The sequence below is a fragment of the Tachypleus tridentatus genome, chromosome 7, assembly GCF_004210375.1.
Source record: "Tachypleus tridentatus isolate NWPU-2018 chromosome 7, ASM421037v1, whole genome shotgun sequence".
Lineage (NCBI taxonomy): Eukaryota > Metazoa > Arthropoda > Merostomata > Xiphosura > Limulidae > Tachypleus > Tachypleus tridentatus.
The window spans coordinates 158607589-158679677 of record NC_134831.1 but is presented as its reverse complement, the minus strand read 5'-3'; the positions used below and the strand labels follow the sequence as shown (position 1 = coordinate 158679677).

The following is a 72089-nucleotide window of genomic DNA, read 5'->3' as shown; positions in this document are numbered from 1 at the left end:
AGTTTTTTAGAGTTTCTTAGACGTATAAACAGAAATAAACTATATCATAAACAACCATAGGATGACTTATTTTTATAGTTATTGAACTATAAGAAATTTTGCAACAAACATGTAAGAAATATATATGCATAATATTTTTTATTTTTCAGGAACAAATGTTATATGATCTGAAAAATAAATATATAGATTTCTTTAATAAAAAGTTCTGGGAATATTCCATTTTTCACACTTATCTATTCAAGTATATGTACGTAAAATAATTATGAAAAGATACTTTTTATATTAGGTTTAATTACCTCTTTAGAAACATGCTAAATAACAAAATTCAGAAGAGATTTAAAGGAATTTTAAACCTTAATAAAATACGTGTAATCATTACCGATAATATCGTATTCATAGAATCGTTCTTTATTCGTGTAAAAGTGTATAAAAATAAAATATAATACATTTATACAACAAACAATATTAAATTACTTGTCATTTGGATTACCGTACACTAATACAACCACAATAGAAGTACTGCTATAATAACTACGAATATGATACAGTACAAATGTCATCATTACACGCATGTTATAGTGCAGATATAATCAACACAGTCGCAGTAGTTTTGACTAGCTGCCTTTCCTTTAATCTATGTATCACAGCTATATAAAGTACGGCCATCCCTTATGCAGTTGTAATCAAAATTTAAAAGAAACCAAATCAAACAAACTCAACGCGTGTCTAATATGTTTTTAATATCATAATTCTCAGTTGACATGACATTCTTTATTACCATACTAAACATATATAAATTGTAATGTTATACTCACTTCAGTCACAGATGAACTGTTCAGAACACATTCGTAACGCATCACTCTTGTTTCATTAGCAACATTCTGATCTAAAACATAGTAAACTTTAGTTATACATTTTTACAAAACGTTAGAGTTAGGCCTATTATTCCTTAAACATGACGTTCTTTATTTAGTCCTTTAGAAATATTCAGGTACTTGAAGAATGTATGATAATAGTTTTCCAAGTACACAGTTTGCCATATACATTGCCTTTTACACCATAACAGTTGATATAAAAAAAATGGTTTATATACATAGTGTTTCATGGTTCAAAATGTCACTGCATATGTAGACGAAAATGAAGGTGTGAATTTGATGTATATGGATTTTTCAGAAAGTATTTGACAAAATGCTAAATAAAAGGCTTCTAAAGAAAAATCTATCTCTGTAGGTGTGGAAAATAATTTAAGTAGCTGTATAGAAGACTGATGTGATGCAAGAAAACAGAGAATTTTTATAAATGTGGTTTAGTTAAACTTGATTAATGTTGCTCCTCAGGACTAAGTAGCAGGACCATTGCTCTTTTTGACCTACATTAATGACATAGATGAAGAAATAGTTAATAAATTATCTAAAATTGCAGGAGATATTAAGGTCTTGGGTGTTGCTGGCTGAGAAGAAGATGCTGCTGATTTACAAAAGGATTGAGATCATTTAGTGAGTTGAGCAAATAAACAGCAGATGAATGTTAATTATCATAAGTGCAAGATATTGCATGTGGGTTATAATAGTTTGAATTATGTGTATGATTTGGATGGGAATAACCTTAACAGTGTCATGAAATAAAATAGTCTTGGTATCATGATTAATCAGGCTCCAAAACTATTCAGTTAGTGTGATGTTACAAGTTGTAGTGAAAGTAGGATTGTAGGTTTTATCTACAGAAACGTTAAATACAAGACTAAAGAAGTTATAATTTCATTGTATAGGTCACTAATAAGGGTGTTGGGCTCTTTACCTCAGGAAAGACATTGAATTGTTAGAAATGGTTCAGAGGAGTGTTACTAGAATACTACAATGGCACTCGGGATGGAGTTGCTGTTATATAAAGAGATATTAAGAAACTTAAAATTGTTTCTCTTGAAAAATGAAGCGTTAGAGAGGATCACATTGAAGTGTTTAAGATTCTCAAAGAATTGTTAATGTTAGCTCATCGACATTTTTCATATTTAACAGGGATAATATGGAAATAGAGGACAGAAATATAGAATTAAGCCGTCTTCAGCTAGGACTATTTTATTCTTCAAGTAGGATAGTTGGACTACGGAATGAGTTGCCTTCGGATGTTATGGAGACAATACATTTGAGTGACCTTAAAAGAAATCGTGATAATTATATAAATCAAAAGGATTGGCGTTAAATATCTTTTTTTAAATTTATTTATTTATTTAATAGTTTTAGTGAGGCGTATAGGATAGAACAGCCGAGATGGACAAAACAGTTCCCTTGTAGTTCGTAAACACTATGTCATTTTACTGTTCATCGTAACGTAGTAGGCCTTATAATTCTAAACTGAGCAATAATATGGCGAATAATTGTGTGATTGGAGTACCAAACTGCTCAAAAAAATTAAAGGATCAAGTATTTTTCTTATATAATTTATCTAAGTGTTTTACATGTGATAATATTTTTATTTTTTTAGGTAATTTACTTTATTTTGGTCCCATCTGTATTCATTTTTAATGTGTGATGAACGGTAAAACATGGAGATATAAAATTTTTAAAAATGACCAATTTCACGAAAACTAATATCCTATATGAAACAATACTTTAAACAGTTTATATGGGTTTATTGAATAAATGTTACAAACATTCAATATCTAGTGTGGCATCCACGAGCTGAGACACACCGATTTAGCATATTCTAAGTCAATCTGTTGATGTTATCTTGGGGTATGGCAGCCCATTCGTCTACTAGGACTTGTCGGAGTTCTTGTAAATTCTGAGGAGAGTGGTGGCGTTCGCTAACACGCCTCGATAACATATCCCAACGATGTTCAATTAGATTTAAATCTGGAGTTCTGACGGGCTACTCAAAAGTTTCTATTTCTTCCGCGTCAAGGAAGCCCGTATACAGTCTAGCGACGTGGGCTCGCAACTTAACCTACATGAGAATGAAACCATCGTCGACAGCACCAGCAAAAGGCTTCACAATGGGTTCCAGAATTTTGTCTCTATATCATCGTGCGTTTAGAGCAAACCTGTTGAGAATGAGTAAGTCTGTGAAGCCACCCAAGCATATGCCTGCCCAGTCCATTATAGAGTCTCTTCCACAAGCGTTGACTTGCACAATGTTACAGGTAGAAAATCGCTCTTCTTGGCGTTTCCACACTCTCACACGTCCATCATCACTAGCCACAGTGAACCTGTTCTCGTCTGTTCACAGCACTGTTGCCCATTGACGAAGTTCCCAGTCCAGAAACTGACGAGCAAACTCCAGCCTGGCTGCACGGTGTCGTGCTGTTAGAATAACGAATCTTGCAGGCCGTCTGGCCGTAAGGCGTCCTTCGAGCAGATGATTGCGAACTGTTTGGGTTGACACACGGGTTCTAGTGGATGTTGAAGGCCATTTCGCAGTGACCGACTCGTAGCTAACCTGTCCTGCAGAGTGGTAGTCACGATGTAGCGGTCCTCTCTAGCTGTTGTGCAGCGATGAAGGCTTTGACCTAGTCTCCTGCCATAAGAATTCGTCTCCTGGTAGCGTCGCTAAAGTCAATTGATGACGCTTGGTGACACACTGACGCGCTGTGCCACCCTCCTTTGGATCGGGCTATTCTCCAGCATCTGGACCGCCCTGGCCACCTCGTTCTCTGTCAGATGGCACCTGACTGCTTGGGTACACAAGATAAAGGTACACATTGACAAAACAAACCGCAAAAGATCCATGTTGGTGTTTGTTTCGAAAATTACTGAGGAATGCATAGTTTCACGTAACAGCCTTATATAGGGTACCTTGAGCTGTATTCTTCTTGATTGAGGTGAGTTTCGTTTGAGTTGCTTCAAACTTCATTCGTAAGCTTAAACAAACACACTTATATACTAACGGATATATTTTTCATACAAAAATTTAGTTATGACAAAAATATACTGAAATATGTACTTGTTCCTGCAATTTTTTCAGCAGTATGTTATTGTACAATTTTCTAATTCTTGAAAATACTAAATAGACTAGATAAAAAGTGTTGTATCAAAAATATAACAGACCTAATGCTAATATCTCATGACAAGTATAGTTGTAATACTGCTTCACCATCTTAAAAAAGGCGTTAAAACCATGAAGTATTGAAGTGTGCATGATATTTGGTCTTCATTATAAAATGAATAGGCCTTAACAAATGATCCTAACTTATAACTTCACAACTCGAAGAAAACATATATTCTTTATTACCTCAATAGTATCCTAATTGCTAAAACACTTAATAGAACATATTTACAAGTTTGTGGTAACATTTTTAATCTTTTTTTGTGAAAAACTGGTTGAATTATTAATATTCTTTCTCAAATTTCTTTTCTATAAATATTTTTTGTGCGAGAATATTATTCTTATGTCAGGACACACTGATATAAGTGGCCAGGCGCTTGACTCGTAATGAGAAGGTCGAGGATTCGTGGGGTGTTATGGTTTGACGATAAATCCCAATATTTGTTGCTAAAAGAGTAGACTAGGAGTTGGCGGTGGGTGGTTATGACCAGCTGCCTTTCTTCTAGCCTTACACTGCTAAATTAGATAACCCTCGAGTAGCTTTGCGCGAAAATTAAAACAAACTGACACTGTATAAGTATTATTGTTATATGAGTATTTTATCTTGATGTCTCATACATTTGTCTTTGATAACGTTATTAGTCAGCATAATATCCTTAGTTTCTATATTTTTCTATATTTTCTCTTCTTTACTTTGTTCTGTTTTTTTCGTTATCATCTTTTGTCACCCGAAATCTCACCTTGATCAACATTTTTTGTTGTTGTTCTGCGTTATATTAATTAATAACACGTCACGTGAGAACACTCATAAAAGATAATTTTGATTACGAATTGAATAGGATTAAATATGTATGGTTAAAACATTCGTGACAACAGTCATACGTTAAGCTCTCCAGTTCAAGAATATACTTCGTCGAATTGAGCAAAACAAGCTGTGCAGAAATAAGTTGTTATGTTTAAAGGCGATTGTGTAAATGCTCATATGTGTGTATAATAATTGCATAAGTTCAGGAAAGATAAAATACTATTTTACTTTTAGATAGCTCTATCTCTTCTTGTTATTTAGTTAACAAATATATTTATTTTGTTTCAGTAAACAAACTGTGCTTCTTGCTTCATATCTTGATACAATAACTAAATAGAAATAACGTAGTTTTCTTTAAGTAAATAGTATTAATTTTAGTACGTTTTGAAGGGTGTTCTTGACTGCATCAAAGCAACTAAAAATAACCCTTGACAAGCATAACTGGATAATTCGAAGAAGATGGTTATAGTAGAGATTAATTTCAAGTGAATTCATCAGTAGTATTTTATAAGACTAACCAGTTACTTATAACGAACTAACAAAATATTCTGATTACTAACAACAGAACAGTACACTGTAAAAGTAAGGTGGTTGTGATCTGGACTTAATCCAAGTGAAATAATCCATAACATCTCACTAGACTATTCAATAATTTATAAGTATTAGTTATTAAGAACAAGAACTATAAACCAGGAAAATACAGATGATATTAACAACAGAGCTTTATTTACGTTGTAAAAACACCGGGAATATTGAAAACAAGAACTGTGCACTGTGAAAACATTGTGAATATTATCAACAGAATTATAGACTGTTAAAACATTGTGAATATTAACAACAGAATTGTACTCTGTTAAATTACTGAGAAAATTAACAGCAGAACTGTACACCGTGAAAACACCATGGATATTAACAAAAGAACTTTATTCTGTAAAAACGCTGCAGATATTAAAATCAGAACTGTATATTTTGAAAACACCGTGGATATTAATAATAAGAATTGTAAACAGTGAAAATATCAAATTCTAATCATAAACATAGAATTAGGAAGTACTCGTTCACTTTTTACGGGAATTATGTCTATCACAACTGTTTAAGCACATTTTTACAGATAATAAAAATTATCATAATTATTGTTATAAATCTATGTAATCAACATAGAATATTATTAGAACAACACAAAGTACTCGATTATTTTTTAAGGAAATTATGTCTGCTACAACTATTTTGATGCATTATTACATGTAATAACAAATTATTCTAATTATGGTTATAAATCTATCTAATCAACATAGGTCATCATTAGAACAACAGAAAGTTGATTTTTACTTACCAAAAAAGTAAAAATTCGAACAGAATATTTCTTTGTGACCCACAGTATCAAAGACAACAGGCGAGAAAAATGAAAGGAACGAGAAGAGCTTTATTCTTCATTCTGTTAAATTTATGTTGATATTAACGACTGTCGCTTGTTATATAGTGTTGGTGTAAGAAAGAAAAAGGAATTTTATCATACTGTCGGATTTACATTCTGACTGTACATCAAGCGCTGTGGACATTATGAAATAACGATGTAACACCTGAACAAACATTAACTACGGTACGACACGTATTGTTATAGATACTTTTTTTTTTAACTGTATCCTTGTTGTTATTATGTTCTACATGTTGTCAGTGGAATGTGTTCTTATGTATATATCATTGATGACATTGAAAATGTCTATTTTTTATGAAAGCGACCACTTCACGTACCATTACATTAAAATATATGCTTTGTGTTTTTCCTGTTTAATAATTGAATACATTATCAGTAGAGAAACATCGTTAAGGATATTATTAAAACTGTCTGTTTATCAAATATGACATTGAGTGGTAGTTTACTTACTGCCCATGGCATCCAGTTGATCATTATCAGTTATTGTTTTTCATGGTAGTTATTATTATCAGTTGTATCATTGCTGTGTGTTATTTTACGAGTTGGCTACATCATTCACTTACAGTATTTCATTACTATGTTGTGTTTTACAAAATTTTAATAACATTCATTAGCATTATACAACTGATATGCATCACTTTGAAACAAAGTTAATCGATTTTCACTTCAATATGATTTCCTTGAAGTGGTAATTTTAACAATACTGTTACCGGATCTAAAACAGTGAATAATCGAAACCATATTTTTTTATATTTGACTTGGCCAGCGTATAGCTAACGGTTAGTAGGCTGAGACTAAAAAACAAAGGATTTCTGAGTCATGCTAAGTTTCCAATAAATAATAGTAAAACAACAAAAAAGAAACTACACAAATTGAGGACTGTATTTGTTAAAGTGTAATTTTCAAATCCAACTATTTGGTCGAATGAGTTCATTTGACTAGCCGCGTTTGCTCTTGTCCAATATAGTTTTAACTTTCTTGGGTCACGGATCCATTTGAGAATCTAATTGTAAAGTTATGTACCCCCTCCACAAAAAAAAAATGCACATGAACACATACACACACGTATATACACAAAATAACAGAGAAAAATCAATTTTTGACTCCTGTTCACAGACCTCCTGAAGCCCTTATGATCCTCCGCTCTAGTTTATCGGTTTTAAACTGTGGAAAACTTTGCCGCGACAAACCTTGGATGTGGTTTTGCGACTGCTGCGAGTTTAGTAGGTTTCTATATATACATATTTATGTTTTAGCAACAGGTACAATTTTATATAGTTTAGCGATTGGCAGAACATTAATATGTCACTGTTCAAACATATAGCTCAATGCTTGACACTAGCTCAGCCGGCAACAAGTTAGCATCTGATACAAGTTCAGCTGGCTACTATTTAACGATTGATACAAGTTCAGCACCTTTCTGTATATATATATATGAATGGTTTAGCGACTGATAAAACTTCAATATTGAAATTAGATATCTTTTTTTTTAGTTTAACTCCAGGGTTCATCTGTTCGAAATCAGATAAACCTACTCATCTTATTTTATACTAAACTCTTGCATTATGTATATCCAAGTAATTTCCTATTTTACATTCTTTTCGTTTTATATTTTGAAGTGCTCATAATATCACCTATACAAATTAGTAAATTTAACTGTATAGCACACAGTAATTTTTACGTTGTCGTATTTTACGCTTATTACAAAAGTAACGGATTGCATCATACCAGACGTTTACAATAATGTTCTACACTTGAGTGCGACTTCACCCATCGTTTACGGAACAAAGCTAAGTTAGAGAGGGATTTTACACACAGTTTACTGTAGAACACTATATTTGAGTGGGAGTTTACGAACAGTTTACTGAATAAAGCTAAGTTATATAGGAACTTTTCCCACAATTTACTACAGCACACTATATTTGAGTGTTATTTTACCAACAGTGCTGTAGCACGCAATACTCGAGCAGCAGTTTTTCCGTAAGTAATGATAGAACATACCAACTGAGTGAGGCTTTACTCGCTTTATGTAAAAGTATTATTAGTTTATCTAAAATTATTACAGCAACAATTTTTTCTACACCAAGAATGTAAGTGATATACATGAAAATCAAGTGTTTATTAATGACAATTAGAAAACAGCAGAACTTTTAGACTTTTAAAAATATTATAGTGGTAGTTCGGTATTGTATTGTTTGATTTTATAGCTGTTTCACGTTCTTTCTTTTTAATATTGGTCATGAGTGGTCTGATAGTTAGCGTGTACATCTGTGCTTCAGAAGATCTGAGGATTGGGCTTCATGCTCGGAAGTTTCGTTTGCTTTTATAAAATAAAATTGGCAATCAGCCCCGTTATTCGTTTCAGAATTACTGTAGTAGCGATTACTATTTAATGGTTCATTTTCTCTGATTCAGTAATTCTCAATGAAAGACAGATTAAGCTGACTTGATTGCTTATCACGTGCGTATAAGCTTAATGCTAACTCTTAGAACGTTTTAATGAACCATGAATGATACGTGTATACGACGTTAAAATTACCACCAGTTTGGTAGATCATCTGAAGAGACAGTCGCTATGTATTACAAATCAACAAATGAGATAATGTAGTTTCTTCTAAGATCTATTGTTTGTTTAACAAGATGTCATTGACAAAGAATGATAAATTAAAACTTGGTAATTTTGTTCTTGTTGATGCTTAATTGATCATACAACTGAGCAGCTTGACAAGAATGAACTCTATGACGTAGAATTTGCTCTTTTAAATCCGAAGTAAAATAAGTTCACCAGAAAGAATGGGATCAAAAATTACATTGGAAAAATGAGAGTTGTTTCTAGTTTCTAAAACTGAACTGAGGTGTTAGTTGTGGGAACTTTGCTTGATTTCCACAAAACAAATAAACAAAAAAATAAACACTAGCCTTATGTCTTCAGACTACGTAAACACTTTTGCACTTCTGTAGATATACCGGTTAACACCATATTGTTGCTTATTGTTTTAACAGTGCTTCCACAGGCCAGACATACAAGGTTTGGGCTCTATCATACGGCAGTCCTTAATATATAACATCATTTTGGAATGACCAAAAACCTTATTTTTAAAATTTTTAAGTTGAACTAAAATTTCACAAAAATATTATACGAAATCATTTGCAAATTTAATGATGTTATCACAAGTTTTTGGTTGCCATAGTGCACAGTAGTAAACTTAGTCTGAGAAGACGTACGTGGTGTTGTGTTGTTGACTCACCCTCCAGACTAATATCAAACATAATTTATTCTGTTCTTGGGTATTTGTCTGTTCACTTTCTTATTCTTTCTTTTTAGAGTAGATATGAATTATTTGACCTTTATGTCAGTGGGATAATTCTCATCACCTGGAGGGACAGCAGTAGGTCTTCGGACTCCAAACACTAAAATCAAGCGCTCGATTCCCCTCGGTAAACACAAAGATAGCTCATTGTAATTTCCTATAACAAAACAAACACTCATGACCTTTGTCAATCGTTCTCTATCGCTTACAGTGCAGCTCGCTTAAAGTAAACCTGGACATATTATACTCTTGGTTCTAGCTAAAACTCCGAGTTCAGTCAACGAAAGTGCCATCTAACAGTTTCAAAATCGTGTTCTCCAATCTTCAATCTCCTTTTTCACTTCTTTTAATATCATCAACTAACATAGTAGTGCAAGTATAACTTTTCTCTGAATACATTTCTGTGACAGAACTTGTTGTATATCGTTGGCAGATGACAAAAGTTTCGTATTATCAGATCTCTTTTTTTTTTTTTTTACAAATATCGTTTCCGATCAAGTTCATAAGACTATCTGGATGTCCTGACAGTAACACGGCGCATAGAATCCTTTATATGGAAATGCAGGAAGAAATCAATCAATTGTTCTTGTCAAGAGCACTGAAACCTGCTGCCTTCCATAGAGTTTCTTCGTTTGGAAAGTTTGATGTTGCTGTGAATTTGATACTAAATAACTCACGAATTGAACAGACAACGTTCTCGCGCCCTGTCGGAGTACTACAACGTCTTTAATTCCGAGCTTTCACACTTGAATTCTTGGATAATCTGAGTCGATTATTCGATGTCACAGACATGTCCATAGGATCCTCAGAAGTGTCACTAGACATTTCATCTTCGACACTCTTCAATGATATAGAGTGATCACTTATTCTTTCTCTCTTTCTTCTTGCCTTTAATTTTATCTGCAGCTATTTTCCTCTTGATTTTCGTGCCATTTTAACTTTTGGATCTAATACGTTGCGATCACACTGACGTCAAATGTATTTCCCATAAGTATCACACACATACGCACTTTGAACTTACAAGTGATTTTCTTCTTTTCCTGTATTAACGTAGCTTTATCAATACAATATCAGTAAACGTACTCACTGAATGCCAATAGTATGTCAATATCTGTTTTGTGGCCTATGTGGATCCGATTTTCATAAAGAGTGCGACAATAATCTCCGATTTGTCCAATGAGGTTTGATAAAAGTGTTAATCAATAAACTAATGATTCTGAATGACTTGAACAATTAAGTTATGCAAAAATCATGGCTGTCTGTTCCGTTAAAGCACTGTTAAAAACAATATAAAATTACAGGTAACAAAGAATTAGTTGACTTTATAAGGCTGTTCATGCACACCAACTACTGAGAGAAAATTAAAATTCAAACCACCATTTATTTATTTAGGACGACAATTATTCATAACGAGCCATCCTGTCAGAAAATTTTAAATTTCTTAATTGGAACCTATCATGTGTTTTCATGGTTTTAAACTTAAATTATCGTCAGGTTACAACATTAAGAAATCAGGTAAACTTATCTTATCGATCCCCCTTATAATCTTCTAAGCTGCCCTTCTTAGCCTCTTTTTTTTAAAAGCTAACAAACATAAGTTTGAAAAAAACCTTAAGCTTAAATTATTTCCATAAGATAACCCTTACTTTCCTAAAATCGTCCTAGCAGTTATTTGTTGAACTATTTTCAATAATTTGATAGCCTAAATTATACAAGATGACCAAACTGGACACAGTATTGCAAGTAAGACCTAAATAGTGATTTGCATAAAACTATAAATATTTTTGTGTTTTTTAATTAATATAATATCACTAATTGATGTCGAGTTTGCTATTAACAACAGATCACTGCTTTGATAGTTTGAGTGATATATGTTCAATTATATCATGACCCATATGTTTAGTTATACTATTGGTTAGAATTCCATCACTGTTAAACATGTGACTCAAATTAATACCATTTAAGGTCACTTGAAAAATCATTCAGGAATACTTGGATATCCTTCACACAACACACCCTAAAAATACCCTAGAATTCAATGTCGTCAACAAACGTTTTTTGATGCGCTATTTATGCCCCTATCATTGGTGTGAAAAAGATTGGGAGGAATCCAAGGACTAATTTCTGGGGGCACACCACTATTAATAAAAGTTAAATTTGACTGAACTCTGTCAATAACAAAATACGCCATACAATCCAATTAACTTATCTTCCCCAACATGCACAGAATTTTTAGCTGATCTCCTGTGTGGTATTTATAAAAACTTTATGAAAACATAAGTACACGAAGTTCACGCCTTTTCTATTACGTGGGCAACATGTACATCCTCAAGTGAAAATATAATTAAGGCAAGAATTTCGTTAGGTGTATCCTCCTTGTCTCTCTGCTGTCATTATGTCATATTATGATAACACTCATATGACATGAAATTACAAACATATAAACAATTTCCTATTCGACATATCTAAACTACATCTTTCCAAAGAACAACTAATCTTTCCACATATTATAATGTCAATCATTCGATCACCGTCTGAGAAACTACACATTTATAAATCCAGATGCTGCCGATCCCTGTATCTTCCACGGTGGAAGACCTGTTTACCTGAAGAAAATAATTCTGTATTATTGTTTATCATTATGCTTATATTATAAATAATTTTTCAAATGTTATCTTAGAATTTATATTTAGAATTAACCTAGATCTTCTAATGTAGCAAAACCACGTAAGACAGTAGTGGATTTATGGTTGAAAATGTTGTTAACAGCGAGAGTCTTCAACTGATGAAGCAATGAATTCTAATTTTTCGTTCGCCAATAGCACAGCGATATGTCTGCGGGCTTACACCGCTAAAACACGGGTTTCGATTCCCGTGGTGGACAGAGCACAGATAGCCCATTGGGTAGCTTTCTTCTTAATTTCAAATTATCAGTTCTCATTTTACAAGTAAAAGCATAAGAAAATGTATTTATTTATTTATATTTCTCTTACTGGAATATATTAACATGATAGATTAATTTTGTATATGTATTATTTCCACTCTTTATATTATATAGAGCTCATATACTTGTTTATGTAAATATATATATGCGTGTAATAATATGTGTGCATAGATAAAATTACACTGTAACAACATCTTTGAGATAAGTTATTAAGTTTAATACCAAAACTATAAGACCAAAGACAACACCAGGCAGCGTTGAATTAAACCCACGACAAGGTAGCATAAATACTAAGTACTAATGAACGACATTATCTTCAATATATCGTTTACAGCGAAGTTACTCACAAAGCATGTGAATCTTAGAAAATTATAATCAAATTTTTTTCCAACTGTTTGTTAAATCATTTCCTGTAACTTGATAACTACATATATAGATAGATAAAAAGACACACACAAATTAATTTGTCCTAAGATGATAGGTCTACCGACAGATACACCACCAATTATCAAAAACGATGTATAATTTCTCAATATTGTTTTAAAAATGTCAGATACTAACATCTAGCTATCTACCTATCTTAAGGTGATGTTACATATCAAGATGTTTTGATTTAAAACTAGCCTAACTAAATAAGTTTATCGCGATTTTAGTTGATTTTTAATTAAAAACTGCTTATTGTTAATTTGAACACCACACTTATAAACACAGTTTTGTTTACATTAGTCTATAGTTTCCTTTTCTTAGTTCATGTATAAATAAACACCTGTACCCGATAATAAGTAACAAAGTAAAGAAAAAAAAAACATTCTTACAGCTTTACTTTTCTTCAGTGAAAACCACCTGAATTAGCCAAATAATTATTACATTTTTTCTAATCCTCTCGAATAAATGCCATCTGTTATGAAGTAAATAAATATTATAATGTATGAGTATGAGATTATCAGTGTCATTTGTTTTGTTTGTTTTTGAATTTTGCACAAAGCTACTCGAGGGCTATCTGTGCTAGCCGTCCCTAATTTAGTAGTGTAAGACTAGAGGGAAGGCAGCTAGTCATCAACACCCACTGCCAACTTTTGGGCTACTCTTTTTTCAACGAATAGTGGGATTGACCGTAATATTATAACGTCACCAGTGTCATTTGTTAATGGCACTAAACCAACAGGCACAGAAGGTTTAAATTCCTCCCTAACTACATCAATCTTTTTATATCTTTTCATCAATATCCAAATAAATAACATTTGGAAATCTGGTGAAACGGCACCCATAATTTTTTTACCACTGGGTGTTGCCTCCTTTTATTTTTTTTATTTTTCAAAGACCAACAAGCAGGCATAACATGACCAGACATTATTATAAAAATAATAGACAGGCTTTAGTGAATTTTGATAAAATTGCATCATGACTTTATGAAGATTTTGAATCTTAAGAGCTTAATTTTTTACCAAACCCTCTTTAAACACAATCAATTATCTTTTGCTTCAACCTGAAACAAAACACAAAAGTAAAGCATTTAAAATTAAATCAAATTTCTAAGTGAAAACTAAGTCAAATTTCTGAAAAATATCATATTTCTAAGATTAATCTATAATAGAAATTTAACCTGGAGCTCACATTTTCTCAAAACCAAAATTAAAATAAATTAGATAACCTTAAAAATGTTAGCGCTTATATTAGAGGAAGCAAAGCCAGCACAATAATGCTGATATAACTTATAGATCATATCAATTATTGAGAACAAAATCCCGGTCACGTGAAGCATGCCGAAATATCTCTATGAAAACCTACAATACACGCATCTAAATGTAATACAATCAACCTGCCGCCTTCCAGTTTATATACCGGGTAGAAACCTTCACAAAATAAGCAGATCGCAACGAGTGAAACACGCGTCGCAACTCTTGCCGCAAAATACCATTAAAACAACATAACCTACACGCAAAATCATAAAACTTACAGAAACACCAACTTTCTGGAACAAATGCATATCTCTACAAAACTATCAGATCAACTCATAAGAAATATCTGAAAAAATTTCATACAGAAAGTGTATTATTATTTCTGTCTGTCCAGAAGGCTTTAATAGCTAAAATGTGTAGTAGAACATGTATAAAAATGCTCAAACAAATAAAATAAACGAACCCGCCTTCACTTTTTCAGATTATTAATCCAATAAACCCTTTTGCAGATGGATGTGTCTGAGGAGGAAATTAGGCATATAATGCTTTTTGAGTTTAAAAAAAGGAAACACTGCAGCAAAAATCACACGAAATATTGAAGATGTTTATGGTGCGGAGTCTCCCAATGAAAGAGAATGTCGAAGGTGGCATCAGAAGTTCAGATCAGGTGATTACAGCTTAAGTGATGCCCCACGTTCAGGTCGTCCTGTTGAGTTTAATGTTGACTTGTGGCTGGCTTTACTTAATGAAGATTGTGCTGTAACAGTTAAAGAACTAGCAGAGAAGCTTAATTTAACCTATTTAACAGTTCATCGTCATCTGCAACAGCTAGAAAAGGTGTCAAAACTTGGAAAATTGGTCCCCCATGATTTGAAAGAAGCCAACATTAGAGCAAGAATGGACATTTGCACTTTTCTTCACTCTTGTGAACGTAACTTGGGCAGGTTAATGATTATAGATGACAAATGAATACATTCTAAAAATGTTAAGCGCCGCAGACGATGGATCAGTGCAGGTAAACTGGTTAAAGCATAGCCCATAATGGACCTTCACACTTGGAAAGTCTTGTTAAGCGTTTGGTGGGATATTGTTGGTGTGATTCACTTTTAGTTGTTGTCACTCAATGTAACAATTACATCAGACTTTTATTGTCAACAGTTAGCGCGCTTCAATGTTGCATTGAAAAAAAAGATGCCCGCTTTGATCAATCATAAAGATGTTGTGTTACACCAGGATAATGCACGTCACATACAGTAAGGATCACTTCTGCAAAGATTGAAGAACTAAACTAAAAAAAAAACTTCCACATCCACCTTATTCTCCAGACCATTCCCCTTCGGATTATCATGTATTCCAAAGTTTCCATAACTATTTTGATGATAAAAAGCTTGGAACACATGAAGATGTCAAAACTACTCTCTCTACATTCTTTTCCTCCAAACCTTAATAATTTTATAGAAGTGGCATTCAGAAGCTTGTGAATCGTTGGCAAGAAGTAATTAATAATAATGGAACATACATTAATGATTAAATAACATTAAAAGCATTTGAAATTCTTTCTCTTTTCCTGAACCTAACATCGGACATTACTTAAGGGAGGACCTGATATATAACCACAACAGACAATAAAGCACGAGCCAATCACGTTCTCTCCCTTTTCGTTTTTTCTATTCTTTGTTTTTGAATTTCACACAAAGCTACTCGAGGGCTATCTACGCTAGCCGTCCCTAATCTAGTAGTGTAAGACTAGAGGGAAGGCAGCTAGTCATCACCACTCACCACCAACTTTTGGGCTACTCTTTTACCAACAAATAGTGGGATTAACCGTCACATTATAACGTCCCCATGGGTGAAAGGGCAAGCATGTTTGACGCGACGGGGATGCAAATCCGCGACCCTCAGATTACGAGTCGGACGGGTTAACACGCTTTTCGTTTTTCACGTTATTGTTGAGGAACGGACAATAAGCGACATGTTAATGTATTTTATGAAAATGTCAATTTGTTCTGTGCAATATGTAAACAGTGTGATATATCATTTATTGTCAACTTTGTTTTTCTTACTCATTGCAGAAAATTTAAATATAATTAAATATCTGTATGTTTCTTGGAAATATAAGTAAACTAAGGTTCTGGGCTTGTGTTCTTTCTGGGATTGAGAGGAGACACACCCTGTGTGGTTTCTCAGTTAGTGATCTTCGATTTTGTGCGCATGTCTAACAATAGAAAAAAAAACAGAATATCTGGTCTTCTTGACGGCTTCTATACTCCAACTAAATACATTCAAAATCTCGAATACCATAAGCAATTTCCAAGAGTTTTAATTAATAGAGGAGTTTTAATGAACAAAAAGAAATTCCACTAATTTCTGACCACCTTTCATTTTTACTTGCTTAGGAATTTCAATTTTATTGCATTTGACCTTGAACTAAAAAGAGCTCAAAGCCAAATGTAATCTGGAAGTTCAGAAAATTGAATTTCTGTTCACTTCACATTTAAATTAATACTGATGGGATAAAAGGTTAAAAAACGGTTGTTATATTTTCTTAGAACATTAATACTGATAATAAAAATTCTAAGAATGGGTATAATTTTATTTGTTTTTCTTTGTTTTGAATTTTACACAAAGCTACACGAGAGCTATCTGCGCTAGCCATCCCTAAATTAGCAATATAATGCTACAAAGATGGCAGCTAGTTATCACCATCCACCGCCAGCTCTTAGGTTCCTCTTTTATTAGTGAATAGTGGATTGCCCGTCACATTATAACGCCTCGACGACTGGAAACACGAGCATGTTTGGTGTGACAGGGATTCGAATCAGCGGCTCTCAGACACCGCACCGTTAGGCATAACATATATTTTAATCTGGGACTAGTATAATTCTGGGTGGAGATCGTTAGATTAAAATACGTTTAATTTTGAAAACCCACTTTCACTGTTAGGACGCCGAATAATATATCCGGATTGTGTCTGAGCAGTGGAACTGAAACACAAATGGGCTAGTACTTCAATTCGTGTTATATTAGCGTTTTTCATTATATTCGAGGGAGATATGAAGGTGCTTCATGTTACGTAGGTGCAAGGTAAAGCTAGAAATTATTTGGTTAACGAGTTGCGTTTTACTGCATTTTTTATTAAAAAATAAATTAATTAATTGTTTTGTCTTTTATGGGTGGTATTTTTGTTTAGAATGTTAAAATAGATTAATGAAGAGTATATCGGTAACCTGTAACGTATTTTTAAGGCTAAATTTTTTGGTGACTGGAGTTTTTAATCAGTGGGTTTGATCACCTTCAGTTCAATTTAACTTGGCAATAGTTTTGGTTTTATATTTTAAAAGTCTCACAGAGGACTTGAAAGACAACCATGGAGGGTCAGAAACTTTCGCTTCTCTTCAGCCCTGCTCGCAGAACTAAGGTTAATTCTTGACAGTGTTATAACACTGTATAGGATTTGTAAGAAGTATTTGGAATGAAAAATAATATCAAAACATCAAAAAAGCAGTGTTGTAGAAGACAAACAGTCCAGGTTGGGTGAATATAGCCAAAAGAGTGTGTTGAGAATGGAGCTGCAGACAACCGTGTGTCTGTTAAAAAATAGAAACAAAAAACATTGCTATAGAAGCAAGGACGGAGACAGTCCTTTCAGACCCAGAGGGTTGGGGATCTGTAAATCTAACAGCGCAAAATTTCTTTGTGGGGGAAACTGGAATGCCTGAAATAAAGCACTTTCACCGCCTGGCGATGGGTAGTTTACCTATCATGGATCTGACTACCCTTGGGTTATTAAACATAAAAACCTTCCAAGGAAGACGCACAAACAAGATCAAACCAGGCAGACCGCTGCGAGAACAAATGAAGTGTAGCAACCATATAAAGTGCTACAAGAGAAACATAGCACAAAAATAAACAACTAAACGAATCATCTAGCGAAACAAGACCAAATGAAAACATGTTAGATGAAGACCTAGAACTATCGTCTTCTGAAAATAACAAACAAACAGACAAGAAGAGAGCAATGTCCCGATCATCTGTAGCGAGTATTGAAATAAAAGAGTTGATGAAGAAACAGTCACAGCAGGTAAAACGTAACCGGTGATTCACTTTTTAGATTTAGCCATTTTAGCAATTCAAAACTAATAGTAAAATTTAAATGTCAGCATCCTTTTTCATCAGCCTATAAGGGTTGACGGGCATAAAGATCCACGAGGTCTCAATTATTTCAATTGTTGTTAAGTTGTTTTTTTTTATAATTAAACAAATAAATTACTTGTCCTTAATATAACTTTATAGTAATACTAGTTTAATTATTCAAATGTTAGTATTTATGCTTGACAACCCCTTAGGGCTGGATAAGCATTAACATCCATACGACTTGGGCTATCCCTAAGGAAAGTAGATTTATCTAAAAAAATTCTTCATATCCATAGAGAAAGAAATCCGGTTAGTTTAATTAAATAATTAACTTTACACGGTCTTCATAACTAGTTACCAGTACCTGGGAGAGGAAGTAACCGCCGTCGAAAAAACGAGACGGACGAAACCTCCACGAAGGTAGCTTAAATGTGTAACTCCAGTAAGCAATTAAACATTTGTGGACCAACCATACGTATTATAGAAGTAAGTGGTAACGTTACTTTGGTTAAATGCGTGTAAAAATTTAGTATTTGCTAATTTTCAATTAACAAGTGAAACGAAGAAGGACACAGTTCTTTGACAAGGATGGGAAAATTGTAAATTTTTGTTTCATTTATTTCTCAGTATCCTGAACACCTACCAAGGAGCTAGGAAAAAAGACTTTAAGTGTATATTTGACGATACCTTTACTGATGATTACTGCTGATAAATAAAGTATTTATGTAACGTACAATTGCCTTGACTTTTCTTATACTGTATCCGTATCGTGTGTTATCAAATACCGATGATTTCAAGTATCAGTTCAATGGAGTCAACAAAAATCCTTTCTTGTATACAAAACTTAAATGTCCGACATTTTGTTTCTATTAGACACCTTTCTCAGAAAATGGAGTAAACATATCAATTGATGATTCAATGCGATACTGTTTGAAAACTGACTCTGATATTTATTTGGGTCACAAATTTTGCCAGTTCTACTTTTAAAACTAACAGTTTAACAATGAGAATAATGTACTTTGACATCAGAATATTTAGTAACCAAACTCTTAATCGTTTGAAAATCACTAGATTCTATTTCATGAAACTTTGGTAACATATGGATGACAGTTTAAGCAGGTTATTATATAAATATAAACATTTACTGGGATAAACATGAAATAAAAACACTTTAAAATAACATCTGTAAAAATATCTTTAAATTGGTTTAAAATGGAAACTTCTTTTAGACAAAATGATGATTAAACGTTTGGAACGCATGTTGAAATCGATTACGTTTACAGTCAAAAGAATGATCACTAGAAACATTTAATTTCTTAGATTACTCAAGAGACTGATAAACATCATTGATCTCTTTTTCTTCATAACACTGTTAAAGTTATCCACATTCTAACGTACGTTTTATTTAAAAACAAAATTAGTCCTTAATAAGTAAGCGTAGTTTCAAAGATTAACTAAAAGGATTTATTTAGTTCAATGTCGAATATCAGTGTTAGATACGGTTTGTGTAAAAAAGCGTTTTACATAATGAAAGAGAGCATTTAATGACCTTCAAGAATGCGTGCTATCATTATTTGCACACGGAACCCTGTATAGGTTAATTCACTTTAAAAGATTGATAAACAAGATGCATGTAGTATTCAATGTTACATATGGTTATTAAAAATTGCACTACAATACCCTTAGGGTTGAAAGGGCGAGCAATGTTGGGGAGGAGGAGATTTAAACACGTGACCAACTGGTTACGAGTAGAGCACACTAACCACAAGCAAGTGCTACTGTTAAAAGGATTTACAATCTATGTACGCTTCTGTTATTCATTGGAATGCTTTTAAATGTATGTTACTGGGGGTAAAATAAGACCTTTTCAAACTTATAATTTTTAACATTTTGTATAAAATCATATACATATATTTGTATCATAATAATTAGGCAAAATGCGACATCAAGTGTATGTTATAAGAGCGCGTATGTAAAAAAACAACAACAAAAAAAAATACTAAGTCATTCAAGAGAATGAGCGCTTCTTTAGTTATATTTTGTATCATATCATCTCTGATTTGTATATCATCTCATCTCACATACCGAATGGCAGAGCAAAAGTTTCTAGAACTTATTATAAGATAAAAATTGTTCTGCTCTTTAAATAATGATATAGTCATTCTACAACTTCACTTTTACTTAAAAGTATGATTTAAGCACAACGCTGGAGTTTTTTGTAAGATAAGATTGAGAAACTAAAGGACGAATATTAGACACAGTTTTTTGTTATTAACTTATGTGCAGAATACTTTCTGTTTTGAATTTCGCGCAAAACTACTCAAGGGCTATCTGCGCTAGCTGTCCCTAATTTAGCAGTGTAAGACCAGAGAGAAGTCTGCTAGTCATCACCACCCACCGCGAACTTTTGGCCCACTTTTTTACCAGCGACTAATGAGATTGACCGTTAATTATAATGCCTCACGGTTGAAAGGGCAATCATATTTGGTACGACAGAGATTCGAATCCGCAACTCTTAGATTATGAATCGAACACCTTAACTCACTTAGCTATGCCAGACCTCGTAGAATACACATAATATTTAATTCAACTATAATTTTAAAGAAGTAAATTGTAAAATACAATATTCTTTCCAACGTCAACCACGACATGATGTTGAAATGGATTTGTCATAAAAAGTATGTAGTTCAGAATGAAAATTCTTCGTTAATTTAAATAAAAACATAAAAAACGTGTTATATACAAACGAAAGTATAACCTCAGATGGTAACTGTTATTTACGTTAGAAGATGGCACAATTAAGCTGCTAAATACTTATGTGGTCACTTGACTGTTGCTATTGAAACTTGAGAGCTTGCATTTTACGTTTACCTAATATCTTTATAAATATTACTCCAAACGTCTTTTTTTTCAGTTTTTTTTTATTGTATTATGAATTAAAACGAGTACAGCGGTATGTCTGAGTAGTCCAACCGCCAGAAACCGTAATTCGGTATCCGTTATGGGCCAAACACATTTTGCTCCTTGTGTAGCTTTGTGCTTAATTACAAATAAACATAATCAGAAAATCCACAGTACCACAATATGTATATATTACTTCTTTATATATAAAATTCTTTGTTGCATAAATATTCGATATAGGTAGAAATTATTAGTATTTATTTTACACTTTATAAACATTTTTAAGTTTTTATCTGGAGCGGCATAAAATGCTGATATTTGTATTTCATGGATATTCAGCTTTCTTTCATAGTTACATAGGAATTTCACTTAGTCTTATAGAAAAAGAATTTATATTTTTAATAGAATAAAAAATAGGTTGTGTCTATCTATAAATACTATAGTGGAATTGAGGACTCACAATGCTAAATTAATAAAAATATTGGGTAATCTATAATATTTCCACATGTGTTTTTAAGGAATAGTTTATATAATTATTTAAGATGTTTCAACGTTGAGAGGTAAAAAATGTACCTTGCATATCCAGGCTGTTATTCAAAAGTAACAACAAAAGCTAGTTATAGCTTAAGAAAATATATAACATTATATTTCCTGAGCAGAAATACCAGTTCTTTTGATAATAAGCTATATACGAAGTTATCATTTTGCTTTCTGTATAAAAATGTCTCTTTACATTCGTTCGTTTAATAATTTATATAAATTACTTGATATTATCGAAAGTATCGCTACACTCTGGTTATTAGGTTGATATGTTCTAGATGACTGTCAGTATGTGTATTCTGAACCTATGATCTAAGCTACATAAAAACTACATTCAAAAGAAACGTGTCATTGCCACAACACTAAGAGGAAAGAAACGTTAAATTTTAAACCCATACAAAGTGGATCCTTAGAATGCACATCTGAGTATTATTTATTTATCCGCGTGCGCGCGCATGCGTATCTTTAAAATACTATAAATAACAAAATCCCAAGTTGAAAAGAAGTGATTCCTTACATTAAAAGAATATTTAACTTTAAAACACGATTTTCCTGATGTACATGGGAAAATACAATATTCTTGTGTACGTCCAACATTACGTATTGTTGAAAGCGATTTTGTTATGAAAAGCATATAGTTCTCCATCAGTTTAAATGAAAACGTAAAAATCTGTTATATACAAGCAAAATTATAGCCTGAGATATTAATAAGTCAGTGCTTTGTGATTTTTTATATGAAAAACACTGTTAATAATAGAGTAACATTGCTGCTTCTTTGATGTATTTAAGAGAAATTTCAGTCTTAAGCATAACATATACTGAAATATTTTGAACAAAACTTACAGATACACTGACGACTATTTTTAAAAAATCGTAGTTCATAAAATACTTACATGTATGTTCTAGCTTAGTCGTTTGTGATAAATTACTTTTCATGTTTTCAGTAACGTGTTTATGACTTGATGAGACCATGGGAAGAAACATTGAAAAATAAAATAATTTTCACCATATACTGGTTGTCTATTTGTATTAAACTTCTTCATGTATTACAATCACATATCATATACACACCGTCCTATGAAGGTGTTGAAAGTAAAGGTTTCAAAAGAGTATATCTCACCGTATTAATAGCTTTGTATAAAATCCTGGTTTGTCAAACTATTATAGATTCTGAACTAAAAGATACCATACATTATTAATTTAGTGACGATTTGTTTGTTTGTTTTGGAATTTCGCACAAAGCTACTCGAGGGCTATCTGTGCTAGCCGTCCCTAAGTTAGCAGTGTAAGACTAGAGGGAAGGCAGCTAGTCATCACCACCCACCGCCAACTCTTGGGCTACTCTTTTACCAACGAATAGTGGGATTGACCGTCACATTATACACCTCTACGGCTGGGAGGGCGAGCATGTTTAGCGCGACGCGGACTCGAAAATTTAGTGACGATCAAACATTTTTTTTTAATATTTTTTTCGAAGGAAATTACTTTTGTTCTACGATATCGTCGAAAAGAAAATATAATACTCGATCAGTATAAGCTAAAATATTTATGTAAATGTTTTGTATTTTTTAGGCAAATATTTCGAACATCCTTTATATGAATTATTATATCTAACATAACAGCTACACAACGCATTTTGATAATTTGTAAACCATAAGTTAGTAGAACTTTGATCTTTAGGAGCGAAGTCTAGAAATTGATATTATTTTTATTTGGTTTGGGAATTTTAAAGGAAATTCATCATTTTGGTATATTTATAAATAATATTTTTAATGTTTTATTTTAGATATGTTATTACTAGAGAGCTAATGACACAATATTTAGAAATTTCATGAAACTTTGTTTTGTTTTGTTATTTTGCACAAAACTAAACGAAGGGCTATCTGTGCTCTGCCCATCATGGGTAACAAAACATGGTTTCTAACGGTAGAAGTTCCCAGACAATACCATTGTACAACTGGGAGGCATTCATGAACATTATGCACCTAGCTGTTTCCACTCTATGATATAAACAACAAAATTAGTAAAGAAATTAATTCATGAGAAATAAATGAGTTATCAGGGAGTTATTTAATTCAGTGTCAGTTAGGACTAACAAAGTTATAATTCATTTCTGCGATTCACTTAGTTAATTAACTTTTTCATTATTCCACCAGTTAGTCAGAAATTCTACATGTAAGTTAATTTGTGAGGGATATTTACCATTGCTAAGTTACATGAATGTAGTATGTCACAAATCAAGCTTTTTAAATTATAAATTGTGAACCTTATACATAATAAATTCACCATTGATATCTATTTATACAGATTACAATGAATGAAATCCTTTATTAATGAAGATTGAAAAAATAAAATACTAGAAGAGTTATATTATATGCGATTAGTTGAAAGGTCTTTTATTCACACAATAATTATTTGTTTGCAAAGGAATTTCAGAATATGCAAAACTGGTGAAATTAACTTATTCATTGAATCATTTAGCAAGACATTCTATTTAATATACTAACAGATTAATATGAATCCAAATCTATCATTACATTTACCACATATAACAAAGTTATATTGTTTTCATGTAATTCCACCATTTATTGTCAGTGCGACAGAAAAAAATCGTTTTTATAAGTATTCTTATAGGTGTTTGCATATACTAAAATATATCTCGTGTCATCTCTTCTCAGTTACATGAAACTTTCAATTCAATTCTTACTTAGTTTTCTTCACCTCTGATATATTATTATTTCAGTACAATTTGACTTCATATAGGTTGTATAAGTACATGTCATAAAAAGAAAAATCATTAAATAAAGTTACAGGTCAGATTATTGGACAATTTTATTGTTTTTTTTTCAATTATTGTAATGAGTAATCGTGAAAAATGATAAAGGTAACTTAAACTGTAGATGTACTTGTCCTCATTGTTGATAGTCAAAAATACATTCTTCTGGTGTATCTTCAGCTTCTTTGATAAGCTTTAATCAAGTGCAGTTCTTATCTATTCACTGTTTTCTAAACTAAATCATTCAATTATTCAGTCTTTACTTTTCTAATATTTCTCATCACATAGCGTATTGCTTATATTTCTAAAAATCGTTTTTAAAACCAACGTTTATAAATGCCCTTATTGTATAACTCTTTATAATATAAAAGAAATATAACTATTAAGTTACTTTTAATAATAACAACTCTTTGGAAACACCAGGTGTTTTTCTTCAGCTTTTAATGTTTTAGTAGTAGTAATATAAATAATATTCTTCAAGGAAATTTTGACATTTTGTCTTTTATTGATGAATGAAGTTTATCTCAAAGAGAATTTCCTGATCGTTAAATACTGAATTACAAGATATAGGTCATTTCTAGACCAAAAACATATCGTTTCGTGTTTTACCTCTTCTACACCTAAAACAAAAAGATTTCCGGTTTCAAATATGTGCTGTTCATCAACAAAAATTGGATTATTATACTTAATATTAAAGTACATTAAACTTGTTGTTGACAACAATGTTTTCTTTAAAATGTTTTGGTAAAAGTGATTATATTGTTGTTTTGGAATAAATAATGAAAATTAAACGTAGACGGAATATATTTCTTAAGACAAATCATATTTTACTGTTTGCTTCTTGTGAAATGTTTGTATAATTATGGCTACAATACATGGATGTAAATTAATCGGTTATCGAATAATGGAGAACATTACTTAGTAATGAAACTATCAGAAAGAGAAATTAAGTAAGAAACTGAAATAAAACCACTTATCTCTAGTATTTACTATTGTTTTTCCATTTGTATAAACAAACGATATTATAAAGTTTACATTAATTCTTCAACTTATGACATTTAAAAATTAATACTCTAAACAACAAACTAAAATTGCAACAATAATAGTGAATTTTAAAGAGGTACAGAACTTTTATATCTGTTAAACATGTCAAGATATATCGTGTAATATATCTGAAGATATATTTAAGTAATAAACTAAAAAGAATGACGGGTTATAAAATAGTTGTTAAATATAGTACAAGAAATTTTATTGGATTAATATAGTCTCACAAAAGTTACCAAATAAGTAAATAGCGGTTATAGAACATCACTTTCACCAAATATTCGAATATGTTAAGCTAAATTCAATTCAAGATATCAGGTTTCAATTTCGTTAAGTAGGTTGTGTGGTCAGGGATTTATTCACAGATTACTTAATGCCCTTACAGAATATGGTATAGTTCCTATATCAAACTTATGAAACTGAACATCGCTACTTCAGTAAAAATGTAATTGAGAAATATTGTAAATTGATGTAATTTTCTGGTATGGAATTTAATCTTTTGGTATTCATGTTAATTTGCTAGCATTTTAAAGCAGTTGTCGTTTAAATAATTCACATTAATAAGTTATTTACATCAATTCTATATATTTCACACATCATTTACTGAGAAATTATCCTTAGTGAAATGTTAAGAAACATACTTCTGATATTCAACAGCTTCGTAACGATTGAGTTCTTTGTCTCTATCGAAACTACTTGATGTTAATGGTTATGAAGGTTGAGTTTCAGGGAAAAGTATAGTAACAAGTATCCCTATGACAAGAGAAAAATATATATTTTAGAATGACATTTGGAAACATTTATCTTTACACAATCATATAATGGATGTTAATTAACACAACAATTTTATAATTTATGTGATATGAATAATGTATTTTAAACAGTATCTATCAATCTCACAGTCAATGTATGTTGATACACATATATGAATCCCTTAAGTAACAAACTAATTTTGATAATTGTAATTTTTGTAAGAAGACTGAATTAGGCTCAATGTAATTTTAAATACAATTTTGGCTTCTTTGTTCCTTTAGGTATTTTCAAAATGAAGTGTTTATAACAATATTCCAACGTACTTATTACAGACGACGTATTTGAATTAGCATCTGATGTCATTAATCAAGATTGGATGCAAATAACATAAAGGTTTTTATTGCTCTTGAATGTTTCAGATTTCGACAGTTTTAAACATTATAAAAATAACTTAGATCTGTGATTGATGACTCAGACATTTATTCAGTTTTATTTGTTTTCATGATAACAGCCTTGATTAAAACGTCATTTTTCTCTTTACCATTAGAGGTATTATGAATTTTTTACAAGAATATATTGAACCATGAAGTAAATAACGTTACCTTACCAGAAGAGTACGAAATAATGTGTCGTTTCATTTTCACAGTTATCTAATTCAATGACTTACATAAAATATGTAACAGAGAAACAAATCATAAAATGTAAAAGAAACTCGAGATGTTGAAATGTAGTAAATAAGAAAACTTCTTATCACAGGTAATTCTCGATTTACACGAATTCGTTTTACGCACTTTTGGATTACCGCGATCGATGGAATAACACCATTTCTCTATTTACGCTCTTGCGAATTCTGATTATGCGTTTTTTGAACGATTTGTGTGTTGCAACAGTGCATATAAAAGCATTTACTCACCGTGTACTTAATGGTTTAGTTGATGCAGACGGTTTATTACAATAACATCCGTGATAACACAATGCACAATAGATGAACTGACGTTACAATGTAAATAACATTACCGTCACCTGGTGCGTTTGGTCATAAAACGAAGTCATTAAAATCAACTTATCATGCTTTGCACTGGACTTAAGGTTGGCTGTAGAAATGTTATGTCAAAAACGTGAGCATAGGCGGCACTCCTACAGTATATTAAGGCTCTGACTTTTGGCATTCCCACTGGGTTTGCACGCAACGTTTATACTCTAGGGAAGATGCAGTAAAACCTGTCTAAGGCGGAATCGCAAGGGACCAAGTAAAATTTACGACTTAGCATGTTATCCGGCTTAGACAATGAACATGCATTTTCTTAATTATGGCCCCCCAGTAGCTCAGCGAAATGTCTACGGACTCACAACGCTAAAAACCGGGTTTCGACACCCGTGGTGGGCAGCGCAGAAATAGCCAATTGTGTAGCTTTGTGCTTAAATCAAAACAACAACAACCTCAATTATATATAATTTGTGAGCGGAACGTTATACTTTCTTGATTCAAGGGAAGTGAGACGTTTTTAAATGAAGTTATTATACTGTTTATGCTATATCTATTATAATAGAAACAAAAATAGACATTCAAACTGTACATAAGTACACAAAATCTTAATCTAATTTTTTTGAAGAAAGTGTCCAGTTTCACTTGTTTTGTTTTTTTAATGGGTTTTCTCATGTGATTAATATACAACACCAATTCTACGGCCTTTTCATGAAGTTCATTTCCCCCTTCATTTTTGCATACAATTTGATAACGTTAATATAACTTAACACATGCGATGAAGTTGGAATTCCTATTTCCTCACTATCTTTTCCATTTTGATCATCTTTTGAATCTCTCATACTGTCACCATCTTACGATTCTAGTATAGATTTTAAATCACTTTCATCAGCTTCTGTTTAAACACTCTTGTTGACATTTACAAAACTTTCCGCTTTCACAGAATCATCTGCATCCATCTTCTCAATCAGAGTTTGGATTTCACTAGAATCGTCATAACAAACAACTTTTTTTAAAAAGTATGGTATTTATTAGTTTTTTAATGAGGGTATTAAGTATATTTTTCCTAAATTTTAAAATTATGGGAGATAGGAATTTATTTACTTAAAGAGTAGAATTTTGCACTTAAAAGACAAATATATTTCTACAAATCACGAATCTAATTTAACTGCAAAAAAATTGACGACAGAAAAAGAACAGAATATATTTAACCAATACTTACTCTAACAAAATGTCCGAAATTTTATTAATATTTAAAGAAATTATTAACTAAACAAGAATTTATTAATTTAATAAGAAATTAATATTGATAATGAAAAACATTTTTTTCGCCTCACTCAGGTTTTAATCCTACTTGTTGACAGATGAGGTAGGTGAAAGATAGTTTTCCTTCCTCATTTTGCAGGTTTTGCCATATAGAGAGGCTATTGTAAGAGAAATTTTAAGATAATGTTGCAAAATTTTGATATTTACGGCTTGTATAAATTTTTGCCCTATGTAGCTTTCGGCTTAGAAAGGTATCACTGAAGTTTGATTCACACGAACAGTTCCGAGAATGTAACTATCGCGTAAATCGAGAACTACTTGTACTTGAATAACAACATTTGATTCTGTCCTGTCTTACCTATAAATGAAATAGTTGCTGTCATACAAAATGTGGCAAACCATCCTAAAGAAGCAATATGATTGATAACCAAAGGCCAGAGAAAGGAACAAGCTGTCTGGAATAACATGTTATGAATTATTAGATAAAACTCTAGCTGGCTATGTATTGTACCAAAGTATTAATTCTAGTTCTGATATTTCCAAATATAAAATACGTATATAGAGAATTTCTTTAATGTAAGTAAGCTCTCACTAAGAAAGTGGACCTTTAAACAAACTTATCTATAACAAGGGATCATTGTTTCAGGGAAACATTGACTTTAATATTTTTTAAGTTAAAATGGGGTAATATAAAGATTAATATTATGGTGTTTTTCGTAACATATTGGTAATCCTTGCTCTACACTTACTGATGTAAAAAGTACCATTCCATAAATTTCAGCGTTGTGCTTTGTTCCGAAAACTTCAGCGATAGCAGTCGGAATACAGACAAAAGGAAGAGGAAAGGTAGCAAAGAGCCCACAAATCCAGATCATGTACATCACTTCTCCTCCATAAGGTGTCACCACCAAAGTAAAAAGCAATACTGTCTTTATTCCCAGCAAGAGAAGGCACGTTAACTAAAATTTTAGACACATAATATATGATAACTCATTGTAAAAAAAACAGCAATGTTCATGAAACAACAAATAGATAAACATTGAAGGATTTTATAATATCTACTCCAAACAAATATTTTAGTTTACGCGTGTCTGTGTGTTTTCTTATAGCAAAGCCACATCGGTCTATTTTCTGAGCCCACCAAGGGGAATCGAACTCCTTATTTTACCGTTGTAAATCTGGAGACTTACTGCTCTACTAGCTGCGGATTTGTTTATCCAAATCGTATTCTGTTAAGTTTTTGTTTTAACTTTGTATTATTTTATTTCAGTGGGGAAAGTAAATATGTAATCTGAAATTGTTTGGATATTCATTCTCTGTGCGTTACATTGTAACAATTACACAAAAGAGTGAATTTCCAAAATTTATTTTAAATATTTTAAATGTTTACACATCTCTGAGTACTATTACAGAGATCTACTTTCGCTTTAAGTGCAAAACAAAACCTAGAACATGTTGTTACCGTACTAGAATTTGAGACCTGAAATGCATTTCATCATTCTAGGTCCTTTAGTTAATATCTAAGTCACAGAGATTATACATTTGATGTAATAAATATTACTTTAGTAATTATTAATAACAGCACAACTCACGGTGCTTTACATATTCTTACCTTGTATGATAATTTGTCATGAATTAAGCCCACAATCACTCGGCTGAGGGCATGAACTGCTCCAGCTACAGAACCAATGGTAGATAGGAACGTGTCGTCTAGTATAAACGTCTGTCCATATGTCTGTAAAACAGAAAGAAAGCTTTTGTGAAAATAAAAGAACTATTTTTTACCACTACGGAGAAAGTGTTACGATACAGTCTTGGTGTTGGTACTTAGTTTTAAACTACAACTTCTTATTTTATTGTTAGTTTTGAACATACCAATCAAAGTTTCCCTACATATATTATTGATTTGATCCATTATTCTGTATAGTTTGTGATGAGAATAATATTTATTATTTTTTATCGAAGTCGTAGTTTTTGGAGTTTAAACGTTCAAGATCTCAAAAATAGAAACTAATATAAATCTTCTAAACTTACCTTATAAAAAACATTCACAAACATGAATGGATAATCTGAGCAGATATAAACTATCGATAAAAGGTAAAATTCTTTCATTTTCAGAGCGTCCTTTGGCGACACATGAACTTTAACTTCACCATTATTGTATGGTTCTTCGTCAACAACGTTCACGTTGGCTGAATTTTCACATAATTTTTCTTTATTTATTACTGTTTCACAATCGACATTTATTCGAATTGGTCCATCAAGTTCATTACTACACGATTGTCTCGACGTTTCGTACACATTAGTTAGTTCACTGGATATTGTTTCTTCCTGTGTTAAAAATATGAACACAGATGTTTTTTATGTATAGAAACATGAAATGTAATATAATGGAAAGTAGATATATCAGCTTATCAGATTTCTTTTATAGCCTGACAAAGAAGCTATTTTAAGCAATACATCAGAACTCTATTAAGCTCAGGTTTAACCTATTTAGATGAAAATGATGAAATTTCATCAGTGTTTCTATTTATTAATGACTCTTAGTAATTAAGTGTGTATCTTAAAATGTCGATATTTCTACTAAACAATAAAGTAACACTATACTTGTTAATAAAATTACTCAAAATACATGAGAAGAAAAAAAACAAGTTTCATTAATAAAACGTATCTGGAACATATAGAGTATCGGTTCTTATAACTATTTAAAAGTATTTTACGCTCATTCCAAAAGGTATTGAGAAGAGTTGTGAGTTGTTAGTAAATTAAATGAATTATATATTGTGTATTCATTAGTTACAAACACATTCGGTATTTATATAAACAAACACATCCAATGTATCACAGATGAAAAAGTGTAATATAAACGACAAATATACTTTTACTGCCACCTTTCGTATAAAGAACAGTTAAACATGTTCCAGATTATTCATGTTTATATGTTTATCAATGATCTAGTTTTGTAGCCATTATGTAACCGATATGTCTCACAGTAGAGGTGAAGACATCGAGTGTTAATACAGTAAAATCTGTTTGAGGCGGTATCGCACGGAACCGAGTGAACTTTCCGGCTTAAGCTGTTTTTCGACTTAATTATTTGGTTAAGTTTAAACCCAAATTTTACTATTTAAACTAAAATAATCTCTATTTCCTTCAAAGAAAAATGCCATTATAAAATAAGTTGGATATATTCAGATTATATGACGTTAATACACTTTGTAATATGAAGTTTCTTTAATAAACATAGTTTAATCAAATTGTTCTCACCTGATTTGACTCTCGTGGTAATTCTTGGTACATAAGCAGCCCAATCAGTAAAATAACACCATTAATAGTTGCCATTATCAGAAACAAAACAGGAACACTTTCTAAAATTTTGCTGTTTTTAAAAAACCTGAAAAATATTGAGTGTAAATTGTAAACTGTTTTATTAATTAAATTAATACTACATTGACAATGCTGAACAACATTAATTGTGTCCTGCAAAAACTGGGTTACACTCTTCTTCTCTCTTCCTCCAGGATATTCTATACATTTTGACCAAAACAGTGTAAAATGACTTTAAAAAATTCAAATAATTTGAGCTTTTATTTTCGGTTGGGAAAAGTTATAAATTTTGTTCATTTGCAATCTTGATTTTTAGTGTGTTTGTGATTCTTTCTACAGACTTTAACTTCAGTAACGTAAATAATCTATTCTAACAAATAATAATGTACAGATCTCGCGTGCTGGGTACATTGATAAAATTTACAATCTCATTTTCGAATTGGGTTTGTTTGCAGATTAGCACAAATCTACACAATGTACTATATGTATTCTGTCTCTCACATATGAAAACCCGGTTTCTAGCGTTGTATGTCTATAGACATGTCGCTGCTGTGTCAATGGTTGCATGCCATAGTAGGACAACCATACTTGTGCGGACTTAAAACGTTAGAAACCAGCTTTTGAAACAATGAAACAAACAATAATTTTGTAATTGATTAAACACATTGTAGAGTGATTGTTTCAGTTCTTTATACTTGTGTATTTAGAATATCTTGCACCATTTTTAACTGAAACATTGTTTAAACAAATTTCAACATTTAACATTTACAAGTTCCATAAATTTAATAAAGGAATAATAAATAATGTGTGACCATATAAAGCTATTGTATTTGTTTGTTTTGGAATTTCGCACAAAGCTACTCGAGGGCTATCTGTGCTAGCCATCCCTAATTTAGCAGTGTAAGACTAGAGGGAAGGCAGCTAGTCATCACCACCCACCGCCAACTCTTGGGCTACTCTTTTACCAACGAATAGTGGGATTGACCGTCACATTATACACCCCACGGCTGGGAGGGCTAGCATGTTTAGCGCGACGCGGGCGCGAACCCACGACCCTCGGATTACGAGTCGCACGCCTTACGCGCTTGGCCATGCCAGGCCAAAGCTATTGCAAACTCTTGAAGAGGTTTTATTGATGTTAAGAAGTATTTCCATGGAAACAAATTAAATAATCAGAATTTATTTATTCAAAAACATTACTTTAGGTCTTAAATAGTGCTTACTAAGAAATTTAACTCAAGTAAGGTAAAACTGTTATTTTATCTAATTCTTAAATAATAAACAATGACTGTAAACAATAATGTACAAGATCGTGTAGCTTACATTAGACAACAAAATATATATTATCTTGTTCCATGATATTATAAGCAATTATCACCAATAAATTAAATGAATAACTCCTTTAGCAAGGATTTTGAATAAAGGGTAAAGTAACGTACTAAAATTTAAAACTAGTTGTGATTATTTTCACTCAGAAAACATCATGTAAGTTTACAGAAACTTGTAACTTACCCATCACAAGCAGGTTGCAGATTACTAGGATTCACAAAGAGTGTCTGTACACTATTCATAAAGAGAGGAGTTATAGCTATCCCTGAAGCCACTATTCCAGTCACAAGGCCTTTGTTGTTGGGAAACCACTGTGAAAGATTTGGTCATTTATGAAGTAACTTGCGTTTAAAGCATACAAACTAAATGTTATAGTATTTATTTGGAAGTAAATTAAATGAACTATATATTGTGTAGTCATTTGGTATTTATATTAACAAACACATCCAATATATCACAGATGAACACGAATTATATTTAAAGGTAAAGAAAAACAAACTTCGTTTACACGATAGTATTACTTGTATCTACTTTTGTAGCGGAGAAATTGTTTGACCGCTAATAAAAGTGTGTATAAGTAGAGTTGTTTCTAGCAACTACAATTCTTTTGTCCAATTTGAAAAAAAAAATGTATTAAACAAGAATTTAGACCTGTGTGAATATAAATAGATTACACCTAAAAGAGAGAGTAAATACTGAACAATAACAGTTTCTGATATTTTCTATGTGCTATAAATTGTGTTATTATGTACGTTTTTATTTGATTAAATAAAATAATCAAATAATACGTTTTCAAATGAATGGAAAATTAAATTAAATATTTAAAATTGGCTTTATTATATTATTCTTGAGTAAATTTCTATAATAAAATGCTTTAAAAACAATTGTACTCACCTCCATAGCAGTAACTATTGGGTGACCAATGCAACAGATAAAACCAAAAGTATTAATCACTCCATAAGATATTATAGTAGCTACCAGACTGTGGTGTACACTCCAGTACGTCACCGCTATTCCAAAGCTAACAGATTAAAATGTTTGTTGTTTTATAGAATGAATACATACGTCATAACCTTGAGAACAAGAACTATGAAAGTTACAACACGTTACAATCACTTTAACATAATATATATTATGAATATAAAAATATAATAACTGAAGCGGCAACATCACACCTTCTTATGTTGTATTTTATAGCTTTGATATTTGTTCCACTAACGCAGGTCACGGGTTTCAATCCCCGTCGCACCAAACATGCTCGCCTTTTCAGCCGTGAGGGCGTTATAATGCGACGGTCATTCCAACTATTCGTTGGTAACAGACTAGTCCAAGAGTTGGCAGTGGTTGGTGATGACTAGCTGTCTTCTCTCTAGTCCCTCACTGCTAAATTAGGAACGGCTAACGCAGATAGCCCTCTAATACCTTTGCGTGAAATCCAAAACAAACGAACAAATCTACCAATCCAACACCATCGCTTTATATTTCCTTTTGAAACATCATAATTATCGTTGTTGCTTTATCTGTACGTTACAACCATCTTTGTTCTCAACTTAAAGCATCACTATCATTAATCTTGTTACTCAGTACCAACATCCCTGATATTTTAATAGCACCATTATCTTTTTTGTTTTTCCTTATCTTGAGTGAAGATGTTGTAACATTTTCAGTCTTTGGGTATGTTGTTTCAGACTATTTTGGGAAGTATAATTCCAAAAGTCTATTACATGTAACGATAAATTTGTTTTTTAAATTATTTTTTTTGTATGTTTCTCTCCACATTAATGAACAATTTAGCTTTCTCAAAAGTGAAACTTTACAAACCAATTCAAAGCTGCATGATTTGGCTGAAGTGTTAATTTTTGTACTTGCAACTACTGATGGTTATGATACGTGTCATTTAGTAGATTTTTTAAAGATATACAGCAATTGCTTTCTGCAGCATTCATTGTCATGCTGTAGTAATGTATTGAACTTATGGTAAAACTGCTATTTTTTCTTTCTCCGTTTTATAAAGCTTTTTCACCATGAAAATTGGAACAAAATTATCGTGTTTTTCAAATAACTTGTCAACATAAAGATGACGTAAGAAAGTCGAAACATTGTTCTGTACTTTATTTTAATTAACGTTTTAATACTAATACCAGCGGTGTTTTGAATAGAAAACTGTAAATTGCAGCGTATAAAATTATATTTACACACATCTAACTAGCGTTGTAACTTAGTACAACAAACAATCGCTAAAAAAAATGTCGAAATAAAAACAAACTTATTAAACTTTGAGCAGAAATTCAAAATAAAACTGTCAAACAGTTCGAATTTAAAACGTATCACACAGTTAATAAACATGCGTCTGGTCAGAACCTCATAGTAACGGTAATAAACAATATAAAATAAATATATCAAGAATAACAATCATTGGTATAAATATCAGAAGCAAGAAAATGTTAAAGAAGAAAAAAACCTAATTCCAAAAAATTATGAATTGAAACAACTTCAAGATTGGAACAACATCGAGCAACAATCAGCAATAACATATTTTAACAATATCTTGTGTGTTTACTAGAGTAAACTGTAGGCATGATTTTTATTTAGCTGTTAGGTAACTAGGTTACATGTCTTGTCATAGGTTAATTTACACACTTTTTCACAACATTAATACATGCATGTCATCGCAAGGAGAAGGTTGTGTCAGTTTCATAGTTCATACATGGATACTGAAATTAAACGTGTCCTAGCTAGAAGGTATATCAGAAATATAATATAACTAAACCTTTATAGTTTAACTAGACGATAGAAGGAATAATAAATGAACGGTAAACAAAACCACAACAGAATAAAATTATTATTTGTTATCTCACACCATACCTATAAAGGGCGTATTAGATTATATTTTCATAGACAGACTGACCTTAACATATTTTAAATCATAAAAATAGCGTATAGAATTATATTTATAAACCCAGACACTATGATACATAAACTAAATAAACAATGACGATATATTTCTGAATAACTTCATAAAAACTCAGTAACTTGCAGCGAACCATAAACTTCAGTAAAAACGTATCCTCTTCGTTCAGTTTTAAAAAAATCTCAAATGGCGACTGTATATCAATAGAAACACTACTTTGACTCTTTACATATGTGTTGTCATTGTGTATTATAATTGTTTACATTCATAAAATTAATAGTCTTATTTAAATTTCTCTTGTTAGTGATTATTATTAATTCTATATACATATAACTGTACATCTTACCAGAAAATAACGGAACCAATAATCATGCTCCGACGACGTCCAATGAGAAAACCTAGTTTGCCTCCAAAATAGAGCAGAGAACATGTAGAGATAAAAGCAAAGAAAATCCAGCTAGTTTCTTCATATGTTGTGTCCTTCTCGGTTCTTGCTCTCAGGTAAGAAGTTAAGTAAGGAGTAAGGTTTCCAAACGTAAACATTGTGCCGATTGCCAGATAAATCAGGAAGCATCCACCAACTGATACAACGGGACGAACTTCCATTCTACTGCCTTTTACATACGAATAATATTTTACAATTTTAACCTACGTAGATAAGCAATAATACCTATGACAATCTAGATCACACACAATTTATCCAATCGTAACAGTTTTGTAAACGTAAAATGTGAAGCCAACGGTTAATTATAGAAATCAGAGGAAGAGCTAACATGATTTATAGGATATAGTTATTTTAATGTCGAACACCAAAGAACATAAAACGTTAGAATGCTTTAAATATTTTTCATAAATGCTTTATCTCCAACATCCGTCAATTTCAAATTGGAAACGTTTCTCATAAATAACATGATAAATGTAGGTGTTTCCATTATGACTTTTGTTCTTTGGTACATTAAACACGTGCACTATTACACTTTTTAAGAACTTTTTTGCGTACGCTATTATTGTGAAATTCGACTACATATGTGAACAGTACATATGTTATATCTACTAGGGTTGGTACAGGATGTAGAATCACAGGACAATATTTCAAATTGTTCCCCATATAATTTAACAATATCATACAGCAGTATACGTAAAACCTCAACTGATCCAGAAACAACATTCAACACGCCATTAGAAGATCTGAAGATAGATTGTTTAAGGTAAGTTGCGTAAGGATTACTTCACTTTCCTTTCCAAAACTTTGTTACAACTATGGTCGAGACCGGAGATCGCGAGGTTGTAAAATAATATCGCATAATAAGAAGTGAGATAAAACATGATATATCTGGTTATTTCAGTATGTGTAAATGTTAATGAATCAAAAGTTCAGCGTTAACAGATAATATGCATAAGGCATGAAAATGATGAACTGTTGTTATTTTATGCTTATAGCATTAAATATGTTTTTCAATTTTGCAGTACGATTAAAAATGAAATCTAGACTTTACAGGGAAAACGAAAGACAGGATTTTGTAGATATTATAATAAAATATACAACGTGATAGCATTAGGCTTAGATCAGGGTCTTTTTTAACTGAAACGTGGTAAAATAATAAATTGTTTCCAAAGTCGGAGTCGTGAAGCCTTTTCTAAATGGCCGCGAAAAATGGACGTAAAACCAAAATTTTGAATTAATTTTAATTCTCAATAAAAAATAAACAGATATATATTATGTTGAGTTAAACAAATGATACAGTATGTCTAAAGGAAATATTATTGTTTTAATAAGGTACTTCTTTTAATCACAATGCTAAAGGTGGGGGAGAGACAACAACGTCATTAGATCATGAGACTCGAGAAAAGGCTGACTGATTATGTTCACACTTAAGTACCTAAAAGTTTCATAAAATGTTTATAACAGTGGTGAAATTGGGTAGGTACGGCTACCAGGACGAAATATTTCAACTTTTGTGATTTTTATTCAACAATTAAAATATTCAATATGAGACACAAACAAATCTTTGGTTGTTTTGTTTCAATAGATTTCTAAACACACAAATAAATAAAAAAGTAATTTGTAGATGTCATTAAAGTTCATTAGTAATTATTTCTTAAAATTGATAAATAACATTTATACCATTTTTATGGACTGGGGTCTCAAACTTGTTTATTGACATCAAGGGAGCCTCAAAGTGAAACATTTTGGGACCCATTGAAATAATAGATTCGATTGGAATTAACTACAAAAAATAAGATTACTGAAAGCCTGAATCTAAACAATGGCTTAAAAGCTGAAACTTTATACAATCCAGCAAAAGCAACATGACGTCTACACAAAAATTCAGTTATCATATAAATAAAGATTATTTAACTGATAAGCCATAAACGTAAAATAGTGAAGTATTGCTTGAGAAAAATAATATTTCATTGATTATATATTGAATTATTATAAACAGGAGATATTTGTTAAGTTTGTGTAAATAGTTAAGTAGAAATTATCATCAAACGAGGTTAAAGATAAAATTTGTAAGTCCTGATCTCTCACTGTTCTTAATTAGTTCCCACTACTGCTATAAATATAACAAAAAATGTCTTCTTACAGAGTCTAGTATTACTTTTTTCTTTATTTTGCTTTAAAAATAAGAGTCCGCAAAAAAATTAGAAGCTATTTTATGAAATAAACTTTAATCATTACACAACGAACCAAACCTAAGAAACACAATTGGTGCTCTTAGACAGAAGAAATAACTTTTACTCAAATTATTCTCATTACTACAAAATATTTGATCTGTTTGTGCGTGTACATGTGAATGTACAGGAAGAAAAATTGCGTCACTTGTTAGAATGTTCCTTTGTTTTGTTGGATAATATTTAAATGCTTAAAATATGAACGCATGAATGAAACAAATCTCTATAAACAAAATAAATTGACACTTAAGAAGATGGTTTGTTCGGAGATGATTATCGCATTTTTGTACATTTTGAAAACATTCCCCACTGTTTGATTATGTATGATACTTTACAAATCTTTATTTACATATATTGTAGGTAGTAGGTTTAAACACTAGTAGACAGAGAATGTGAGGGTCAAGATCTGGTATTCAGCACTACAGGGGGGAGTCAGTTTAGTTATGGATTTCGAGGGAATAATATGGTTTGTATTGTTAATAAAATGAAGAAACATTAATTATTTTGGCAAATTTCTCTTATCTTTTGTTGATAAAGATTTATTCTATTTGACTAATAACATGCTAGAACAAATGTATACCACAGGTGTTATTACATTGCAGTGTCAGTCATACTTCAAGATAATATTAGATATTGAAGTTTTGTTTACAATTTCTTCAGCATGCTTGTTAAATAGTTGATTTGCTATACATATATTAATGATATTACATCGGGTTATCATGAACAAATCCTCCTAGTGGCCTAACTCAAGGCTGGGTTTCGATACCTATGGTTGGCAAAGCCCAATTAGCCCGTTGTGTAGATTTGTGCTAAATTTCAAACAAACAAATAATAAACAAAGAAATATTGATATCAACTTTAAATAGAGATTTCTATTATTTAACAGAAACTAATACCTATGGAGTGTAATTTATTATAAAATAAAAAAATAGATCTTTATAAGTTCGTATTTTATAAACTAAGATCTATTTTTTACAACTGTTAACGTAGTTTGAAGTTTATTAAAATATATTTTAGTATGTGTAATAGTTAGGTCTGAGATTTTACAACATATAGTAAAGATAGATTAGTAGTCTGTTATGAGAAACGAGTTTAATATAAGAAAATCACTGGACACTGATTTGAAACTAATGATTTTTACTCATTTGATTACCTATGTATAGCGTGAACATGAAAGATAATTCACGTTACGGCAAGAATTTCGAAATCCATTTGAAAAATATATTTGTTTAAAATAATCGAAAATTAATTACTTGATTTATAATTAAACGTTATTTTTACGCTTATTATTGTTAATACTTTTTAAATATTGGTCATTAGTAAACAAGTGAATCCGATGCTTTCTTAAAATTATAAGTTTAAATACTACAGTGTTCATAAGGTTAAGGTTTTGCACTTTAGGGGGAAAATTTAATACATGTTAATCAGTTATTTTTCCAAAAATCTATGTCAATTTTGAAACATCACTTAACAAATAAACGTGATTATAAGCTTGTTAATATTTAACTTAACTTCGACTGTTATAGATAAATGCGTCTGAACATTGAACAAGTTTACCAACACCACCTGGAAACAACCATTCAAGTCCATAATTCGTTCTATTTTATAGAGAAATCTCATTCATTTTACTTGTTTATGTAGTTTTTAGGTTTTATAAGATATCATAAATAGCAAATGTAGAATTTAATCTGCTAGAGTCAAACTTACTTTAATTTGTAAAAATACTGATTCTGTTATTCTGAATTTGAAAAAAAAAAAAAGACCTTGTAAGATGTTGTAGGCCTGGCATGGCCAAGCGCGTAAGGCGTGCGACTCGTAATCCGAGGGTCGCGGGTTCGCGCCCGAGTCGCGCTAAACATGCTCGCCCTCCCAGCCGTGGGGGTGTATAATGTGACGGTCAATCCCACTATTCGTTGGTAAAAGAGTAGCCCAAGAGTTGGCGGTGGGTGGTGATGACTAGCTGCCTTCCCTCTAGTCTTACACTGCTAAATTAGGGACGGCTAGCACAGATAGCCCTCGAGTAGCTTTGTGCGAAATTTCAAAACAAACAAACAAACAAGATGTTGTATCAACACCCTGATTGTTAAATCGATATTTAAGAAAAAATAAAAATATATATATATATAAATTAATAACTTCTGCTTCTGAAATAAAAAATAAATACTAAAACGATTTAATAACAACAGAGACTTCTTTGATTAAATGCCTGAGAATGAAGTATCATCTTGAAAATAAAACGAAACCAAAATCTACTAGTATATATCATACATGTATTTTTAGTGTTAGTAACAACTGCGAAAAAGTTTGTAAAATAATATATGGCTCAATGTTTTTGTGAAGAAAGGGTAATCCAACATGGTGATTGATGTTCCACAAGATAGTTCATACATTTAGTTTGTTTTGTACATAATTGTTATGTTATTGAACTTCAATGTAATAAATAATAATGGAAATGTTAACACAAATAAACCCTTTATCTTGTCATTGATTAAAAACTGTCATAAAATAAACTTATTATGTTGCTATATAAATCAAAACTGACCTTTGTTATGTGGTTTCAGTGACTTAAACGTACAGTAATTGAAAACATCATTAAATGTCCTTTAATATTGCCTCAAATTATGTATTAGTATCGAAGGATTGTATCACGAATTATTTAAAATAATTGTTAGACATTAGCTTAAAATGAAATCTCAAACATTTCACTTGTTGCTGTAAACACCATAAAATAAACACAAATGGATTATTCATTTTGAAAATTATTTTAAACTGACTGAGAGTTTGAACACCTGATTGTTTATTGCTCACATTACTGAGTAGAAATTATGCTGTAATTGTAAGGTAACTGAAATGTTCCATCAGTTATTGAGATTATACATTTAATATTTAGTATCACTATTTAAAGTGAAAGAACTATGTTAATTTATTTTTAAATTCAGTGAGATATTAAAAATCCACTTAAGGTATGGTGAATATTAAATGTTTGCATAAAATGTCTGTGATACATCACGATAGTGTTTAGATAGCACAATGTTTTACGAAATTTTGAAGAAAAATGAAACAACAAACAGCAAATTATTGATTTATTAATTGTTGTTGTAGCAAAGTAAGTTAGTCTCATTGAAATATTGGATAATATATATGTTAGATTAAAAGCATCATCTACTCTGAGAGCAATACAGCAGGTGACCTGAGGAACATTGTCTGAATCAATATGTTGACAAACTAGAAACAAGGAACAACTGAAAACAGCACTAGTTCCTGGTCATAACTTATTGTACTTGTGAAAGAGAACAAAATTGATCCACAAGGCTTTGTATGCCCTAAAACAACTTAAGTCAGAAAGAAGGACGCCTTCACTTTTTTATGAATCTATTCTATTGTGGATCTTCTATCTGGAAAAAAATATATATCTTTAACAATGGGTTTTAATTTGCTGTGTTATCATTTAGCTTAAGCAATTCTTCTGGTACATCTAACTGAGTTGAGCTATGGGAGCATTCTAATCATCTATTGAGATAATATAATCACATACGGGAAGACTTTTGATGATGCTTACATCTCTGTTAAATACTTTACCTCCATTTCTAATAATTAACAAAAAGTATTGTTTAATTATCTTATTTCCACAACTAAAACACATAATTGCACATTTGATAAAAACAAAGAGAGATGTTTCAGGGTTAGTGGCTTCAGGGTTAGCTTCAAAGTTGATTTCAACTTTCTCTTATCTAATTTTGTTTCATCTCCAATAAATTGTTTTTTGTCTTGGTATTAGTTATAAATATTTAGAATGTATTGGATGAAGAGTCAAGATTTCATCATCCTATATAACCCACGATTATTAGCTATTATAGCGCGTAAAAATAAAATATTTACCTTAGTTAGGTTAAGGTTCTTAAAAAGAAGCACGAAAAGTCTCGAATTATGAATATGGATAAATAAAGTTCTTAGGTTTTAACTGATTTTTTATGGAAATATTTCATAAGCCAGTGAAGCACATTCCAGTTGAGACAATAATTTTAGATATATATGTCATACATTATTCATTTATTAAGTTAATGGCACTTGTAATATCAAATGTAACTTGTTGAAAGTTGTTAAGTGATGTTTTAGCTGCAAGACTAGAGAACGGTATTGAAAAGACACGAGCATTTTACCACATGGGGAACTGAAGCTGTTCAACGTCATAACATAGAACCACAAGTAAATGTTTGTAACATTTCGTGCTTGTAGCACTAATATAATTCATTAAACAGGATTTCTCTTGTTAGATTGTTAACCTTTAAATACAATACAACTAAACAGTTGTATATATTGTCCATAAACTCATTACAGAACATATTATTACCAGAACAATATCATAAAATGTTTTTGTGGATGTTAAAAAATCAACTTTACCATACAATCAAATTATATTTTGGCTTAGAAGAAAATTTATTGAATCTACAGATGGAAATGTTTATTAAAGCAGATGAAAGCTTGTTTATTAAGTTCAAATCATTGTCTATTAGCTTTTCAAATACATTTTACTTGTTTTTCTTTCGATTAATCTATCAACACACGTAAATATTTCTTACAAAGTAAACTTATCTCTGTTTGGATAATTAGTAAGTAACAGAAACACGAGAAATGGAACATTATACAATTAACTATTAATGAATGACTTTACTCACTGCTTCACGTAAATTGACGGTCATTTGTCGCAGAAGTGTCTTATGGAATGAAGTTATAAGGTATGGGTCAAAGTAAGAACCACAAACTATTCGCTTTCTGTTCTGCTCGGCCATTTATTTTCATTGAATTCCTTCATGGAGAATGCTATCGCACTTCTTGAGGCTCATAAGACGTTTGAGTACTTCTCGCACACACTATGTGTGTGTGTGTATGTGTGTTTTCTTATAGCAAAGCTACATAGGGCTATCTGCTGTGTCCACCAGGGGCAACTGACCTCGAATTTAAGCTTTGTAAACTCGAAGGCTCACCTCTGTCCCATCGATGAATAGAAATTTTAAAAATATTTTTGTTTGTTTTAAGAACTTCGCGCTATATGTGAAATTATTTGTCCTGACGTTTACATGTAATAATATAGCTTGTAAGCAGCTCATGGAATATATCATCTGACAATGTTAATTCCAAATTCGTTGAGTGATTTACAATTTGTGCAGCATGATTATTCGTTAGAAACAATTCAAGAGTCAATAAACAATAAAATTAAGTATAATTAGCTCTACACTACTACAGGTTATAAGGTATTTAAAATAAACAGATTTAGTACCCTGTTACAACTTTCTGTCATTCTAGAAAGAAAAAGCATAATTTAGATTTATTTCTTAATTTTTTCTGATGGTCACAAGCTCAGTTAAATTTACCAACCCAGTATAGTGTTTTGCTAAAGAAAGTAACTGAAACAATATTTTTTTTAAATAACAATTCGTATTTATTTAAAAAAAATAAGGATTGTACAAGTAAAGTTTGAAAGGTTTTAGATGAAGAAAATTATTTTTATTTTAAAATGAAAGTTATTTTGCATTTAGACCATTCATCCCCTCTTACTCCTAATATCTATGAACAAATATTTAGTAAAAATACTTAATTGAAAATTCTAATTTTTTTCTATGAACAAAGATCTTGTAATGTATGCCAAGTTTTGTGAAACACATTATTGACTATCAGTGTAATGATGCATAAACATTTATAGTTACGTGGTGGTTAGAAATTTATGCTAAATACACAAGTTATGGAAGTGTTATTTTCAATATCTGTTTTATACCTTCTGTATCAGTATTCTTCTGTAAAGCTGCACAATCAGGCAAGGATAGTTAATTTTAAAATATTTTTTTTGTATTATTTCTACTTCTATAAACAATGTCTTTGAAGTATCTGTTGTTCTACAGAGAAATTTTGAAATAAATAAATGAATAGATGGTGTAGTTTATCATGGCTAAAGGTGTTCACCTTTGTAGTTTTAATAACTTTTTTATATCTGGAGTGTTTCTGCTAGTATAGCAGTATGTCTACGAATTTACAACACTATAATCATAGGTACGATTCCCCTCGGTCGGCTCGGAAGTTAAAAGTTAAAAGAGAGCCAATAAGAATCCAGTGTATTTATGAAGGTATCCTAGCTACAACTGTCTTCTTCCAAGCATATGGATGTATTACAAAAGAATTGAGCTTTTTTTAAAGTTAGATCTGGAAAGAAAAGTTTTGTGAACGTTTAATATTCAACAGACACAAAATTTGGTGGCAAAATAATTAGCAAGGGCTAATTCTGGGCCAATGTTTAATGTAGTTGTTTTATTCATAAGAACTTTCATTTCCTTGTTTAATAACATTTTCCCCATGCAAGAATGTGTGTGTGTGTTATAAATATATATGCCACTTAATTAAAGTAGTAATGATGGTTCGCAGAAGATATTTAACTAAGGAATTTATGATAGCTGTTTTCAACTATATGACTAAAGAAATCTTTATGAGTATATTATAACAAAAAATTAAAAGTTGTCGTGATGGCTGTGTTAAAGCAATTAATTAACGTATACATGATGGATATCATAAAGTATCTGATTAACGTTGTTATAGTGCTTGTCGTAATTTGTTTGATTATCTCAATCATGTCGGTTACATTGAAAGATCTAACTAATGCGTTTAGAGTGGTTATCGTAAGTTGTTTAGTTAACGTTCTCTTGATGGTTCTCGTCAGTTGTTTGAATAACGTTGTCATGATTGCTGTGTTGATATATAACCAGGTGGGTAAGGCACTCGACTCATAATCCGCGAGTCCAACTCCCCGTAGTACCAAACATGTCGCCCTTTCTGCCGTAGGGGCATTATAATGTGACGGTCAATCCAACTATTTGTTGGTAAAAGAGTAGCCGAAGAATTAGCGGTGGGTGGTGAAGAGTAGCTGCCTTCCCTCAAGTCTTACTTTGCTAAATTAGGGACGGCAAGCGAAAATAGCTCTCATGTAGCTTTGCACGTTATTCAAAATAAACAAACATCGCTATTCATGTTGGTTGTTTTGGTGCACGTGACTAAATTAGTAATGACGGATACAGTGAGATACGTAATTAAAAATGTTATGATGGCTGTCTTCCAGAAAGTGATCAAAATAATTAAAATGGATAACCTCCGGTTTTTAACACATACAGAAAAAAAACACATGGAAATGAAATTCTAAGACCTCATGAAGTAAAATACTCCTAAACAAACAAACTATTCCTGTCTTAATTTAATGAATTTAAATGGTTTGTATTATTAAAAAACACCGATTTAATTTAATCTATTTTTATAACACGATTATGTGTGGCAGGATTATTACAGCTACTTATATGATACTCTGATGGATAGTTGTGCTCAAATCTCTGTTCATGCTCATTATTGAACAAAGAAATAGAAGTTAACGAGTTGAAGTGGATTTTTAATAAAATATTTAAGACAACAGTGCATTTTAATAGGCCTGGCATGGCCAAACGCGTAAGGCGTGCGACTCGTAATTCGCGGGTTCGCGCCCGCGTCGCGCTAAATATGCTCGCCCTCCCAACCGTGGGGGTGGATAATGTGACGGTCAATCCCACTATTCGTTGGTAACAAGAGTAGCCCAAGAGTTGGCGGTGGGTGGTAATGACTAGCTGCCTTCCCTCTAGTCTTACACTGCTAAATTATGGACGGCTAGCATAGATGTCCCTCGAGTATCTTTGTGCGAAATTCCAAAACAAGCATTTCAATAAATAAAAAATAATTTACTTACGGAATCAATGCCAGAATGTTTTAAAAGTAATTTTGATAACGAAAGTACTTTTTTGCATTTATACCTTTTGTATGCAGCTTCTGTGAAGGGGAGAGTAAATACCTGATAAAAGTTTTTGTGTTGAAGTATAAACTTGCCACCTTCACAGAATTACAAATGAATTCCAATGCATTAAGAAAGTTTTACGAGTGAGCAAACTTGTGTTAATAGTGATTTTAGTTGAGTTAAAAAAACAATGATTTGATGTTATGTTTTCTAAAACAAGAAAGTTGACAATCCAATAGAACCAGTATGTTTAATATTTATAATAAAAATCACGCTGAAAGAGAGAAAATAATCATTATAATACGAAATTATTATCACAGTTATAAGGGTAATAGTCTTGATTTATTTAAACAACTGAATTGTGAAATACTCGCAACCACTGTGGAGCACTTAGTGAAATACTACAATAGCAAATGATAGTAAATGCCTCTTGGGTCTGAATAGTTTAAAAACGATATTTTTATAATTAATATAATTAATGATACATATTACACTAAATACATAAATGAAATCACAAATAAAATATAGAAAAAGCAAATTACTTACGATGTGTGATTAACAACTAAAATTATACAAGACCTATGTATACGTCCAGTGGTAGAATGTGGGTATTATACACGGTTAGTGTAGCTAAAACATAACTAAGTAAACTACAGAAAATATAAATTGAATAATAACAAAAGCATATGAAGATCCCTAAACTGCAAGTACATTTAGACACAACTATGCAAAAACTCTTACGTTGTCAGATAGACTACTTATAGATCATTTCGAGCAAACGTGTGTTCAATAATGCTTCATTAAGTTCACTGAAATAATTTATCAAGTGTAATGATGATATATATATATTAGTACTTTTCTCTAAATCTAGTAAACCTTAGTACTCCTCACTACACCTAGTAATCTTTTGATGTATCCAACTTACTTCTGGACAAACCGTAACCTACTAGATATAGTGAACATAGATGATAAATCGATTGCTTCAATACAATAAATACAAGGAAAATACAATTATCGGTATTATAGAGATAAATTATATAATATAATTTTCATACTTTTTATAATAAATAGTGAAATTAACAAGAAAATTTTACATCGACACCACGACAAATAATATGTTTAATTGTTTTATAAGCAGTATATATGCAAGTATTGAGCATTGTTTTGATTAATACCCTCTCATAGTAATACCCTACTGTCTTTTATTCAGACGGGTGATAGCTATTTTATTTCACTTTTTTAGGTGTTTTACATTTTTAGGTTTATTATAAGTTTGTATTTCTAAACGTAAAAAGTTATAGATTATGTATTTAGAGCAGAGTTCTTCGTATCTGTTTGGTATTCTTTAAATCCTACCCCTAGCAATAGATACGTGTTTATTTAATTAAAAATTCACGAAAACTAATTAACCACATTTCTGACCAAATAATATCCAAAAACCGATGTATCTTGCTTAGTACTACTAAACCAAAAAAAAAAAAAAAATGTAGCGATCAGACACTTCTAGGCACGTTTTAGATGTACCTTACTAAGTACTGCTAACCAACAAGTTTAGCTATCAAATGTAGTTTTACTTTTCACCAACATACCTGCTAAAGGTACTATGAAAACAATACACAAATAAATAAGTGACAACATCTCGTTTTCAACAAGAACGTTCATCAGTATCCCAACTACCATAATAATGCCTATTGGTAAAGCGTATTTTACAGTATGTTAAACAGCACTTCGGTATATTAGTTGTAGTAGCAGAAATATTCATGCCGCACTTTGAACACACTATTTTAACATCATATCTTCATCAACCTCGTATGTGGGTCAGATATATTTACGATGCATTTATTTGTTGACCCATGAAAAGGAAAATCTCAAAACCACCAATAATTATCCGATTAAACAATTTGACAGCGTATGATTTTCAATATACTTTGTCGACAATACACTTCCAACACATAAAGAAATAAGTATCAAAAGTTTCAGTCATTCCCTATAAAACCTGTCAAAACTGTAATTTCTGAAATATTAGTAATTTAGATTTACATGTATATTTTCTTCGTTTTATTTAGATTAAGAATTCAATACAATAAAACGACTTAACATGTATTATATGATTTACCCATCCCATCTACCATTCAACTACAATCTGGCAAATACAACGAAATGCAAAACACATATTCCTCATGTACCCGTCCTTGGGAAAGTATTTCGTAAGATACTGACTAATCATAAAATCACCTTAGTTTTCTTATGTCTTCTGACACTAAATGATAATCTTACAATGATAAAATCCCTATTTCCCAGTTCTCTCATAAATATCATGGTTTATAACTGTCGGTGCGAGTGTAATAAACAATATATTTGAAAAACATAACGTTCGTCACAAGTAAATGCCAAATATTACAAAAGAGGTTATAAGACCTGGGCTATAAAAATATCAGTTATAGCTTCTCACATTCAGGAAAATGGCTTAAAAAATACAAAAATAATAAACTGTGAAAACATAAGAAAGGAAGAAAAATCGAAGAAATTATTAACATGCAAGCATAAGACAGTGGACTAGCAAAAAGCTAATTAAAACAAGGGCCAACGCTTACTTATACTACTTTTCAAAGACATAAAACATATTATTTGTTGTGGTTTCAATACAAAATTAAGCCTTAAATTTTGCAATGTGCTACAACAAAAGATAAAAAGTTTGTAAACAAAAAAATAGCTTTACACACATGATCAGGCCCTGAAAATAACTATTTGCACGTGCAAAACGTATGATCAATCGTAGAACACATGCAGTAGCTGAATGTTGTAAAAATACATTTCATAAATTTCAAATATAGCGTGTAAATGTACAGACTTAATGGAACAGAACCAGACATCCAGAAAATAACCAGAAAGGGAGGTAGAGATGCAGTGTATAAATAATCCTGCCAAGTCTCTTGACGAAACAATAACCAGAAATAAATACAGTTTTATTTAAGTATTTATAATAATAGAATGTCCTTAAAAGTTGTAACGTGGATATGACAATATTTATTAATATAAACATTTTAGTGATCATAAAATAAACTAAAGGTTAGATCCTTGGAAATATTTTAAATGGAAACTGAGCTGTGTTTCAGGATATTTTTTACCAGAAGTAGTTATGACACTTAAAGTACAATAATGGTTGAAAAAAAAACATTTAAAGAAGCAAAACAACTATTAAGCTTTCTCTAATTATTTTTAATTTTTTTATTTTGATATAAAATGTGTTACTAAAGTTTACCAGATCTCAAAGAAAAGAAAATATCGTGTAATGTTCTGCAGCTTAAACATGATGTTAATACCATCTCAGGTAAGAATTCTGAACATTTTGTATACATGTAACATAAATAGGACCTTAAAAGCTCAACAAGGTGAATTTGAAAGAGGCGTTAATTTATACTATGCTAGTCATTCAACATTAAGAAAATCTGATTACCAAACAATGCACATATTAATTAGAATGTTGCTTCCATTCTGTTTATGTACAAAGTTGAGAAACAGTTGTCAAGAAAGAATCAATTTACACTTTTCTTTTTCCATAACTAGATGTACACTTTACGATAAGCTCCATAACCATTTGGTCTTTCTGTAATTCCTTTGAAAAGTAAGACTATGATAGTAAAAGACAACTTGGAATTTAGATTTTGTTTATTCTGGCTACAAAAGACTATTCTATGACACGTGTTGCATAAAATACTTTGAGATGGAAGTTTTTTAATTGCAAGGTTAATATATTTTGTCTGATATTATTTTGCTCTTTCAAATATTTATTTAATGTTCAAGATAATTTCATAAGTATATCATCAAATTTTATACCAAATACAGAAACTTTTTTTAAAAAAAACTTTACAGCCACTATAATTTTAAGTACTAAAATGATCCCCAACGATAGTTCGGTACGAATGCAACAGTGAAATAGATTCTTATTTCACAATACTTTAACAGTTACCAGTAGCTTGTAATAGAAAATAAAGTGAACTATATATATCAAACTACAAAATAGTCCGTCATACTGTAAAATTAAATCTATGTGAAAAGCAGCTACAAGTACTTAATATCATAAATCAATATACAACAAAATAACACCTATAACGAATGAAATACATGGAATCACCAGTTGGGAATCGTAATTGTTAACAATATTTTTAATTTTTTTCTAAATAATAATAATATATTATTTTATCACGTTCATATTCAAGCAGTACCAATGCACAATTAAAGCATGTACATATACTATTGTCATATATTGCACCAACAGATAATACATGTGTATCATGACGGAAAAATTACTTCCTAGATGCACTTTTCTAACCTACACCTTGTTACAGAAGATTAACATTTTAGTGCAGCGTTTGCCAAAGTATTCCAACTAGGGACCAGTTTATTTTTCTAATTTTTCATAAATACGTCTTAACATCAAACTGGAAGCAATATTTCTAACAATACATCATCAATTATAATATATACACGTGTTTTATACTCCTACTGTGTAAAAAGAAAAAAATATATTTATTGTTATTTAATTTTAACATTAATTGTATGTTTATTAATGCTCTATTAAGATATAACTTACCTAATGATAAGGATAATGCTGTTTTTCATCACACAGCTACTTAATTAACGAGACTTCACTCAAAAGATTTTTTCAGTGCAGTCTCATAAGACAGTTCAATAACAGAATTTATTTCTGAATCACTCAGTTGTAATCATTCCTCACTTCCAGTAGCAATAGTAAAATGATTCCCGATCCACATTTTATTGCTGTCATTTAGAGGGAAATATTTCGTCAAGCATGATCACAGCCCCAAAAGATGCTCTTTGATTGATTGGGGAACCTTATCTGAAATATTACCTTCTTCATTTTGGTTTTGTAATTCTGTTAAAATAGAGAAGGACTTAAAATTTCTCTTCTCATTTCGATGTACCCACAAGTTAATTTTTTATAGCTGCTTTTCTCTTTCTCTGGAACCTGGCATCTGAAAATTGCAGGTTCGAAACCCTGCCACACCAACATGCTTGCTTTTTCAGCAGTGGGGGCGTTATAATGTGACGGTCAGTTCTACTATTTGTTGGTAAAAGAGTAGCACAAGAGTTGGTAGTGATGACTAGCCGCCTTCCCTCTAGTCTTACAGTGAAGGATGTAATATACAAGTCTGCTATTACTTAATGTTAACAAAGATATGTTAATCAAGTTAACAACCCTAAAGAGTAAGTAGTAAACATTTCGAAGCACGATTTCTTAATGGAAAATATGTATAACCAGAAATCACTTAAATCATCTGGTATCAAATGTCAATGAAAAATGATCCTTAACCATGAAACACCGAAATACAATTATTCAACTACCCTTGGTCTTCACTCCTGACATAAACGTAATATTTGAGGAGGGTCCTTTGTTGTCATTATTTTATTCATTCTATAATATATTATATGTATATGTATATATTATCTTATTTTGTCCTAATTTATGACAACTAATAGTTTTACTTAGTTTACTGTATAAAGTTAACTTTACAAAATTAATAATTTGCATTACAGTTGTCATTAAAGAATTTCACTTGCATTCGATCATAAATTATTTATAATTGTTAATGTTGTAAAACAAGCATACATTTCACCGATGCTTTCTGTAAACAAATGTAGTTTGTTTCAGTTAAGTATTAAGTCTTATGTTTTCTTTTACTCTCTGGCTACAATAACAAAAAATATGACATGGTAGAGGACAAATTTTATGTTTATATTATTCCAGGCTTTCAGTGGAATTGTCTTTTCTCTGTTTTTACGGTTATGTCTTACTTAGGGTGTATAAGTGTTTTATTATAGTAAAGCCACATTAGACTATCTCCCGCGTCTACTTAGGGGAAACGAACCCCTGATTTTAGCGTCATAAATCCGAAGACTTACCGATATCCCAGCTGGAGATTCAGCAAAAAGGACAGAAATGAAAAGCTATTCACTAATCAAGTACAAAACTGTCACTATAGTCGAATAACCTTTCCTTACGTCTGGAAAACGAATCGAAAAATATATATTGTTTCCATCTTTTCATCAGGTGTAACACATAAACCACACTGTGTTTATGACAATTCTGCACACCTAAACACTTCACTGGTTCCTCAAATGTGCCTTTTTCTATCTAGAGCATCAAGTGATTGAAAATAAATTAGTTGCAGGCCAACGTACTACTCACGGTCTATGATTTAGTAAGCCATTGTTTGCGATATATATGGAAGTAGATACCTACTGTATATATTATTTTCTTGGCACTTGTGCATAACGTTAAATAATAATAAATAACATTAAAAGTAGATTAAATTAAAACCATTATTTAAATATAAACCATTTATATACAGGAATGAGTAATTCACTTTTACCTCCCACCACAAGTGCTTTCTAGCTTCTGATCTTTTTTCCATCCCAACAATTTGAAAATAATTTTTCTTATTAGTGAATAGAGATCTTCAGTTTTAAAAGCAAGTTATTTTGAGGATGTAACGCTCAATCTTGACTAGATCAGCTGTATTTGGAATATGTAACTCATTTATAACAAAGCAGATTAAGATTGAACAATATAAGAATAATGTTCACTGCTAGTAATTTTTACCAACAGTAGCAAACATATCTACTTTTATTTCACATCAAAATTATTCTATGAAATGTTTTAACAAATCCGATATTTTTTCATAAAACAGTAGCTTGTTTTAATTTTTTCTCTTAAATCCAGGTCGTGTGAATTCTAAAAGTTGTTCGTTTACAGCTAATAATATTGAATGCAGACCTACAATCACTTGTCAGAGAAACCTTCCGTAATGAAAATAAACATCAGAAGTTTTCTAGTGGGTTGTACTTTCGATAAATGGGATTAAAAGTTGAATTACAAAATCACAAAATTTTAGTGTCTGGTTAGTGTGTCGTCTCCTTAAATTCTATGTGTTAAGTGAAAATATCTTAGTGTTGAAAAAAATGCTGGCGGCAAATAATATAGACACAGGAATACCCGAATGTAGTGCTGTAACTTTACCACATGCTAAGGATTTACTAAACGTCACTGGATAAATTTCATTCCGTACATCTAACTAACAGTAGGATAAAAAAAGCTCATTTTATCTGTCTATGTAGAGGTACCAACTATTCCAGTCGTTTTCTAAGAAAAGCTGAGAAATAAAACAACAATTTGTAATGAAATAAATACAGGAACTGCTTGTAATAAAACTACAAGTATAAACTCTTATTTCTGATTTGATATTGTGTGTGTACAGTGCCACCTATTAATTATTAACTCTTTTTACCTATCTGTCTTTATTTCAGTCTGTTCTAAAACTGAGAAGGTTTACCAATATTATTAACCTATATTTTAATTTTCTTATTGTTATAATCATAAGACGTATTTCTGGTTTAATTTCAAATATTTGAAGTTTTTAATGGAATCTGTTATAAATAATTTTGTTTATTTACGCTCTTTACATTTCTTTTTAAGAAACCTTTTAAAACTGTACAATTATACTTCGATCTCATGATTTGTTAAACTACTGTGCAAATGTAATGCGAAACATTTGAAACAAACATGGTGTTATAGAATAATTTATCACTAAATAAGTGGAGATTGTAAATTGTATCTTACAATTTTAATAACAAGATGTTTAATGTAAAGTTTAAAACAAAAATCTTGGAAAGTTTCATTACGTACTAATTGCAAATATAACTTATTATTAAAGATTTGAGATAAATCAATTAGGCGAAATTCACACGTTACTTAATATCGAGAGTGAATCAACAGTTTTGTTTATATTGTAAATTATAAAATAAATAAAATTTACAAACGTATGTTAAAATAAGTTTCCGGTTTAGTACCTTCTGGCTGAAGAAGTTGAGTACAAAATCAAGTAAAGATACCAAAACATAACAGAAAATAAAATAAAATAGCATGAAAATGGTAAAATCAAGAACCACCCAGGATGGCCAAGTAAGTTAAGTGGTTCGACACGTAATCTGAGGGTCGCGGGCTCGAATCCCCGTTGCACCAAATATGCTCGCCCTTTCAGCAGTGAGGGAGTCATAATGTGACAGTCAATCCCACTATTCGCTGGTAAAAGAGTAGCCCAAGAGTGGACGGCCGGTGGTGATGAGTAGCTACATTCCCTCTTGTCTTACACTGCTAAATTAGGAACGGCGATCGCAGATAGCACTTATGTAGCTTTGTGCAAAAATCAAGAAAGAAAATATAAAGATGTTATCTTCCATAACATTCGTAAAATTCTTTTGGATAGTACTTTGAATTTGGTGTAACCATTTAGTTCTTATTTTTTACAAAGTTCCACAACATCTGTTTCCATAGCCTAATCAACATTACTTGCTTGATTCTTAAGTTAATGTTACATTTTTCACCGACTTTTGTGTTGGTGGATTCTGGCCTGTTTCAGAAAGTTGTACTTTGTTTACTTCTCTGGAGTATAACTTGTTAGAGACCTTCTGCTGTATTATCTTAGTACTTTAAAAATATAAATATGCTTTCATTTTCAATATTCCGATTTTGGAAACTACACACCTTTGATTGTAACACATCTTTATGATTCGTGTGTATGAATATTTGTTTCAAAAAGGACTGTTATATATTCTCCCAAGATGATATGAGTGTTTCAGTTGAATCACAATACATACAAATGTCAAACAATGTTACAGTATTTTTCTAACAAAATTCAATTGTAACGTTAAATCGGTGGTATTACATAATGTTGGATTGCGAATATTAAATGAACACTCATAAAAACATGATATTTCAGATATTGTAAACTTTTTGTTGCTTATATTCAGTTAGACCTATGAATTACGATATTAGAACAACTATTGAGGTTTATACTTAAACATTCTTAGTAAACTTACAGAATGATTTATCAACGAATAAATTGAAAATATGCTGCTACATATTGTTTTTGTTTTTTTAATTTCGCGCAAAGCTACTCAAGGGCTATCTGCGATAGCAGTCCCTAATTTAGCAGTGTAAGACTAGAGGGAAGGCAGCTAGTCATCACGACCCACCGCCAACTCTTTGGCTACCCTTTTACTAACGAATAGTGGGGTTGACCGTCACATTATAACGATCCCACGGCTGGGAGAGCGAGCATATTTGGTGCGACTCTCAAATTACGAGTGGAACGCCTCAACCAACCTGACCATGCCGAGCCAAACTCAAAGATAATCGGTATAGCTTTTCAAAATATATAAGCTAATTTGAGATAACGAAATTCGCAAATTATTTGAAGAATATTTTAATTATAGGAAATAATTTTTTTATTTATAATAGAAGTTTTTCATTGCTGTGTCACGGGTTTATTAAATAATTGTTTATTTGAAACAATTACTGTTGTAAATTGACTAATTTTAATTTATATATTAGTAATAAGATTAAACATTAAAAATTAAGCATGCTAATTATTTGAGATTTTTCTATAGGTAAATTAATTAATTTTACACAAATACTTACAGAAAACATTAAAAGCAATAAAAAAGAGATTTGAAAACAACGTTATTATTTTATTTTATTTTTCCAAGGTTTAAACGAAATGGACCTGGGACGACAATATTATGGAATTGGCTTAATAGTTTGTGCTGGATTCTTCTTCTCTCTTAATGACGTGTTAGTCCAAATTACCAAAGACATGGTATTTAAAGATATGTTGGGCTTATCTGAGGTTTTTCGTGTATTTATTATTTCACCCCTGATCATTCTTCGAGATATAAATTTCAACTACGACAAAACGACGATTCTGTTTATATCTCTTCGTTGTGTAACTGGAGCATTATGAAATGTTCTTCGCTTCTATTCCTGCACTCTTCCTTTTAGTGACGCAACTGCCATTTACACTACACATTCAGTTTTTTTGCCAATGTTTTTCTCTTTTCATGCTCAAACGTTCATCAAGTTTTTGAATTTCGTTCCTAGCTTTCTTGGTATTCTAGGAGTGGTCATTATTTCCCAACGTAGTTTCTTATTCGCATCAGAAAAACAATTTTCCATAAATTATAAAGGAATTGGAGCTGGAGTAGCTGCTTCTATTTTAGTTGCATTGTCTTTTAACTTCATTAATCTTTTAACTAATGTTAATCACTTCATCATTACAATGTCTATTAACATAACTATGATTCTCTTCTGGGTTTTGTGTGTGATAAGCGATAAACATTTCCCAACGTTAGGGCTTGCTGATTGTTCCTGGACCAATTCTTACAGCATTGCAGTAAGACTTACTAGTTTGTTAACTTCGTTTGCTACCACACGAGGTTTTCAACTAGTTGAAGCTAGTCCAAGTAATATAACTCTTTTGTTCTATTGTTTTTATTTGGTTATATCCTTCAAATACTTACTGGAGGATTATGTGTTCAACTCATAAGTATTATTAGAGCTATACCAATTATCACAGCTATTATTATTTCTTTCTCAAATACTGTAAGACAAAAACAATATCCTTGAATGAAGACATAAATCAATCAGGAATGTCTAGTTTGATGGCAGAAACTGAACATTTCAAGAAATAACTGATTCAAAGGAACTACGTTTATTAATTGACAAGGTCTAAACTTACATTTGGAAGAATATCTTTTAGAATCATGCCCTGAATTTTATATATTGATTTTAATAATTTTACACTATAAAATATAATTTTGAAATTATAATTTGTATGAGGTCAACAGATGATGTAATACATCAAAAAACTTTTTATTCTACATGTTAATAAGAATTACTGTTTTACAAGTAAATATCCATATTATTAAAAGTATACCTTGGAAAAAATGTGATATAGTTGAAACTGATAATTGTGTTTAGTGGAAGTAAGTCAGGTTCATTATTTTTGGGCAACATACGAGTTTAAAAAAATTTAAATATCTTCTTATACATTTTTGGTATTTTTTCCGTTTTTCTGTGAAATATCTTTATCTTAAGTTGAGGGACAATAACATATTTTAATTTATTAAACAAATCCTTACTGCAGAATTATCTGTCCTGTTTATTAATGTTATTGAAGCTATCAAATTATCACGCCTCTTATTACTTCTTCGTCAAATGCTCTGTATGACAAGAACAATATAACTAGCCCGTGACTGTCGAAATAAATCAACCTGGAATTTATTAGTTTAATAGCAGTAATGAAACACTTCAGCAAATAATTGATTCGTGGGAGCTACATTTATTAATTGAGAAAGACTAGCCCTTACAGTGACACAGCGGTATGTCTACAGATCTGTTCTGCTGAAAACTGGGTATCGATACACATGGTGAACACAGTACAAGTAACCGGTTGTGTAGCTTTGTGCTTAATTCCAAACAAACAAAAAATAAAACTATATTGAGAAGAATATTTTTGATAATCATGCCCTGAATCACATAACGTGATTGTATTTATTTTACAATATAGAATGTAGTTTTGATTCTATAATTTGTTTCAGTTCAACAGACGAATTAATACATTAAAATACTTTATACTACTTATTAATAACTACTGTTTTATAAGTAATAACTACGTTATTAAAGATGTAAACTACATGGCCAAAACTACTTGGGTACCTGACCATCACACCCATATGTGCTTGTTAAGCATCTCATTCCAAAACCATGAGCATTGATATGGAGTTGGTACCCGCTTTGTTCTACAACATTCTCCACTCTCCTGAGACGGCTTTTCACTAGATTTTAGAACATGGCTGCGGGGTTTCGCTTCTATTCATCAATAAGACATCGGACATTGATGTCGGGCAAGAAGGCCTGGCTCTCAGTTGGCGTTCCAATTCATCCCAAACTAGTTAGATGGGTTTGAGGTCAGTGCTCTGTGCAGGCCAGTTACGTTCTTTTACATTAACTTCGGCAAACCACGTATTTATGGGCCTTGCTTTGTGCATAGAAGCATTGTTATGCTGAAACAAAAAAGACTTCCCTGAACTGTTGCCAAAGTTGGAAGGACACAATTCTCTAGAATGTCGTTCATTGTATGCCATAGAATTAACATTTTCCTTCACTGAAACTAAAGATCCTAGCCTAAACCATGAAAAATAGCCCCAGACCATTATTTCTCCTCAACGAATATTTACAGTTGGTACTACACATTCAGACAGGTAACGTTCTCCTGCATCCACGAAACCCAGATTCGTCCATCAGACTACCAGATAGTGAAGTGTGGTTCACAAAAGATTAAGGTTTCTGTTAATTCCCAATGTAATGCATAATAGATTGAAAAATAATACCAAAACTGATTTAAAAAAAAACATCGTGTTACAATTGTAAACATTGTTAAGAAAATGTAATATGTAATAAACAATAATATTGAAATTCTAACTAAGCTGTTCCAGACAGATTTTAAACCCTTGAAGCTTTAAATAACCAGACACCTTTGGCAGGATAAAAACATAAAAGATAATTTAAGTTATTGCATGTATAAAAATTATATATATTTCAATAACCAGGTGTTTAAGTAAGTAATGACAGTTGCAAAGGGCGTTGCGTATTCTCCTTCTATTGAAATTTATATATTTATGTTTGTAAGAATTGGTTTATTAAAAATCACATAAGCCCAAATATTTTTGCTTTAACTTACAGATATATAGATGATTTACGTAGTATAAATTATCCTGAAGTAAATAATGTTATTACCACTATTTTTCATATTGAATTAGAAAGTGATGCCTAAAGTAAAGGCATTATTTAGATTCAGAAATTAAAATAATTAATCATGATATCAATATAAATATTTGTGATAAAGCAAAATATTTCTTTTTTTCAATATATATTTTACCTTCTTTTAATAGTAATGTGCCATACTCTTCTGCTATAGGTATTATAGCTTCACAATTATTCAAATGTTGTAAAATTGCTAATAAATAGAAAATATTAATGTTGAAATATTGATGCAAAAATAATATTTAACGCATTCAAGAGAAACATTGTATAAAATTAAAATATTCTGTAAAAAATACAAGAATTATTAAATAAGCACAACGGAGTAAAAATTAAGGAAATTTTATTAAACGTTTCTGATAACTAGTTTTCACTTGTTAAGGTAATTCAAGTAACTTTGCTCTACTCTATGTTGATGAACACATTATCACGCATAAAGGCTTGTTTAGAGTCTGAAAATTGGAATTTACTGCAGATATAATGGGTGGTTGGGAGCTAAACTAGTTCGTTTAAATAACTGGCTGGGCCACTTTATACTAGAAGAGTTTATCTGTAAAGCTATTAATTACTGCCTTATTACTGTAATGGTGTCAAAAATGCCAACTTCAGGAAGCGAGTTCATTTACCTTTCCTACTACCACGTGTGGGTACCTTAACTTTTTTATTATTTATTTTTTTTCCTCTTCTTTACTTTGGAGAAAAGTCACCTTCCCAGAATTGTCTGCAAGTACTGAAAGCTCCTACAGATGTGGGTGTGGACTTGAGCACCCACATCTTGCTCTCGTAATTAATATTTCTATTCCTTCAATTGTTTCGTTATTTAATTACTCCCCATCCGAGACTGACGAACGTAGTTTAACATTGATGAACGGTGTATCCCCATGGCAATGTGGGCCCTACATCCGCAATCACCTTCAAAACTTAGGATACATTTTATATCGCACATTATAGATTGTACCCTGACGGTCCTTTCAACTGGTACAGCGATTTTCATCTTTGTTTCGGCTGTGGTTTTGTTTTTAAAAAAAATGTGTATATACAAACGCAAGCCAAAATAAAAAAAAAGGAAAAATAATATACAAAAGACGCTGCACTAATTTAAAAGCTACTAGGGTAGAAGCTGTAATGTTCAATATAAAATGTATCAAAGGTTTTAGAGATGGCTCTAAAAGTAGGACCCATATTGCAGTGGCGATACATCGTCTATCAATCTTAACCCCAATTTGCCAATCTAAATCTCACATAAGAGAAAATAAAATAAAGGAGTAGTAATAGATATAGAAATTAGGATAGCGAGATGCTCTCAAATCCACAATGTTTCACATCTAGTTCACTCTTTAGTGCCTGCAAACAGATCTGGGAAAAGGACTGTTATCCAAAGTAAAGAAGAAGAAACGTTAATTTAAAAATAAAAAGAAGAAAAATAAGGTACTACTATGTGAGAGTAATTAAATTTACATACCCTTTGAGGTTTGCATATCAGTCCTCATTACAGTAAAAAGGCACTATTTGGGAGTCCCGTAAACGAATTCTACTAGAATGAAGTGTCACATCCAATTACCTAAATAAACTACCATTGCTTCAAACCACCACTCATCTATTAAGTCCACTGTGACTATCATGCTCAAAACAAACCTGTATATGTGGCAAGGGGTACATCCGCATAAAGTAGTGCCAAGTCTTTAAATGACCTATTCATAACAAAATATAGTTATTAAAAATGTTTTGTAACATTTCTCTAATTTTTATTCTTTATATTTATTTAATTTATTCTTATGTCTGTTACAAAATAATTTAATAGTCTTATTTAAAATGTCTTTATTAAATCCATTATCTGTTAATTTTTTGAACATTACTGATAAAAATATTGTTATAGAACAAAACTGTTCTATTATTGAATTTTAATTTGAGATTAAATCTTTTAATTGAATCGTGGTGTACAATGTGGTAAAATCAAATGTTTGAATATTATTTATTTGTTCACATTTGTTCAGATATATTAAAATAGGTTGCTTATTTTTTATTATCCATACAGTTGATTTTTAATATCAACGCTAAATTGTTTAGTTTTATCAAGTAAAATATTAAGCAATTTATTTACTGATGTAACCGGTTATTTAATATGTGTTTTTATTAAATTAGAGATGAATCTAAATTTAATTGGAGGTTTCAGAAGTTTGGAATAGCATAAAAAAAAGGTAAATCTACACAAGGATTTTGTTTAGAATACATTATATTATAAGCTTTAATGAAATGAAATTAATAATTACTGTATATTTCGATAGGTTAATAAATTTAAATGTTTGTATACTATTGTTTTATTTTATCACAATTAATGCATAAAACGTTTTACAAACTTTAGTGATTATTTAATTTTTATTTTAAAGTACATAAAACTTTCATTCCAGTAATCACCAAGGTGGATATGATGTAATAAAATTAAGTTTTAAAATATATAATCCACATTGTTTTTGATACATTTTAGACTATTATGCTTTTATCATTTCGTGGCTATTCTGTATTGATATCCTTGTTTGTGCATTTCACATAACATTTTATCTTAGGTAATTTTCAAGTTACCAGTAACATTATATTTATGAAAAGTATCAGTGAATAAATTATTTTCACACTCACAAGGTAAGTTATTAACTTCATCAACCTTTAGATTATGTAAACACTTTTATAGTTATATAGTAATAGACCAATTGGAAATTCGTATTTATAACTGACGGTAGGCTTTAAGTTTTCACAAGGAAAAATATTATTTTTAATAGATTGATGAATAATTTTTGAAATCTGCAAATCATTGAATATTTTATTCTAAAATTAATTCTTAGATATGAATCTTTGATTTTATTTGTCTTTTCTCTTTTTCAAAACTTCATAAAACTTTTATTTTAATCGATACTTTATAATATCTAAAATAAACATAATCGTTTCGGGGCCTGGCATGGCCAAGTGGTTAAGGTTTCGATTCGTAATCCGAGGGTCGCGAGTTTGAATTCCATCCACACCAAATAAGTTTGCCCTTTCAGCCGTAGGAGTGTTTAATCTGACAGTCAATCCCACTGTTTGTCGGTAAAAGAATAGGCCGTGGATGATGACTCGCTGCCTTCCCTCTAATCCTATATTGCGAAATGAGGGATAGCTAGCGCAGATAGCTCTCGTGAAGCTTTGCACAAAATTAAAAAAATATTATCACTTCGTAAATCATAATTTTTATTACATTAATTAATGCTCTTATTTTGAGAAGATTTCGTTGATAAATCCGTTCGAAAAATGGTTTTCAATGCTAGAATAAAAAATATTATCCAAATGACTACAAAATCCTGAAAAATCATCCCATTTTATCTATTATTTCCTTTACCTATAGTTTTCTTATTTTTATGAAAAGTTATCTATAAAAAATAGCAATATAGAAATTATTACTAAAATTCAATGCAGTAGAATTATCAAAAAGTTGGTTTAATCCGTAAGGATATAACGTTCTTAGTTTCAAAATATAGACTTTTTCGTTGAAGTCTATTGGTGTCTTCATTAACAATTTCTAGCATAGTTATCTTAACAGAGGTAAAAGGGTGAATCCTGAGATATTTTAATTCAATGGAATTCATTTAATTATTTTAAGCTTAGATTGTATGCAAAGGAATACGTATATACAATGTGTTTGAAGTTTGAACCACATATTCCATATCACATTTAGTACATGTTAATAGATTTTCTTTTTATTTTACAAAATTAAGTTGTGTAAGTAATAGGGTGAAAAAGTATTTAGAACAGAACATGTGAGACATCTATTGTTATTGCATTATATAACATTTGAATCAATATAATTATTATAATCAGTTCGCTTGGCTAAATTATAGTTTCACAATGTGTCATTGGTTAAGGCTATTACAGTTAATTTCATAAAGGTTGAACGATGTAATGGAAAAGTGCGATATAGTCAGCAACAAATCATATATATTGGATATATTTTAGAGAAAATTCATACTGATAAGGTTTAGAAAACAAGTTCAAAAGAAGAGACTGCTTTAAAAATAGCTAATTGAAACCGCTGACTAATTACATTAGTTTTTTTTACCTAAAAACAAGCCTAAAATGGGATATTTTTAAATATTTAGCGTTTTTAATTATTTTTAATTTATTTTTGTTTCAGCTGGTTTTTAGGCTATAACAAATTAATGTACACACACACATACATACATATATACTATTTTTATGAATAGTTTCTGTTATTTACACCTTTAACTAAGAATTCATTTTCTTCTAAATAAACAAGGTGCCATTCCGTTTCCTTGTAAGAATATAGAGAAGACTTAAGTGGAGTTTCAAGTTTAAGTTAAGTTCCATTACAAACTCCCTTGAGTTTGAAGGTGGTATTTGTGAATGAGAAGTCTTTCTATATGTGTACTTTCAGAACTATCATTTACAGGTATTACATTTACATACGACTTTAGAAAGTAAAAATAAAAACTTCTTTTGTTCTGAATTAATTTGTAATAGTGAGTGACCATTTGGAGACAATATCGTGTTTGTTCTGGGAGTAGATAGCTCATTTAGTTGGGTTCTGTCAATAATTCTTCGTTTTCCATTTAAAAAATAACACCCAGTTTGTTGAAAAATTATGTAGATGATGTAATTGTAACGGATTTACTAATGCATTTTTATTTTATTATTGATGTTTGTTTCAGTTAAATATACATTTAACAATGTATGTAAATTTCGTATTAAATACGTGATGCGAAATTACCGCCTATTTTCTTGATTTACAGAAAATTCTTTAGAGTTCTACATTGCTGCAAACTGAAATTCAATAATCTGGCATTAACATTTATAAGCCGATGCACCAAAAGACAAATATATATTATTGGTTTACTGGAGTTAGGATACTAAAATCTCGGAAGTATTAACTGTGCTCTACTACATTTATTAATCGTAAAACTATAATTATTCGACTAGGAACGTTTTTAGATTTAAAATATTACAAACTGTTTAATTGCAGTGAAATACCTTCGGACTTGTATAAATCTACAAGGAGATTAAATACCTATGTCGGAGAAAAGTCAGCTTAAGAATGGCATGAGACGTGCCAATTGTTTGTAATAGCTTTTATTACAAATTATACTGTTGTTTGTATATATAATAAAAAAGGAAAATTTATGCATCAATCTTGTTGGCAAATATCATATATTTGATACGTATCGACCATAAATTCACTTTTAAATTAAAATAATTTTCGGCTGTTTGAAATTGTAATATGTAACATAGTAAATTGGGGCTCATGTCCAAGATCTGAATGAGAGACAAAATTCGATCTAACTTCAAATCATAACACAGTTTATATTTATCAGTGCAAACAATATTTGATCATATCTATTTATTAAGGTTTTTATGAATTACCCTCCCTCGAACAAAAAGAAAGATATGACAAAACTGCTTAAAATTACCAAAATTTTAAAATAAGAAAGTAAGAATCAATGAGAAAAAATTAACTGAAAAGCATATTATTTACATACTAGTCAAAGATTATTTATTGTCTGAGAAAGCATTTGAAGACTACTACTAGCCAATCAGAGATGAATGATAAGTTAGAAATCCTGTTAAAACTGGAACAAATCGAGCTTGAGCAAGCCTATATGGAAGCTTAGAAAAATAAAGTTCGTATTCTTTTATCATTATCATAGACATTCACTTGTGTAATAGAAATGTAAGACATATAATAAATTTGCATATAAAAAGGCACACCATCTATATTTCTGTACTGTTATGTTAAGCAATTACCACTCTTTAATAGATAATTTTCGAGATGTTGGAATGAGACAGTGTGCTAGCAGTTTGATTAGCCTAACATGCACATTGACTTTATTGTTGATATGTTTAATGATTTTAAGTACGATGGTTTGGATTCTTTTACAGCAGATGTCTGTGATCTGTTGGAAACAAATTTGAAAAATAAACACGCAGCACACGATAAGCTGTGCATAAATATACTTTCACTGTTGGACATTACAGTTGCAACTAATTCTTTTAATAGTTCGCTTTTCTTGTCAAAAGACCGCATAGGCAGATCAATTACTTTAGAATTCAATTGACGAAACAAATTATTTTTCACTAATCTGTTTCTTACTGCATAATCTGCGATAAATTCACTCAATCGTCCTTGTATATTAATAACCACAGTTGTTCTTCACATCTTAAATACCTGACTTCTTTCGTAAAAGTCCACACAAACGGGTTCAATTTCTAGAACACCATTTAGCAAGACAACTTTTTTCCTTAAACCCACTGCGATGTGAAACTCACTTTAAAATATCGCTCTTTATAGCTAATCACTCACACTATAGCTAACTTTAGGTTTTGTAATTTTTGTATGATTGAACCCTTGCTTCATTTCACTTAACTTGCTCTCACTCGGTTGCCTATACATATATATATATATATACATGCATTCTCAACTAACGCCTTGAAGGTTCTACAACCTATGACACAATTTTATGTAGCAATACTCTCTTGGCAAGAAAAGTACCAACGAATCAAGTAATGTATCGTCAAGAGTATTAACAAATGACAAGTACAAGAGCAAACTCCACATACAACGTACGACTTGTATAAAGTTACGTAACAAAATTTATCACAAATAATAATTTCAAAGAATCAACCTTCAACACTCCTCTTATGTAAACTATATTCATTAAATACATTAAGTTATAGAATAAATTAAATAGTAACACTTAAAGTAAATAGTCTTGAATCATCAATAGATTCATATTGCTGTGAAGTTTAAGTGAGCCTAACAAACGCGTGAGCTGTTTTCTCTTAACTCTGTAGGTTTGATGAAGATATATATATATCGTTGCTCAGCTGAAGTCTGGAAGTTTCTACAACTTAGGATACACTGTAATGTAACAATACATTGAACTCATTAGAAACAATTTCCTAATAACAGAAAAACCGATCTTACAACAAACGCTTCATTGTATTAAACGTCATAGTTACTTACCACTTAAAATGTTTACGCTGTAATACATTGTGAGATAAACATACATAGAACTGTGCAACAGTTACCATACGGCATATTATGGACGCTGATTTCAGATTAGTCATGGTTACTTCGTGATAGAGAGTAATTGAACAAAATAATTAGTTCATGTTTCATTCATACACTGTTGTCAGTACCATACTACATTGGACATACAATACATACAATAATTTTGTCAGAAAAAGAAAATATTCCACAACTAAAACAATTGTTGAATTACATAATCAAACTGGGTGCAATGAAAGGTCAGGTGTCCATTTCAGTTAGCAGCTGTCATGAACCAATTATTAACCCATTTTACTAGAATTTATGAAATACCTAGTATAATTTGAATATCTGGACGCACTGAACCAATCAGTAATCACCATTCCAAAAAAATTGACTTTTGTAAATCTCATAGAAGTGATTACGTTAATATTTCAAACCTCAAAGTTCTTGCAGCCTAAGCCTAAGGATATAGCAGGTATAGAATCTGTAGTCACAAAGTAATTAAAAGACGGTGTGGCGTCAGATTGTCCGGAAACGTAAACATAACAAAAAGAATGAAACACAGGTCTCTTACATAAACACTTTTGATGGTAGTTTGAATTAGTAATGAAATTCTAAGTGTTTGTTGCTGTTGTTCTTTTAATTTCGCACAAAGCTACACAATGGACTATCCGTGCTCTGCCCACCACGGGTATCGAAACCTGGAGTTTAGCATTATTTTAAGTCCGCAGACATACCGCTGAGCCAGTGGGGGGCTAATTCTAAATGTTGGATATTATATACGTTTCTGTTTTTAGTAATTTAGTTGGAAATACATTACAGATAGATTAATGTGTTATCGTTAATTGTATTCAGTTTGTTTAAAAAGGCCCTGCATGACCAGGTGGTTAAAGCACTCGATTTGTAATCTGAGTCATGGGTTCGAATCCCTGTTGCACCAAATGTGTTCGCCCTTTCAGCCGCGGGTGTGTTATAATGTTTCGGTCAACCCCATTATTCTTTGGTGAAAGAGTAACCCAAGAGTTGGCGGTGGGTGATGATGATTAGCTGCTTTTTCTCTAGTATTACACTGCTAAATTAAAGTCGGCTAGTGCAGATAGCCCTCGTATAGCTTTGCGCGAAACTAACAACAAACAAACAAATAGTTTGCTTAAAATAATATGATTTTAATTGTTATACTACGTATCTATCTCTATAAACTGAAGTACTAAATTTGGAAATAATTCATACACATTTCTAGCCACACAGTATTCCATATGAAAAATCAGAAATGCTTAACATTCTGATTTATAGTTAATTAAGCCACGTTAACTACTTGACACAAAACATAAAAACTAACGTCGTAAAATAAAGTAATAATAAAAGAGTTTACTATGTTTTTTCCCCTTTAAAAGTAAACATTTTAAGCAGCCCTTAAACAACTGGTAGAAACATGAAAGAAACACCAGGTTTTAACTTATTGTAAGATTATTTTGTTTAGCGTAACCATTTTCTGATATATATGTAGTTCTGTTACCGTTCCTAGACTTGAAAGCCCAGATGGTGTTAGTGTGACACATATTTTCCCTTTATATTAATAACGTTTTCACATCCTAAACTGTCAAAATCAGATGTACTCCATAGTTCAGGAAGATAATATACGACTTAATTACAATGTGGTTTATCTTCATGAAACCTCAACCAAAATTATATTCTACTTATATAGAAACACAGATATCTCCTTTCTAAAATGATTGCAGTTACTGCTGTGATTATAGATATTAATGGTGCGATTTTCAATGACAAAGCAACTGTTTAATAATAATATTTGATTAATTGTGACTATTGTAATGATCTATAGATGGCACTAGTGAAATTATTTACTGTTGTAACTCCACAGATATACCACCGTGCCACTGGACGACGGAGAACTTGATCAGTTATCAAATATATTTGTGAAACTGATTTTAATACCATAAAATGAACACGATACACCTGCAAACACCATAATAAATGCTTATTGATCTTTTAGGAGTTACTCTTGTAGGGTGGAACAAGACTAATAAAATCAAAATAATTATAATTATTAGTAACCTGAGAAATTGAAAATCTTTATAAATTGTTGTTATATTATAGTAAAGGGATACGATGTTTTATTCGTTCATATATTTTTGGATTTCGCGCAAAGCTACACGAGGATTATCTGAGCTAGCTGTCTATAATTTAGACTAGAGGGAAGGCAGCTAGTCAACACCACCAGGGAATATATGAGGTAAAATTGGCATTCAAATGTTCTACTGTTCCACCTATCTAGCATGTATTTACGTGTTTTAAATTGACTGATTGTGAAAGTGTTCGTTTGTCCTTATTTATTACATAATCAGAGGATTATGTTATAAGTTATCCTTTTTTAAAGTTTTATACTACTAGATAGATGGAAGATAGTTAAATGATTATTTGTCAATTATTGACTACACTTTATCAAGTAATAATAGGACTAACATCGCATTGTCATAAAAATTACGCTAATTAATTTTATTGCATTTAAGTTATTCTATGCTGAGGTTAATCAAAAGTACTATTTTTAGTACTTTAATAAAGATTACCAGTTTCACCATTATTATTGTTAATTGATAATGAAATACAATTATTAGCCATTATGTGAAAATAATAAATAAATCATTACATTGTATCATTTTTATTTTAATCTATAAATAAATTTGTTTCTTATCTTGAACCAGGTACTTCATTCACCTTAAGATAGCTTCTGTCAGTGAAATATGAACGTTTAGTTTAATATAATTAAGTATTTATTATTCTTCGTAAAAATATTATATGGCTCAGAAGCCTTATCATTTTTCTAAAACTTTCTAATATTTTTCTTTACCAACTCAAAATTAACACAGTCATCTTGTTTGATCTCGTATTCGATTATCAGCTGTTAAAGATATGGAATATTGTTTAAATCTTTGTTAGTTAAAAACTGAAGAAAATCATAATTTAAAATCCATCCTTCTCATATTCATTAGTTCGTTTCCACCATCACCTCCACAGGAAAAGAAAAGTGGCCAACGATTTTTTCACTTCATCTCTCAAGTGAATAGGTTTTCTTTATAGTAATTACAAAGAAGTTCACACAAAAACAGTTATGACTAGCATGTGGGATGTGATACTGATATCTCTGTTAAATCTATTATTGAGAAACTAATGTACAGTTTCATCTGTTAAATAAACATTAGATACATCAATCAATACAATAAAACTTACCATTTGTATAAATTTGTCAAACGCACGGAAAATATATACTGAAGAATTTAAAAATTCCTATAACTAATACTGTACTGAAAATTGATGATGAGACAGTTTACAAATACGTCATGATTGAAATGGTTCAAGGTATCCTTAAACACGATAGGAGTGTTTTGATACTTGTCTCAGAAAATAACTTTAAACATTTACCCTGTTTTATCAGTAATAACGAGTTTTTAATATATATATGTATAACAGGATAAAGCTGACAAAACTCTTCTGAAACAATGAAATTATTTTGTGTTAATAGGTTTCATCGTCTAGTCACTAAAGCAACAATCTACATTAGTTATAGAATAAAAAAAAATTATAATTGTTACTCTTACTATATATATTGTACTATTTTACATTTTTATGGTACAAATATTTTATTGATGATCTGTAACAAATAACATCATAAATTAATAAATAATTTGGTGATTAAATTATTTATAAATATATTTAATTCAAATTTCCAGAGTTAAACTAATTTTAATATTTTAAAGATTATTTCTTTAGTTACCTAAAATATTTTCTGTAATATATTTGTATATTTTCAAAGCTTATAGTAAGATTCTTAAGAACCAACATTTTAACTGTTTTACTCACCCTTGTACAAATAGTTAAAGTATTGGAATTACGATTCGAGAGTCTGTTGTTCTAAACGTAATGCTTCTAAAGCTGTTTCATACATTTGTACTTTATAAAAGTGACAGGCAATATTATTGTTTTAATAAAAGTAACTACCTGAAGCGAAGGGTGATGATGAATATTTTCTTTCTTTTGTTCTTCAGCTTCAGCTAACTGACGTCCTGTACACAAAGCATATGAGACTTGTGTTTAAGGGATCTTTCCCTATTGGTTTATAACACTTACATACACTACACATCAACGAAACATCTGAAATGGTGCTTTACGGTTTTAATGTTATCATAAATCTAAGTCCTAAAAAACATTCTCTCCAAGAATTAGAAGAAAATGTTACCGAAAATAATGTAGTCTCCAAAACCTCGAGTGCTTTTGTTCAGACATACAAAAGACAAAAGATCTATATATTTTTTCAACAATACTACAGAAACCTAAAGATAATGTTTGTTTTAAAGGATTGTTTACATACATGTTTTCTATTAATGTACAGGTGAAAATAATTCCAGCTGTCAAACGAGCCATGGCTGAAATTTGTTTCATCTGCATTAATACACATACATTATCTGTTGTTGTGATATATACAATAAGAGTACATGTATAAGTTGTATGTGTTCTGCTTGAACACTTCACCGAAGTATATATCTTCTAACCAGCCTATCAAAATAAAAAACAGTGTAGAAAATGATTATAAGTTGTTTTATTTTAAAGTATCAGACGTTTTAGACAGTCTGAGCGATAGACTCTGAAACAATATCTCATATTAAAATATGATAAAAATATCATTTAAACTTCCTTAGGTTCTCTCATGGAAAATGTCAGTCTAAAACAAGTCTTTTCTCTAGTTTACACGAAACAGATAATCAAGTTCAATTAAAACGGCTTTCATACCTATTCTATATATAATATTTTACATATTAAATTAATTTTTGTGTTTAAACGAGTTTTTCATTTTTCTCAGTTGTGGAAATCACATTCAAAGGTTTTTTATTAAGCAAGATAATTTGAAAATGTAGTGAAATGTATTGTTTTAATCGCATTATTGTATATCATAGCGGAAATATGCATTTGAATAACATTTGTTTTTCAAGATGTCTTTCAGTAAAAAATGTATTGAAAAAAATAAGAGCATAAAATATTTACTTAAAACAAAACACACGTTATAACAATATCAAATAAGTTCTATTCTATTAGGTTCCAAATCCCTACTGTATATTATAAATCAAATATGAATAAAAATATTTTGGCAGAGGATAACCGATGAAAATAGATGCAGCTTTCAGTTATGAATGATGAAAATCTTTAGATAAAATTTCTGATAAAAACTAAAACCTAAGTCTTAAAATTATTATTATTTTTTTGAAAATCAAGTAAAAAATTTACTTACAAATAAGTCCCTTTGTAGCACAGCGGAATGCCGACGGAATTACAATGCCAAGTACCGGATTTTTTATACCTTGTGGACAGGACACAGAGAACCTGTTGTGTAACTTTGTGCTTAATTTAAAACAAACAACAGTAATAATAAAAGCACTATTAATAATTTTAAATAAGTAACCAAGCTTCAAAAGATAACGTTTTATTTATATTTTTTATCCTTAAACATAATGGAATAATTTTGCTAATTAATACAACGGAATTTATTATAAGCATATAACTTAGTGGAAATTATTTTTAAACCTTAGGCCTTTTCTATTTTCATCTCATTGAACTTTGGAATTTCGAAATATCTGTCTCGTATAAGTATTTTGGCAATGAGATATTTGTTCATTTTTTAATTAAAAGAAAAGCTGTTATATGGTGTTTCTAT

At 30.9% G+C, this 72089-nt stretch overlaps 2 protein-coding genes and 1 long non-coding RNA gene across 3 annotated transcripts in view; all 3 read right to left on the bottom strand.

The window, feature by feature from the left end:
- The window catches only part of LOC143258185 (uncharacterized), an 8841-nt gene extending 2320 nt beyond the window's left edge, over positions 1-6521 (bottom strand). Inside the window, exons 1-2 of the long non-coding RNA XR_013032179.1 lie at positions 6180-6521; positions 816-886 (exon numbers count right to left, since the gene is read on the bottom strand). This is a non-coding gene — a long non-coding RNA (uncharacterized LOC143258185). The remainder of the gene's footprint in view (positions 1-815; positions 887-6179) is intronic.
- Positions 6522-25781: 19260 nt separating this feature from the next.
- Positions 25782-31999, bottom strand: LOC143258184 (apicoplast pyruvate carrier 1-like). Its single transcript, XM_076517187.1, has 6 exons — positions 31882-31999; positions 30649-30945; positions 30227-30349; positions 29364-29573; positions 28973-29069; positions 25782-26363 (listed from the first exon to the last, which is right to left on the bottom strand). Exons 1-6 carry the CDS (start codon positions 31954-31956, stop codon positions 26320-26322), a joined length of 846 nt encoding a protein of 281 aa, XP_076373302.1. The 5' UTR covers positions 31957-31999; the 3' UTR covers positions 25782-26319.
- Positions 32000-33449: 1450 nt separating this feature from the next.
- LOC143257846 (apicoplast pyruvate carrier 1-like) lies at positions 33450-70651 on the bottom strand. Its single transcript, XM_076516878.1, has 4 exons — positions 70382-70651; positions 36528-36795; positions 34165-34291; positions 33450-33581 (listed from the first exon to the last, which is right to left on the bottom strand). Exons 2-4 carry the CDS (start codon positions 36785-36787, stop codon positions 33450-33452), a joined length of 519 nt encoding a protein of 172 aa, XP_076372993.1. The 5' UTR covers positions 36788-36795; positions 70382-70651.
- Positions 70652-72089: the final 1438 nt, after the last annotated feature.

Coding starts and splice junctions, on each gene's coding strand:
- LOC143257846 (XM_076516878.1), bottom strand. CDS start 36,787: ATGGAAGTTCGTCCCGTTGTATCAGTTGGTGGATGCTTCCTGATTTAT. Junction 34,292..36,527: donor ATTGGTTCCGTTATTTTCTG/GTAAGATGTACA, acceptor TTAATCTGTTAG/CTTTGGAATAGCGGTGACGT. Junction 33,582..34,164: donor CAATAGTTACTGCTATGGAG/GTGAGTACAATT, acceptor AATCTTTCACAG/TGGTTTCCCAACAACAAAGG.
- LOC143258184 (XM_076517187.1), bottom strand. CDS start 31,956: ATGGCAACTATTAATGGTGTTATTTTACTGATTGGGCTGCTTATGTAC. Junction 29,574..30,226: donor ATGACAAATTATCATACAAG/GTAAGAATATGT, acceptor CTAAAATTTTAG/TTAACGTGCCTTCTCTTGCT. Junction 29,070..29,363: donor GAATGGTACTTTTTACATCA/GTAAGTGTAGAG, acceptor ATGTTATTCCAG/ACAGCTTGTTCCTTTCTCTG.